This window comes from Chenopodium album, chromosome 10, assembly GCF_948465745.1.
Source record: "Chenopodium album chromosome 10, dcCheAlbu1.1, whole genome shotgun sequence".
Classification (NCBI taxonomy): Eukaryota; Viridiplantae; Streptophyta; class Magnoliopsida; order Caryophyllales; family Amaranthaceae; genus Chenopodium; species Chenopodium album.
This window is the reverse complement of record NC_137843.1, coordinates 35592336-35664424: the sequence shown is the minus strand read 5'-3', so window position 1 is coordinate 35664424 and position 72089 is coordinate 35592336. Positions and strand designations below refer to the sequence as shown.

Here is a 72089-nt window from a genome sequence, read left to right as displayed (position 1 = left end):
ACCATAGGTTGCGCGCGCGCACCAAAGGGGTCAGAAAATTTTCACTAACTTTGACAAAATTTGACGGTTTTTGAACCATCCCCGTACCCCCTTGGTGCGCACGCACCCTAACCCTGCGCACGCGCACCCCCAGGGCAGCAATTTTGGCCTTTTTTTTTAACAACCCCAGCCCCTACCTGGTGTGCACGCACATCCTGGCTGCGCACGCACCAGGTAGGCAGCAATTTTGGGCTGTTTTTGACCCCCTGCTGTCGCCAGGTGCGCACGCACTGTCGCCTGGCGCCAGTGCGTTCAGCACCCCCCACTTTATCACCCCAACACGCACCAACCTTATTTTTCCATTCTCTCTCCCCGATTTCCCCTTACTCCCTCATTCATTCTTCTATCTTCAACCCTTCCAAACCTTTGCAAATTCACACAATTACTCATCTTTCATAATCATTTCTTCACAAATTACATCAAAGCATAATCAAATCCCTTCCAAAACAAAAACATTCCAGAAATTCGAACTTGAAATTTAAATATTGGGGTTAATTTCGAAATTTTTATGTTTTGATTTAGTGCTTGAATCTTGTCTTTGGGTGTTCTATTTGTTCTTAAATCTTCATTTTTGGCAATTTGCAAGTAATTCAAGGCTTCATTGAGGTATAATTTCTTATTTTCTATTCATCTTCTTCTTCATTGTTCAAGCTTGAAACCTTGTTTTTGCTTTCATGGTAGAACTCCATTGTTGGTCCTTTTAGCTTGTAATTTGTGTTGAATGATGTTATTGGATGATAAATTGAAGCTTTTTCATGATGATTTTGTATACCTTGCTTGATTTCTTGATTCACCATTGTTGGTCATTTTCTCTCTCATGGGTATTCTGTATGATGGTTTTATTGCTTTGATAATTCAATGTTTGAGTTATTTTGCTCAATTTGATTCATGATTTGGTCTCTTATGTTCATTTTTGCCTTTAATCCATGCTTACTTGCTTCAAATTCATGATTCTATATTAATGGCATTTTGTTCATATGTAGCCATCTCATGATTTGGTCTCTTACATGTTTATATTTTGAGATAATTGCTTTTGTGCTTGATTCTTGAGCAATTACTTATGCTTATTATTGAAATATGACAAATGTAAGATTTGCTCATGAGTTTTTTCCTTCTTGTAGATGGCTTTAATCCGTCACAAAAAGCGGGCAAGATCAAGTTCAAGCAAACCAAGGCATGTTGTTCCACCTGCACCCGAGGTAGAAGATACATACGGCATTGAATTTTCTAAAGAATCACATTGGGATCGTTTCAAGCGTCTATCCAAGAGAAAGCTAAGAGCAACAAGATTTTACGATCAAGCAACAACCAAGTTTCTTGGCATAGATGAGGACGTTCGGCTTCTTGCAAAGGGCCTTGATCTTTTAGAGTTCTTGGATTTGAGCGCCCCTACTTACGCTAGGGTGACCTATGAATTTCTTTCCTCTCTTGAAGTAGTCCAAGAACCGGATGACGATTCCTCAAGGATTTTGACTTTTCAACTTTTCAATCATGATCACTCATTGACGAATTCTCAACTATGTTCATACTTCAAGTTTCCATGGGCCGAGGACGCGGATCATTGTATCTATCCGGCGCATGGTAGAATGGCAGATGATCATAGATATAATGAGCAACGTTGGTGGAGAAGTATCTCTGAGGAAGGAAAGTAGGAGCCTCAAAATTCCAAGACCGCCTCCATGATTCATCCGGCTATGCAGTATTTTAACCGTCTCCTTACTTACGCACTTTGCTTCAAGGACTCTTTGGGAGCTATCTCTCGAGAGGAGCTTTGTTGGTTGTGGATAGCCGACCAAAATGACTTTGAGATTGAGTTAGTGGATTTCATAGAGCACTTTATCAATCGACTCTTGGATATCCGTGATAGAGTTAGCCTATTGGGGAGCATCCAATTGGGAGGGATGATTTCTATCCTAGCTCTTTGTATCAATGACGACTATAAGACTTTGTTAAATGAGCTTCCCCCAATTATTGATCCTCGAGAAAAATCTTGTTCTCATTTCCTCAACATCTCCGCCCTTGTGAACCAAAAGTTCCTCGATCATACTAGAAAGGATGATGTCTTCATTTGGAAAGTTTCTCAGGTTAAAGAATGGTTCTTAATCCCATGCAAAGAGGCAACTGCCCGACCAAGAGAGAAAGATTCCTTATCTTGGAGGCCTCCGATGCGAGATATTGACCCTTCTATTCGACGTAGGACGAATCATACAAGAGGCCGCTCGACCAATACTTTCTCGTCGAATGTTCAAACTATTCCCACAGTTGAACCAGAAGGTACACCTATTCCTTCCCCCTCTCCTACTCCTTCTACTTTTGATTTGTCAACCATTCATGCTACGCTTGATTCAATTGCTAATGTGTTATATTCTATGCCTTCTATGCAAACCCCTAATCTTGGTTATGACTATCATACAAATCAATTGTACGATTTGCATGTTCGGAGGGGGGAAATCGAGCCCTATGTGAACTACCCGTATCTCCCGGTCCAGCAAGGACCTATTCCTCAGTGGGAACCTTTTGATCCTACCATTGGTCCTCGGCCTTGCTACCCTTATTGGGAGGGCCCTCATGTTCACCCTAGTTCTATCATAGGCACCACCCCGGCCACTTACGACTATCGGCGGCCCGGTGGTTGTGATTATGCATATGATCCGGCTAATCCTTCGCCCTTTCCGGACCATGAGACTTTTGGGCGGTGGGGTAGGTCGGGTGAGCCGGTCTTAGATGATTGGTCTCATTATTTTGAGGATGATAGAGCGAGGAGGGATGGTAGGTTAAGGGGTAAGGCTCCCATGGACGTGAGCGAGATGGCTAGCTCTAGTCATGCGATGGAGACCGATGAGGGGAGTTCTCATTCTACCCCTTACCATAGTGCGGAGTGATACTACCATGGCTACCCCCCCTTCTTATGTGCTTTATATGATGTTTCTCGGTTGCTTATATTCTTTTCGTTTTGTGAAATTGCGAGTTCTAGGTCTCGAATTTTGCTTCGATTTCTGCTTCTTCTTCGAATTAGACCCTGAATTATTGCCCCCCTTGCCTTTCCTCTTCTTCTCCATGAAAATCATGCTCAAAATTGAGGATCAAAATCATGGGTTTGAAGCTCTCTAGAGTTTCTATCTCTAACTTTCTCTTTCTAGAGTTTCTCTCACTTTAATTTACTTTCATTTGATTCAATTAGCTTTGTTGAATGCATTTGATGTTCATTTGATTCAAAAAGCTTTGTTTGAATGTGTTTGACTTTTATTTGATTCAATTAGCTTTATTGAATGCATTTGAATTTCATTTGATTCAAAAATATTTGTTTGAATGTGTCTTACTTTCATTTGATTCAAAAAACTTTGTTTAAATTTGTTTGACTTTCATTTGATTTAATTAGCTTTGTTGAATGCATTTGACTTTCATTTTATTCAACAAGCTTTGTTTGAATGTGTTTGACTTTCATTTGATTAAATTAGCTTAATTGAATACATTTGACTTTCATTTGATTCAAAAATCATTCTTTAAATGTATTTAACATTCATTTGATTCAATTAGCTTTGTTAAATGCATTTCACTTTCATTTAATTCATAAAGCTTTGTTTGAATGTGTTTAACTTTCATTTGAATAAAAAAGCTTTGTTTGAATTTGTTTGACTTTTATTTGATTCAAAAAGCTTAGTTTGATTGTGTTTGACTTTCATTTGAATCAATTAGCTTTGTTGAATGTGTTTGACTTTCATTTGATTCAAATAGCTTTGTTTCAATGTGTTGATTTTCAATTAATTCAATTAGCTTTGTTGAATGCATTTCACTTTCATTTGATTCAAAAAGCTTTGTTTGAATGTGTTTGACTTTCATTTGATTCAAAAAGCTTTGTTTGAATTTGTTTGACTTTTATTTGATTCAAAAAGCTTTGTGTGATTGTATTTAACTTTCTTTTCATGCAATTAGCTTTGTTAAATGTGTTTGACTTTCATTTGATTCAAAAAGCTTTGTTTGGTTGTGTTTTACTTTCATTTCAATTAGCTTTGTTGAATGCATTTGAATTTCATTTGATTCAATTAGCTTTGTTTGAATGTGATTGACTTTCATTTGATTCAATTAGCTTTGTTGAATACATTTGACTTTCATTTGATTTAAAAACCTTTGTTTGAATGTGTTTTATTTTCATTTTATTCAATTAGCTTCGTTGAATTGCATTTGACGTAGGGAGAAGTAGGTCATTTTCTACCCTTTCCTAGAGCCAAACAATATTTATAAACACTCGACCAACCTAATACGAGTATATGGTAAGTCAAGGGTGAACCTAAAGGAATGAGGAGGTGCAAGCTATAGCCTAGGTCAAGCTACTTCGAAGATTGTAGAAAGATATGGTTGGTAACTAAGGTATCGAGAAAGCTAGATGAATCGAGAAATTCAATATACTAAACACTAGGGATATTGGTTCCACATGCAAGCTCAATGATTATGCTAATTGAAAGATCACTCAATCAATTCAAACATTGCAAAGGACAAACAATAGTTGCAATCAAAGGAATTCAAGGGCTATCTCCTATAAGCCAAGCTAGGGTTCACTATGAATGGCTAACTAGGAAAATCACAATCAAATTCAATCAATTAAATCAATTCTCAAATCAAGGGTTCATGTCATTTAAATTTGCAATGCAATTTAGATTAATCTTATAAGTTGATCACTCCTAGTTTAATTAATCACATGCACAACTATGTCAACCAATTTAATTGCAACAATTCAATCAATCAAGGATCATCAACTAGCAAAAAATCATCAATCAAGCATGCTTCCCCTTCTCCCTAGCAACTAATCTACTCATTAATCATGGTGAAATTGAAAAACAAAACAAATTCAATCACAATCATATTCATTTCAAGTTTAATCAAGAAGGAATTCAATCACTCAACAAATTCTGAAGCAAAGAATGAAATTCAAATCAAACATTCCAGAATTAAAGGAAATTGCAATAAAAGTAAATTCAGAGGAAGGAAATCTCACAAACTTTCATTGATGAGAAGAAGAAATCCAAGATCAAGTTGAAATCAAAGATAAAATTCAAGTACAATCAAGTAATCTTAAGCTTCTCTCTCTACTTTCTCTCTCTACTAAATCTGGAAAGTAAGTGTCAAGTACAAATTAAGTCGTCACCCTCAAAAGGAAAAGTCTAAGGGTATAGATAGAACAAACGAGCGAAGGGGGGCGAGTTGCCTGGTGCGTGCGCACCACCAGGCCGTGCGCGCGCACAAGTGGGTATGCGCGCACGCACCCCCTGTGCCGCGCGCGCACCCCTGCTTGGTGCTCGTGGCCTTGCCTCCTTCTCTTGCTCGATCAATCTCCGCGCTTACGAGCATCCCTATCATTGGTGCACTCGAGGCGATGCTCGTGAGAAGGGCAGCTCCTATATCTTCTAAGAACTTGAACGCCTCAAGCCAAAGCATTGCTTCCAAGGCCCTCGAGCTTGCGGAGCTAGCTTGAATTGCATATTTGGAATCCCGAACTTAGCTCCATCAACTTTCTTGAATACGGTTGAGCTTTCTCCTTGGTGATCGAACCTCGGGAAACTCAACACTCCTACAAAACAAGTCAAGGAAACAAAGAAGCGAGAGAAATAGTCGAGAAATGAACAAAATGACAAGAAAACTATTAAAAGCATGCATTTCTCTAGACTTACACACAAACATGCAAAGCAAGCATTATTGTATAAAAACACGGCAAAAAGGAGTAAAAATGAGAGTAAAACTATAAGGAAAATCTAGCCTAAGAGTGCCATAAATGACACTCGTCAGCATTTGAATTTCGTTTGATTAAAAAAACGTTTGATAGAATGTGTTTGACTTTCATTTGATTCAATTAGCTTTGTTGAATTCATTTGAGTTTCATTTGATTCAAAAAGCTTGTTTAAATATGTCTTACTTTCATTAGATACAATTAGCTTTGTTGAATACATTTGACTTTCGTTTGATCCAAAATACTTTGTTTTGATTGTGTTTGATTTTAATTTGATTAAATTTTCTTTGTTGAATGCATTTAAATTTCGTTTGATTAAAAAAGCTTTGTTTGACTGTGTTTGACTTTTATTTGATTCAGTTAGTTTTGTTGAATATGTTTGACTTTCATTTTATTCAAAAAGCATTGTTTGAATGTGTTTGACTTTCGTCTGATTCAAAAAGATTTGTTTGAATGTGTTTGACTTTCATTTGATTAAATAAGCTTAGTTGAACACATTTGACTTTTGTTTGATTCAAAAATCTTTCTTTGAATATGTTTAACTTTCATTTGATTCAATTAGCTTTGTTAAATGCATTTCACTTTCATTTGATTCAAAAAGCTTTGTTTGAATGTGATTGACTTTCATTTGATTTAAAAAGCTTTGTTTGAATTTGTTTAACTTTCATTCGATTAAAAAGGCTTTGTTTGTGTGTGTTTGACTTTCATTTGATCCATTTAGCTTTGTTGAATGTGTTTGCCTTTCATTTGATTTAAAAACCTTTGTTTGAATGTGTTTCAATTTCATTTGATTTAAAACTCATTGTTTGAATGTGTTTTACTTTCATTTGATTAAATTAGTTTTGTTTAAATCTGATTGACTTTCGTTTGATTTAATTAGCTTTGTTGAATACATTTGACTTTCATTTTATTCAAAAGGATTGTTTGAATGTGTCTTACTTTCATTTGATACAATTAGCATTGTTGAATACATTTGACTTTCGTTTGATTCAAAAATCTTTATTTCAATGTGTTTGATTTTCATTTGCTTAAATTTGCTTTGTAGAATCCATTTAACTTCACTTTGATTTAAATAGCTTTAATTTATTGTGTTTGACTTTCATTTGATTAAATTAGCTTTATTTTAATATGTTTGACTTTCATTTGATTCAAAAAGCTTTCTTTGAATGTATATGACTTTCATTTCATTCAATTAGCATAGTTGAAAACATTTAAATTTCATTTCATTAAAATTGGTTGACTTTCATTTGATTCAAAAAGCTTTGTTTGAATATGTTTGACTTTCATTTTATTTAATTAGCTTTGTTGAATGTGTCATTGACTTTCATTTGATTTAAACTACTTTGTTTGAATATGTTTGACTTTCATTTGATTCAATTAGCTTTTTTGAATGCATTTCACATTCATTTGATTAGAAAAGCTTTGTTTGAATGTGTTAGACTTTCATTTGATTTAAAAAGCTTTGTTTGAATGTGTTTTAACTTCATTTGATTCAATTAGATTTTTAGAATACATTTAACTTTTATTTGATTTAAAAACCTTTGTTTGAATGTGTTTAACTTTCATTTTATTCAATTAGCTTTGTTTAATGCATTTGACTTTTGTTTCATTAAAAAAGCTTTGTTTGAATGTGTTTGACTTTGATTTGATTAAATTAGCTTTGTTGAATGCATTTGACTTTCATTTGATTCAAAAATCTTGTTTGAATGTGTAATACTTTCATTTGATACAATTAGCTTCGTTGAATACATTTGACTTTCGTTTGATTTAAAAAGCTTTGTTTGAATGTGTTTGATTTTCTTTTAATTGAAAAGGATTCGTTTGAATGTGTTTGACTTTCATTTTATTCAACTCCCTTAGTTGAGTACATTTAACTTTCGTTCTATTCAAAAAGCTTTCTTTGAATGGTTTTAACTTTCATTTGATTCAATTAGCTTTGTAGATGCATTTCACTTTCATTTGATTCAAAAAGCTTTGTTTGAATGTTTTTGTCTTTCATTTGATTCAAAAAGCTTTGTTTGAATTTGTGTAACTTACATTTGATTGAAAAAGCTTTGTTTGAATGTGGTTGAATTTTATTTGATTTAATTAGCGTTGCTAAATGCATTTTAATTTGGTTTGATTCAAAAAGCTTTGTTTAAATGTGTTTGATTTTCATTTGATTCAAAAAGCTTCGTTTGAATGTGTTTGACTTTCATTTGATTCAATTATCTTAGTTTAATACATTTGACTTTCTTTTTATTCAAAAAGCTTAGTTTGTTGAAGGCATTTCACTTTCATTTGATTCAAAAAGATTTATTGGAATGTGTTTGACTTTCATTTGATTTAAAAATCTTTGTCTGAATGTGTTTGACTTTCATTTGATACAGTTAGCTTTGTTGATCGCATTTGACTTTCGTTTGATTCAAAAACCTTTGTTTGAATGTGTTTTACTTACATTTGATTCAAAAAGCTTTGTTTATATGTGTTTGACTTTCATTTGATTGAATTAGGTTTGTTGAATGCATTTCACTTTCGTTTGATTCAATTAGCTATGTTGTATGCATTAGACTTTTGTTTGATTCAAAAAGCTTGTTTTGAACGTCTTTGACTTTCATTTGATTCAATTTAGTTTGCTGAATGCATTTGACTTTTGTTTGATTCATAAAGCTTTGTTTGAATGTGTTTGACTTTCATTTTATTCAATTAGCTTTATTGTATGCATGATTTTAGTTTCATTGAAAAAGCTTTGTTTGAATTTGTTAGACTTTCATTTGATTCAATTAGCTTTTTTGAAAGCAATTGAATTTCGTATGACTCAAAAAGCTTTGTTTGAATGTGTTTGACTTTTATTTAATTAAAAAAGCTTTGGTTGAATGTGTTTGACTTTTATTTGATTTAAAAAGCTTTGTTTGAATGTGTTTGACTTTTATTTGATTCAAAAAGCTTTGTTTGAATGTGTTTAACTTTCATTTGATTCAATTACCTTTGTTGAATGCATTTGACTATTATTTGATTTAAATAGGTTTTTTTAAATGTAGTTGACTTTCATTTGATTCAATTTGCTTTGTTGAATGCATTTCATTTTCGTTTGATTGAAAAAGCTTTATTTGATTGTGTTTGACTTTCATTTGATTTAAATAGCTTTGTATAATGAAATTGACTTTAATTTTATTCAAAAAGCTTTGTTTAAATGTGTTTGACTTTCATTTCATTTAAAAGCTTTGTTTGAATGTTTTTCACTATCATTTCATTCAATTAGACATTTGACTTTCGTTTGAATCAAAATGCTTAGTTTTAATGTGTTTAACTTTCATTTAATCCATTTAGCTTTGTTAAAGGCATTTCACTTTCATTTGATAAAGAAAGCTTTGTTTTAATATGTTTGACTTACATTTGATTCAAAAAACTTTGTTTGAATGTGTTTGACTTTCATTTGATATAATTTGGTTTGTTGAATTCATTTGACTTTCGTTTAATTTAAAGAGCTTTGTTTGAATGTGTTTGACTTTCATTTGATTCAATTAGCTTTGTTGTATGCATTTGACTTTTATTTGATTCAAAAAGCTTTTTTTAATGTGTTTGACTGTCATTTCATTCAATTTGCTTTGTTGAATGCATTTAACTTTCATTTGATTGAAAAAGCTTTGTTTGATTGTGTTTGACTTTCATTTGATTCAATTAGACTTGTTAAATACATTTGACTTTCATTTTATTCCAAAAGCTTTGTTTGAATGTGTTTGACTTTCATTTAATACAATTACATACATTTGTTGAATGTATTTCACATTCATTTGATTAAAAAAGGTTGTTTGAATGTGTCTGACTTTCATTTGATACAATTAGCTTTGTTGAATGCATTTGACTTTCATTTTATTAAAAAAGCTTTGTTTGAATGTGTTTGACTTTCATTTTATTCAAAGAGCATTATTTCAGTGTGTCTGACTTTCATTTGATATAATTATCTTTGTTGAATATATTTGTCTTATATTTGATTCAAAATGCTTTGTTGGTATATGTTTGACTTTCATTTGATTCAAAAAGCTTTGTTTGAATGGGTTTGACTTTCATTTGATTCAAAAAGCTTTGTTGAGTGCATTTTATTTTCATTGTCTTAAAAAAGCTTTGTTTGAATGTGTTTGACTTTCATTTGATTCAAAAAGCTTTGTTTGAATGTGGTTGACTTTCATTCGAAATCAATTAGCTTTGTTGAATGCAATTGACTTTTAGTTACTTCAAAAAGCTTTGTTTGAATGTGTTTGACTTTTATTTGATTCAAAAAGCATTTTTTGAATGTGTTTAACTTTCATTTGATTCAATTAGCTTTGTTGAATGCGTTTGACTTTTATTTGATTTAAAAAGGTCTTTTTAAATAATGCATTTCACTTTCGTTTGATTGAAAAAGCTTTTTTTTATTGTGTTTAACTTTCATTTGATTTAATTAGCTTTGTATAATGGAACTGACTTTAATTTTATTCAAAAAGCTTTGTTTAAATGTGTTTGACTTACATTTGATTCAAATGCTTTGTTTGAATTTTTTTCCTATCATTTCATTCAATTAGACATTTGACTTTCGTTTGATTCAAAATGCTTAGTTTTAATGTGTTTACCTTTCATTTAATTCATTTAGCTTTGTTAAAGGCATTTTACTTTCATTTGATAAAAAAAGCTTTGTTTTAATATGATTGACTTACATTTGATTCAAAAAACTCTGTTTGAATGTGTTTGACTTTCATTTGATTGAATTAGGTTTGTTGAATTCATTTAACTTTCGTTTAATTTAAAGAGCTTTGTTTGAATGTGTTTGACTTTCATTTTATTCAATTAGCTTTATTGTATGCATTTGACTTTTATTTGTTTAAAAAAGCTTTTTTTTAATATGTTTGACTGTCATTACATTCAAATTTTTTTGTTGAATGCATTTAACTTTCGTTTGATTGAAAAAGCTTTGTTTGATTGTGTTTGGCTTTAATTTGATTCAATTAGATTTTTTTGAATACATTTGACTGTCATTTTATTCAAAAAGCTTTGTTTGAAAGTGTTTGACTTTCATTTAATACAATTACATTTGTTGAATGTATTTAAAATTCATTTGATTAAAAAAGGTTGTTTGAATGTGTCTGACTTTCATTTGATACAATTAGCTTTGTTGAATGCATTTGACTTTCATTTTATTAAAAAAGCTTGTTTTGAACGTCTTTGACTTTCATTTGATTCAATTTGGTTTGCTGAATGCATTTGACTTTCGTTTGATTCAAAAAGCTTTATTTGAATGTGTTTGACTCATATTTGATGCAATTAGGTTTGTTAAATGCATTCGACTTTCGTTTGATTCAAAAGCTTTGTTTTAATGTGTTTGACTTTCATTTTAATCAAAAAGCTTTGTTAGAATGTTTTTTATTTTCAATTGATTCAATTAGCTTTGTTTTATAAATTTGACTTTTGTTTGATTCAAAAAGCTTTTATTGAATGTATTTGTTTTTCATTTGATTCAATTTGCTTTGTTAAATGCATTTGACTTTCGTTTGATTCAAAAAGCTTTATTTGAATGTGTTTGACTCATATTTGATTCAATTAGGTTTGTTAAATGCATTTGACTTTCGTTTGATTCAAAAGCTTTGTTTTAATGTGTTTGACTTTCACTTGATTCAATTAGCTTTTTTGATTGCATTTGACTTCCATTTGAATCAAAATGCTTTACTGGAATATATTTTACTTTCATTTGATTCAAAAAGTTTTGTTTTAAGGTGTTTGACTTTCATTTGATTCAGTTAGCTTTGATGAATGCATTTGACTTCAGTTTGATTCAAAAAGGTTTGTTTAAATTTGTTTGGCTTTAATTTGATTCGTAAAGCTTTGTTTTAATATGTTTGACTTACATTTTATTCAAAAAGCTTTGTCAGAATGTGTTTGACTTTCATTAGATTGAATCAGGAATGTTTATTGCATTTGACTTTAGTTTTTTACAAAATGCTTTGTGTGAATGTGTTTGACTTTCATTTTATTCAATTAGCTTTGTTGTATGCATGATTTTAGTTTCATAGAAAAAGCTTCGTTTGAATTTGTTAGACTTTCATTTGATTCAATAAGCTTTTTCGAACACAATTGAATTTCGTTTGACTCAAAAAGCTTTGTTTAAATGTGTTTGACTTTTATTTAATTAAAAAAGCTTTGTTTGAATGTGTTTGACTTTTAATTGATTCATAAAGCTTTGTTTTAATATGTTTGACTTACATTTTATTCAAAAAGCTTTGTCTGAATATGTTTGACTTTCATTAGATTGAATCGGGAATGTTTATTGCATTTGACTTTCATTTTTTACAAAATGCTTTGATTGAATGTGTTTGACTTTCATTTTATTCAATTAGCTTTGTTGTATGCATGATTTTAGTTTCATAGAAAAAGCTTTGTTTGAATTTTTTAGACTTTCATTTGATTCAATTAGCTTTTTTGAAAGCAATTGAATTTCGTTTGACTCAAAAAGCTTTGTTTGAATGTGTTTGACGTTTATTTAATTAAAAAAGCTTTGTTTGAATGTGTTTGACTTTTATTTGATTTAAAAAGCTTTCTTAGAATGTGTTTGACTTTTATTTGATTCAAAAAGCTTTGTTTGAATGTGTTTTAACTTTCATTTCATTCAATTACCTTTGTTAAATGCATTTGACTTTTATTTGATTCACAAATCTTTGTTTAAATCTATTTGACTTTCATTTTATTCAATTTGCTTTATTGAATGCATTTTACTTTCGTTTAATTGAAAAAGCCTTGTTTGATTGTGTTTCACTTTCATTTGATTTAATTAGCTTTGTTGAATGCATTTAACTTTAATTTTATTCAAAAAGCTTTGTTTAAATGTGTTTGACTTTCATTTGATTCGAAATCTTTGTTTGAATTTTTTTACTATCATTTCATTCAATTAGCATTGTTGGATACATTTGACTTTCATTTGATTCAAAAAGCTTAGTTTTAATGTGTTCAACTTTCATTTAATTCATTAAGCTTTGTTAAAGGCATTTCACTTTCATTTGGTAAAAAAAGCTTGGTTTTAATATGTTTGACTTTCATTTAATTCAAAAAGCTTTGTTTGAATGTGTTTGACTATCATGTAATTGAATTAGGTTTGTTTGAATGCATTTGTCTTTCGTTTAATTTAAAAAGCTTTGTCTGAATGCATTTGACTTTCATTTGATTCAATTAGCTTTGTTGTATGCATTTGACTTTTATTTGATTCAAAAAGCCTTTTTTGAATGTGTTTGACTTTCATTTTATTCAATTTGCTTTGTTAAATGCATTTAACTTTTGTTTGATTGAAAAAGTTTTGTTTGATTGTGTTTGATTTTCATTTGATTCAATTAGATTCTTTTAATATATTTGACTTTCATTTTATTCAAAAAGCTTTGTTATAATGTGTTTGACTTTCGTATAATACAATTACATTAGTTAAATGCATTTCACATTCATTTGATTAAAAAAGGTTGTTTGAATGTGTCTGACTTTCATTTGACACAACTAGCTTTGTTGAATGCATTTGACTTTCATTTTATTAAGAAAGCTTTGTTTGAATGTGTTTGACTTTCATTTTATTCAAAGAGCATTGTTTCATTGTGTCTGACTTTAATTTTATATAATTAGTTTTGTTGAATGTATTTGTCTTTCATTTGATTCAAAATGCTTTGTTGGTATAAGTTTGACTTTCATTTGATTCAAAAAGCTTTGTTTGAATGGGTTTGACCTTCATTTGATTCAAAAAGCTTTGTTGAGTGCATTTTATTTTCATTGTCTTAAAAAAGCTTTGTTTGAATGTGTTTGACTTTCATTTGATTCGAAAAGCTTTGTTTGAATGTTGTTAACTTTCATTTGATTCAATTAGCTTTGTTGAATGCATTTGACTTTCAGTTAATTCAAAAAGCTTTGTTTGAACGTGTTTGACTTTTATTTGATTCAAAAAGCTTTGTTTGAATGTGTTTAACTTTCATTTGTTTCAATTAGCTTTGTTAAATGCATTTGACTTTTATTTGATTCAAATAGGTTATTTTAAATCTATTTGACTTTCATTTGATTCAATTTGCTTTGTTGAATGCATTTCATTTTCGTTTGATTGAAAAAGCTTTATTTGATTGTGTTTGACTTTCATTTGATTTAATTAGCTTTGTATAATGGAATTGACTTTAATTTTATTTAAAAAGCTTTGTTTAAATGTGTTTGACTTTCATTTGATTCAAAAGCTTTGTTTGAATGTTTTTTACTATCATTTCATTCAATTAGACATTTGACTTTCGTTTGAATCAAAATGCTTAGTTTTAATGTGTTTAACTTTCATTTAATTCATTTAGGTTTGTTAAAGGCATTTCACTTTCATTTGATAAAAAAAGCTTTGTTTTAATATGTTTGACTTACATTTGATTCAAAAAACCTTTGTTTGAATGTGTTTGACTTTCATTTGATATAATTTGGTTTGTTGAATTCATTTGACTTTCGTTTAATTTAAAAAGCTTTGTTTGAATGTGTTTGACTTTCATTTGATTCAATTAGCTTTGTTGTATGCATTTGACTTTTATTTGATTCAAAAAGTTTTTTTTTAATGTGTTTGACTGTCATTTCATTCAATTTTCTTTGTTGAATGCATTTAACTTTCATTTGATTGAAAAAGCTTTGTTTGATTGTGTTTGACTTTCATTTGATTCAATTAGACTTGTTGAATACATTTGACTTTCATTTTATTCAAAAAGCTTTGTTTGAATGTGTTTAACTTTCATTTAATACAATTACATTTGTTGAATGTATTTCACATTCATTTGATTAAAAAAGGTTGTTTGAATGTGTCTGACTTTCATTTGATACAATTAGCTTTGTTGAATGCATTTGACTTTCATTTTATTAAAAAAGCTTTGCTTGAATGTGTTTGACTTTCATTTTATTCAAAGAGCATTGTTTCAGTGTGTCTGACTTTCATTTGATATAATTAGCTTTGTTTAATATATTTGTCTTTCTTTTGATACAAAATGCTTTGTTGGAATATGTTTGACTTTCATTAGATTCCAAAAGCTTTGTTTTAATGGGTTTGACTTTCATTTGATTCAAAAAGCTTTGTTGAGTGTATTTTATTTTCATTGTCTTAAAAAAGCTTTCTTTGAATGTGTTTGACTTTCATTTGATTCAAAAAGCTTTGTTTGAATGTGGTTGACTTTCATTCAAAATCAATTAGCTTTGTTGAATGCGATTGACTTTTAGTTAATTCAAAAAGCTTTGTTTGAATGTGTTTGACTTTTATTTGATTCAAAAAGCTTTTTTTGAATGTGTTGAACTTTCATTTGATTCAATTAGCTTTGTTGAATGCATTTGACTTTTATTTGATTTAAAAAGGTTTTTTTAAATCTATTTTACTTTCATTTGATTCAATTTGTTTTGTTGAATGCATTTCACTTTCGTTTGATTGAAAAAGCTTTTTTTCATTGTGTTTGACTTTCATTTAATTTGATTAGCTTCGTATAATGGAACTGACTTTAATTTTATTCAAAAAGCTTTGTTTAAATGTGTTTGAGTTACATTTGATTCAAAAGCTTTGTTTGAATGTTTTTTACTATCATTTCATTCAATTAGACATTTGACTTTTGTTGTTTCAAAGAATACTACAAGAAGGGGGGGTTGAATTGTAGTATGAGATTTTAGCCAAACTTTTCGCGGAATTAAAACTAAGTAAGCTAAAGGAACAGAAAGATAAACTGAAGGAACTAAAAGGTGCAAGAGAGATTTTTACGTGGAAAACTCCTTGGCCCTAACAAGGAGAAAAACCAGGACCACTTGGGATTTTGGGAAAAGAATCTTCACTAGAATAGGGCAAATGGTCCTATTACAAACTAAAGACTCAAACTTCAAGTTCCTCAACGAACTTGAAACCCCGAGGAACAAGTCACCCAACTTGTTACTCTTCTCTTCTCTTTCTCTTCTCTATCTCTCTTCTCTTTCTCTTCTCTCTTTCTCTTCTCTTTCTCTTCTCTTTCTCTTTTATTTCTCTTCTCTTTCTCACTGCACTTCTCTTTCTCGCATACATAAATTCACTCAAACTTCCCCATTCCCCAAATTACAACTCGAAAAATAAATAACTCTAGTATAAGAACATAAGAACACTCTATATCACTTATGTGGAATTGACACTTAACTCGAATTAAAGCTTGAAAACTTATGTGAGTAAAGGTAAGTTTTTCCAACTGATTTCAAAGACTATTTATAGATCAAATTCGTTTAGGAAAAACTTCTTTGTGCAGCAAATCCACTACGCCACTACTCCAACCCACTAAGAAGATCATGTTCCTAAAATTAAGGAAACATGAACTCCTCAATGTGCAAGACCATGACTTGAAGAAGATCATGGAGGAGTAGGCCGCAAGTTTTTAGAAAACGTGGAAGATTTTATTTGCAAAAGATATTTTCAAAAATCAGAATAAATAAAATCTTTTTGTTAGGAAAAAGATAACCGTTAGAAGATAACAGTTTTCCTAAAAACTAGCATGCACAATTTTACCGACTTAGACCAATTCCACACAGCTTTTTCGAGTGTAACTAATTTCTCATACTTACATAAATCCTAAAATATAAAAATATATTTAGTCTTCATGTCTTTGGATGAAGCTTCTACTCCGATGCTTCCTGTTTCTTGGGAGGAACTTCTCTTCTCTGGTGAAGCTTCTGCTCTGAAGCTTCTGTTCCCTGAGGGGAACCTTCTCTTCTCAAGTCTTCATTTCTGAAGCACCAGTTCCTACAAAGGAACTCTTCTTTATGGATAGCTCTGCTTCTGGCCTTCTTGTTCCTCATGGTATCTTTACAAGAAACTTAATTATCCTGGTCTTTGCAACTGAGTACACACTTAAACAATCAAGCACTTATTAGTTTGTAAGTAAGTGAGGTTGTGTCATCATCAAAATCATTAAGTCCAACAATATTCCCCCTTTTTGATGATGACAAACAAACCAAACTTACTTACAAGGAAACAGAGATAATCCAATTTATTCTTAAAGAAAATAAAATGCAAAAACAAGAAAGGGAACTAATACTAAGAAATAAAAGCAATGCTGAAATGAAAAACTTAAAAAAAACTTGTATATACATTATACCTGTTTAAAGAGTAGGCAGCTTATGAAGATTTCGAACAAAGACCATAGAATGATTAAGTTTCCTTGATAGTTTGCATCTTCCCCCTTTTGGCATTATCAAAAACCAACACACAAGCAATAGTATACCATAACACAGCACCATCTAAGTGGTTTGATGTTAAGACAAGAAGCATGCATAGAGAGAAAACATTCACAAAGCATATAGGCAGAATAAACATAGGTATTAATCATCCAAAACCGATTTAAAACATCGGCCAAATGTACCAAATTTGCAAGTTCACCAAAAGAAAATTAAAAGTGCCCAAAATATTACAGACCAAAATAAAATTTTTCCCAAAAGCAGATAAAATAGAGTTTCATCAAAATAAACATGCAGCAAGGTAAGGTGAAATCATGAAGCAGCACTCTGGTCATCATCAACAGCAAGATCCTCCAGCTTCTTGCTAATTTGAGACACAATGTCCTTGACAATGGACTGTCTCCCTTTATCAGTGCTTGTGACCAGCTTCTTCACATCAGCATTAAGAGTGACCACACTCTTCTTCAAATCCTTCATCTCTGCTTGGAACTTCTCCTGTTCCTTGAGCACTTTCTGGAGTAGTTCCTTCACCTTTTTAAAGCTCTCTTCAGCTGCAAAACCTGCAGATGCATGCCTAATAGAAGTAGGAGTACTAGGGAGCTTCTGCAATTCCTCTTGGGCACCAGAAAGATCAATGCACACTGGAGATGGATTCCCCTTCTTTTTCAACAACCTCAAACTTTTTCTCTTTTTCCTTCCCCCTATTTCCAGTATCTCCCCTACATCATCTCTTTCCTCTTCCTCCTGCTCTCCCTCATTCTGAATATCTTCAACAACCTTCTCAATAGCCCCTACTGCTTTCTTTTCTTCCCCCTCAACTAGTGCACTCACTTCCTTTGGCCTTTTATCTTTTTCTTCTACCACCACTTCAAAACATCCATTCACAATATTTAGCTTATGGTTTTCAAGAAATATGGGCTGTATGAATTCGAGGTTTTTGAGAGGCAGGGGTTCTTTCTTGGCAAAGGAAATGCCAAAGCTTTCGAAGACAAAGGTGAGTAAGTTTCCATATCCAACCTTCCATCCTTTTGGAACTCAGTGGGTAAGGTGTTGGATCATGATTGAGGGAAAATTGATAGGTATTTTTCTGGCTAGGAAGTAGATTAGGACAGAGTCAAGCTTGTTGGCACTATCTCTCTTTTGAGAACAAGGGATTATGTCGTTGAACACAAATTTTAGCAGAATTTTGTCAAGAGAGGGTCACCTCCTAAATGCTCAACAATTTCATCAATGTTAGCTTCAGGAATAAGTTTTCTAATAACATTGGTTTTGAAATACAAATCATACCCAGCATTCGGCACATCAAACAACTCAGCCAAATACACAGCATCAAATTCAATTTCCTTCCCATACACCATGCTACAAATAATACCCTTAGAGTACTTAAAATTTTTGCAAAAACCTTTCATAGCATCAACATACATACTTCGATTAAAACATTCACTCAGCAAGTTTACCCAATTTTGAAACTCAAGCAATTCATACAATTTTACAGATCTACACCAAGGTAAATTGAGTGCCAAACCTGTCACAAAATATTCGCCCATCTTCCCTTGCTTTTTCATAGCAACAGGTTTGTCTCGATAATTCATACCCAGTTCCGGAACACTTTCCTCTTCCTCTTGCATGTCATTGGCTTTCCTTTTGCGAGAGGACTGAGATTCGGTGGTTGATTCATTCTTTGGAGGTTCAGAGATCTCTTTGGTTGAGTTTTCCGGAAGGTTTTCCATGGTGATGTCTGGGGTAGGGTTTGCTTCGGTTTCAGCTTGGGGTTTTAGAGAGGTAGACATTGGAGAGTAATTTTGATTGGAGTGATGAGAGAGAAGGTAATTTTTGTGTGGTGTAAATTTTTGTGATGTTGACATGTTTTATGGTGGAGGTAAATTGGTGAAGTGAGGTGTCGTTTGGGAGGTGAGGTGAATTAAGTTGATTTGAAACTCATATTTATTGCTTAGGGAAACGCAAACCGTGTTTTAAGAGAGTAATGTGAGTGGGCTACTTTTGAAAAAAAGATAATGATGAATATTTGATGCATTCATCCGAATTTTGTGTTTAGATAAAAAGAATTTGGAATTTTGAAAAATAGATAAACACAATAATTTTATTTCTTGAATTTAATCAGTTAAGAATCACTTGCAAATACAACTTGATACATAGAACAATTCAACAAGGCTCATGCAACCAATTTTGGACTTTCACATTCTATGTCTTTCAAACTTACATGCCATTAGCAAATATTATTCCTGCTTACAACCTGTCTTAACTATGTAATTAAACATATAACACTTGTGCACAGTATACCATGATTTAGCACGTCAGTTTGAGTTTCATACCTGAGGGAACTTGATGCATTTTTCTTAGTATAACTTAATCATCCCAAGTTCCATTCTCATCTTCTCATGCCTTTCTCTATTCAAGGATTTTGTTAAAATATCTGCAATTTGATTGTCAGTTTGGCAGAAATCTAATTTACTCAAACCCTTTTCAACATTATCCTTAAGGAAATGATGCCTTATATGAATATGCTTGACTCTTGAATGATGGACTGGATCTTTAGATATGCAAATTGCACTAGTGTTATCACAATAGATAGTAATGCAATTAAATTTAATACAAAAGTCACGCAACTGTTGTTTGATCCAAAGGACTTGAGAGCAACAAGCAGCTGCTGCTACATACTCAGCCTCTGCAGTAGACAATGCAACAGTATTTTGTTTCTTGGAACCCCAAGAAACTAGACAAGAGCCAAGGAACTGAACCATACCTGAGGTGCTTTTCCTATTGACTAAGTCACCAGCATAGTCAGCATCTGTAAATCCTCTAAGCATAAAGTCATCACTTCTAGGATAGAACAGACACAGGTCATATGTTCCTTTGAGGTATCTTAAAATTCTCTTAACAGCCGTTAGATGTGATTCTTTAGGATTAGACTGAAATCTAGCACACGATCCAACACTAAAAGAAATGTCAGGCCTACTGGCTGTTAGATATAGCAATGAACCAATCATACCTCTATAAGTGGTTTGATCCACACTTGTTCCTTGTGGATCCTCATCAAGTCTTGTTGTTGTTCCCATAGGTGTGTGATTTGTCTTGGCATTCTCCATGTTGTACTTCTTCAGAAGTTCCTTGACATACTTCTGTTGGTGAATCATAATTCCTTCTGCTGTTTGCTTTATTTGAAGTTCAAGGAAGAAATTTAATTCACCCATCATGCTCATTTCAAACTCACCACCCATTAGCTCAGCAAAGTACTTGCACAAACCATTGTTAGTAGCACCAAATATAATATCATCTACATAGATCTGTACAACTAACAAATCAGTTCCTCGAGATTTAAGAAAAAGAGTTTTATCTACTTTTCCTCTTTTAAAATCATTTTTCAGTAGGAACTTTGAAAGCCTTTCATACCAAGCTCTTGGAGCTTGTTTAAGCCCATAGAGAGCTTTATCAAGCTTAAAAACATGATTTGGAAATTTAAGATTTTCGAAACCAGGAGGTTGTTCAACAGATACCTCCTCATTTAAGAAACCATTTAGAAAAGCACATTTCACATCCATTTGATAGAGTTTGAAACCTATAAAAGAGGTAAAAGCTACTAGGATTCTAATAGCTTCTAATCTAGCTGTAGGAGCAAAGGTTTCATTGAAATCAATACCTTCCTGTTGGTTGTAGCCCTTCACAACCAATCTGGCCTTGTTCCTTACTATAGTGCCATGTTCATCAAGCTTGTTCCTGAACACCCATTTGAGCCCAATGACTTTCTTATCCTTAGGCTTTGGCTCAAGGTGCCAAACTTTGTTCCTTTCGAATTCATTTAGTTCCTCTTGCATGGCCACTATCCAGTCAGCATCTCCTAAGGCTTCTTGATGATTTCGAGGCTCTAGGATGGACAGAAATGCATGGAACGCATAGAAGTTCCTCATCTGCGATCTTGTTTGAGTTCCTTTTCTTATGTTACTGATTATGAGATCAGTTGGATGGGAACTTTTGTACTTGAATATCCTAGGTTGAAATTCCCTAGCAGGAACTCCAATTTGAGGAGCTTCTGGATCTGTTCCTTCTGCTTCTTCTTCTTCTTCTGCTAGTTCCTCATTCGCCTGTTCATCTGGTTGAGGAACTTCCTCCTTCTCTTGATGATCCTCTTCTAGAGCAGGCTGCTTTTCTTTGGTTTGCTTCTGAGTCTCTTCTTCATCCCTGTCTCTTATCAATCCAATTTCAAAATCATTATCATCTTCTTGTTCCTGCACACTCACAAACTGGTTAACTTCATCAAAGATTATGTGAATGCTTTCCTCAACACACATTGAACTTTTATTGTAAATTCTATAAGCTTTGCTATCAGAGGCATATCCAAGAAATATGGCCTCTTCACTTATTTCATCAAATTTCCGTAGGTTTTTCTTACCATTGTTATGTACAAATCACTTACAACCAAAGGCTCTAAGATAAGATATGCTTGGCTTCCTTCCCTTGAATAGTTCATAGGGAGTCTTGTTGATGATACTTCTGATTGTTACCCTGTTAAGGATGTAACATGTTGTATTCACGGCTTTAGCCCAGAAGTTCCTTGGCAATCCACTTGCAATCAGCATCGTTCTAGCCATTTCCTCAAGGGTTCGATTCTTCCTTTCTACAACTCCATTTTTTTGGGGAGTCCTTGGAGCTGAGAAATTATGATTCATGCCATTTTCCCTACAAAACTCATTGAATCTTGAGTTCTCAAATTCAGTTCCGTGATCTGATCTGAGATGGACTATGGAGTGACCATTGATTTTCTGTATTTTCTTGGCAAAAACAACAAACTCGTTAAAAGTTTCATCTTTACTAGCAAGAAAAATAACCCAAGTGAATCTGGAATAATCATCAACAATAACCAAAACATATTTCTTGCCACTCCTGCTTTGAATCCTCATGGGACCACACAAATCCATATGGATTAATTCCAGAGGCTTTGTAGTGCTCACCATTTTCTTCAATTTAAAAGATGAACGAACATGCTTGCCTTTCACACATGCGTCACAAACTTTGTTCTGTAGGAACTTGATTATAGGAAGTCCCACAACCAGGTTCCTTGACCTTAGCTTGTCCAGTAATGAAAAGCTAGCATGTCCAAAACGTTTATGCCATAGCAGGGGATCATCTTCAACAACACTCAGACATGTAAGGTTGTTCCTTGGGATTAAGTTGAGGTCAACTGTATAAGTATTCCCTCTTCTTGTTCCTTCTAAAACAACCTTTCCTGACTTATTGTTGATGATGTTACAAGAGTCAGAAGTAAAACTTACAGAGTTTCCTTTATCACAAAACTGTGATATGCTGAGCAAATTGTGCATTAAGCCCTTGATCAGGAACACATTATCAATGGAATGAGATTTTGATCTTCCAATTTTGCCTTTTCCAATGATCTTGCCCTTCTTATTATCCCCAAAGGTTACTGTTCCTCCAGGGTAGTATTCTAGTGAGAGGAATTTTGATTTATCACCTGTCATATGCTTTGAACACCCGCTGTCGAGATACCACGAGTTGTTCCTCCTCACTAGGACCTGCAAGAAAACTAAGCATTAGGATCAGGAACCCAAGTTTCCTTGGGTTCCTTAGACGTGTATGCAATATCAGTTTTCTTGACCCACACTTGTTTTACATTTCTTTTATCAGCTTCTTCTCTTATTCTACATTGACCATAGAGATGTCCAGTCTTACCACAAAAAGTGCATACCTTCATGCTAGGAAGCTCAACATATTTCTTTTGTTTACCTTTTCTCTTGGTCATGTAACCAAGGCCTTCAGTTTGTTTTCCTTGAGCTTCAGCTATCCACTTAGGTATGACCTTTGGGTCAATACTTCTATCCTTTCTAGCATTCAGTTCTGATTCAAGTTGATCCTTTTGAGTTTTTAAAGTAGAGAGTTCATTTTTCAAATTTTCAAAATCAACATTGAATTTAAGCAACTGATCGCTTGAGGAACTGGTAGAACTGATATCAGAATTCATGAGCTTATACTGAGTTAATTCAACATTCAGAAGAATACTTTCATTCTTGATTCTATCAGCTATCTCTGTTATGTGTTTATATTTAAAATCAAGCTCTCTTAATTTGCTTTGAGACTTTGCATAGGCTGTTTCCAACCAAGCACCATGTTCTTTGCAAACCTTAAGAGCTTTTTCACATTTGTTCAGTTTCACACAAGTATCTCTAAAGAATTCTTCTTCTTCTAGACATATATCTATTAGGACATCTTTAGAGAGAGTCTTAAGCTGTTTAGGATCAAGAAATACCTCTTTTTGGAGTTCCTCAAGGTAGGCCTTTTCATCATCTGATTTAGCCATCAGACAAAGATTAGTCGTCTCCTCTTCTGGTTGGTCATCCTCTTCTTCTTCACTGTCTGAGTCTCCCCAGGCTGCTATCATGGCCTTCCTCATGTCTGACTTTTGGTAAATTGCTTTGCTGAATTTTTCTCTTCCTTGTTCCTTAGCCTTTCCTTTTCCTTTATCATTTTCCCAGAGGGGACAATCTCTGATAAAGTGATTTAGGGATCCACACTTGTGGCAGCTGTAGTCAGGTTTTGGATTTGAGGTCTTTTTCCCGAAGTTCCTTGAGGTGCGGCCTTTCTTGAACATCTTCTTGAATCTTCGCACAATTAGGGCAGCCTCATCCTCGTCTACTTCTGAGTCTTCCTCCTCATCAGCCTTTAGAGCTAATCCCTTGTTCCTCATGGATTCGTTGTTGACTCCAAGGTGCAGCTCATGAGTCATGAGAGAACCTGCTAGTTGTTCAATGTTGAACTTGGTAAAGTCCTTAGTTTCATGAAGGGCTGTTACCTTAGCTCTCCATTTCTCATCTTGCGGAAGACTTCTAAGAACCTTCCTAACCTGCTCATCTGTAGGAATCTGTCTACCAAGGGAAACCAACTCATTTATGATGTTAGTAAAGCGGGTTAGCATCTCTTGGATGGTTTCCTTAGGTTGCATCTCAAATCTTTCATACTTTGACATAAGTAGATCAATTTTTGAGCGTTTAACCTCATTGGTTCCTTCATGAGTAATCTGCAGCAAATCCCAGATTTCCTTAGCGTTCTTGCACCCCATAACACGATTGTGTTCGTGAGGTCCAAGTCCACAATGGAGCAATTTCACAGCCATAGCATTGATTTCCATTTTATCAAAATCCTCTTTCTCAAATTCAGACATAGGCTTAGGGATTACCTCATTTTGAGAGTTTGTTTTGGTAACTTCAAAATCACCAACCTCGATGACCCTCCAGACTTGGTAGTTCTCCGCCTTGATAAAGATTTCCATGCGGTTCTTCCAGTAGGTATAGAACTTGCCGTTGAACATGGGAGGCCTCTGAGTTGAGTATCCTTCCTCGAGCTTTTCATGAGTATTCATTTTCTCCAAGACATTTCTTCTTCAGGGTTTCCTGATTTTCCTAGAAGTTAGGCTCTGATACCAATTGTTGTTTCAAAGAATACTACAAGAAGGGGGGGTTGAATTGTAGTATGAGATTTTAGCCAAACTTTTCGCGGAATTAAAACTAAGTAAGCTAAAGGAACAGAAAGATAAACTGAAGGAACTAAAAGGTGCAAGAGAGATTTTTACGTGGAAAACTCCTTGGCCCTAACAAGGAGAAAAACCAGGACCACTTGGGATTTTGGGAAAAGAATCTTCACTAGAATAGGGCAAATGGTCCTATTACAAACTAAAGACTCAAACTTCAAGTTCCTCAACGAACTTGAAACCCCGAGGAACAAGTCACCCAACTTGTTACTCTTCTCTTCTCTTTCTCTTCTCTATCTCTCTTCTCTTTCTCTTCTCTCTTTCTCTTCTCTTTCTCTTCTCTTTCTCTTTTATTTCTCTTCTCTTTCTCACTGCACTTCTCTTTCTCGCATACATAAATTCACTCAAACTTCCCCATTCCCCAAATTACAACTCGAAAAATAAATAACTCTAGTATAAGAACATAAGAACACTCTATATCACTTATGTGGAATTGACACTTAACTCGAATTAAAGCTTGAAAACTTATGTGAGTAAAGGTAAGTTTTTCCAACTGATTTCAAAGACTATTTATAGATCAAATTCGTTTAGGAAAAACTTCTTTGTGCAGCAAATCCACTACGCCACTACTCCAACCCACTAAGAAGATCATGTTCCTAAAATTAAGGAAACATGAACTCCTCAATGTGCAAGACCATGACTTGAAGAAGATCATGGAGGAGTAGGCCGCAAGTTTTTAGAAAACGTGGAAGATTTTATTTGCAAAAGATATTTTCAAAAATCAGAATAAATAAAATCTTTTTGTTAGGAAAAAGATAACCGTTAGAAGATAACAGTTTTCCTAAAAACTAGCATGCACAATTTTATCGACTTAGACCAATTCCACACAGCTTTTTCGAGTGTAACTAATTTCTCATACTTACATAAATCCTAAAATATAAAAATATATTTAGTCTTCATGTCTTTGGATGAAGCTTCTACTCCGATGCTTCCTGTTCCTTGGGAGGAACTTCTCTTCTCTAGTGAAGCTTCTGCTCTGAAGCTTCTGTTCCCTGAGGGGAACCTTCTCTTCTCAAGTCTTCATTTCTAAAGCACCAGTTCCTACAAAGGAACTCTTCTTTATGGATAGCTCTGCTTCTGGCCTTCTTGTTCCTCATGGTATCTTTACAAGACACTTAATTCTCCTGGTCTTTGCAACTGAGTACACACTTAAACAATCAAGCACTTATTAGTTTGTAAGTAAGTGTGGTTGTGTCATCATCAAAATCATTAAGTCCAACAACTTTCGTTTGATTGAAAATGCTTAGTTTTAATGTGTTTAACTTTCATTTAATTCATTTAGTTTTGTTAAAGGCATTTCACTTTCATTTGATAAAAAAGCTTTGTTTTAATATGTTTGACTTACATTTGATTCAAAAAACTTTGTTTAAATGTGTTTGACTTTCATTTGATTGAATTAGGTTTGTTGAATTCATTTAACTTTCGTTTAATTTAAAAAGCTTTGTTTGAATGTGTTTAACTTTTATTTGATTCAATTAGCTTTATTATATGCATTTGACTTTTATTTGTTTCAAAAAGATTTTTTTTAATATGTTTGACTGTCATTACATTCAATTTTTTTTGTTGAATGCATTTAACTTTCGTTTGATTGAAAAAGCTTTGTTTGATTGTGTTTGACTTTAATTTGATTCAATTAGATTTTTTGAACACATTTGACTCTCATTTTATTCAAAAAGCTTTGTATAAATGTGTTTGACTTTCATTTAATACAATTACATTTTTTGAATGTATTTCACACTCATTTGATTAAAAAAGGTTGTTTGAATGTGTCTGACTTTCATTTGATACAATTAGCTTTGTTGAATGCATTTGACTTTCATTTTATTAAAAAAGCTTTGCTTGAATGTGTTTGACTTTCATTTTATTCAAAGAGCATTGTTTCAGTGTGTCTGACTTTCATTTGATATAATTAGCTTTGTTGAATATATTTGTCTTTCTTTTGATTCAAAATGCTTTGTTGGAATATGTTTGACTTTCATTAGATTCAAAAAGCTTTGTTTTAATGGGTTTGACTTTCATTTGATTCGAAAAGCTTTCTTGAGTGCATTTGATTTTCATTAACTTAAAAAAGCTTTGTTTGAATGTGTTTGACTTTCATTTGATTAAAAAAGTTTTTATTGAATGTTGTTGACTTTCATTTGATTCAATTAGCTTTGTTGAATGCATTTGACTTTCACTTAATTCAAAAAGCTTTGTTTGAATGTGTTTGGCTTTTATTTAATTCAAAAAGCTTTGTTTGAATGTGTTTGACTTTTATTTGATTAAAAAGCTTTATTTGAATGTGATTAACTATCATTTGATTCAATTAGCTTCGTTGAATGCATTTGACTTTTATTTGATTCAAAAAGGTTTTTTTAAATCTGTTTGACTTTTATTTGATTCAATTTGATTTGTTGAATGCATTTCACTTTCGTTTGATTGAAAAAGCTTTTTTTTATTGTGTTCGACTGTCATTTGATTTAATAGGCTTTGTATAATGCAACTGACTTTAATTTTATTCAAAAAGCTTTGTTTACATGTGTTTGACTTTCATCTGATCAAAAGCTTTGTTTGAATGTTTTTTACTTTCATTTCATTCAATTAGCATAGTTGAATACATTTGACTTTCGTTGGATTCAAAAAACATTGTATGGATAATGTGTTTAACTTCGATTTGATTTAATTAGCTTTGTTGAATGCATTTGGTTTTCATTTGATTCAAAACGTTTTGTTTGAATGTGTTTGACTTTCATTTGATTCAAAAAGCTTTGTTTGAATTTGTTTGACTTTTATAAGATTCAATCAGCTTTGTTGAATGCATTTGACTTTTATTTGATTCAAAAAGTTTTGTTTGAATGTGTTTGACTTACATTCGATTCAATTAACTTTTTTGAATACACTTGACTTTTGTTTGATTCAAAAAGCTTTCTTTGAATGTTTTTTTACTTTCATTTGATTCAATTAGCTTTGTTGAATGCATTTCACTTTTATTTTATTCTAATAGCTTTGTTTGATTGTGTTTGACTTTCATTTGATTCTAATAGCTTTGTTTGAATTTGTTAGACTTTCATTTGATTAAAAAAGTTTTGTTTAAATGTGTTTGACTATCAATTGATTCAATTAGCTTTGTTGAATGCATTCATTTTATTCAAAAAGCTTTGTTTAAATGTGTCTTACTTTCATTTGATTTAAAAAGCTTTGTTTGAATTTATTCGACTTTCATTTGATTCAATTAGCTTTGTTGAATGCATTTGACTTTCATTTGATTCAAAAATCTTATTTGAATGAGTCATACTTTCATTCGATTCAATTAACGTTATTGAATTCATTTGATTTTCGTTTGATTCAAAAAGCTTTGTTTGAATGTGTTAGACTTCAATTTGATTAAAAAAACCTTTGTTTCAATGTGTTTGACTTTCATTTGATTTAATTAGATTTTTTGAATGCATTTGACTTTAATTTTATTCAAAAAGCTTTGTTTAAATGTGTTTGACTTTGATTTGATTCGAAATCTTTGTTTGAATCTATATGATTTTCATTTCATTCAATTAGCATAGTTGAATACATTGACTTTCGTTTGATTTAAAAAGCTTATTTATAATGTGTTTAACTTTTATTTGATTTATTTAGCTTTGTTGAAGGCATTTCACTTTCATTTGATAAAAAAAAGCTTTGTTTTAATATGATTGAGTTACATTTGATTCTAAAAGCATTGTTTGAATGTGTCTGACTTTCATTTGATATAATTAACTTTGTTGAATATATTTGTCTTTCATTAGATTCAAAATGCGAAGTTAAGTTGTCACCAGCCGTTTGGTCCAGGGACGACTTTCCCTCTTCGTCCTTTTGGACAGTCTAGTCTCGGGCCACGTTGGACGGTTATGGCTCCGAGGGCTTGGAACCCCCATTAGGTGTCAACTAGAGTTGTTCTCATTTAGTTTGCTCCTTGACAGCCCGCGACCTTACCCTAGCCGCTTGCGCCCCTGCGGGGTTTTGGACTCGGATACCTTGCGAGATTTGGACGACCCCTAGTCCTTTGAAGCCGGCGCCGACCGCTTTCTTGCTGGCTTCGGGATAGCTGATTGAGAAAAGAAAAATAGATAAACTTTAGTCGCACTGGCCGAGTAAGAAATCACTGAACCACTTTGCAATTCAAGTTGGTTCGGTCATTAGAAGTTGGACCACCATGTCCGAGTAGAAGTGAAGGGAAAGCCCCTCCAAGGTATATCCACTCGACCAAGCTGAAGAACAATAAGGTTGTCCGAATGAAAATGAAAAGAACTCCATCCAGAGTATAGCAGGTCGCCATAAAAAAATTAAATAAATATGCATTCGTACCCCCTTAGCCGCCTCGTATTCCTGCCTCAGGAGCCGATAGCACTCCAAGTTGAACTCGTTCATGTCTATTTCTGCCTTTTGTGTCGGGTCAAGATGAGACATGACTTGCTCCATCAAAAAGGAAAAAGCAAAGTGTTAGAAAGCATTTCCAGATAAAATGCATTCGAATAAGCATGACATGAAATTCCATCTGGAGTGTAGTTTTGGAGCAGGCCGAACAAGGACATAAAGGCCGGATCCCTCAGCCAACTTACTAAGGGGATCCATTTAGGAAGGAAGGATACTCGCCGACCTCTTCGGTACTCCTTCTTGACTTTGAAATAGTTAAGCTGATGTGCATGGTCCGGATGCACTGGGGGCGGTTCAGTCAATGATCTCCTCGTCCGAGTTGAACAGGAGAAGAATTAAAATAGTTCATCTTCCTGTTAAAATCCCGATCCTTGCATCGGTCGAGGTATAACCTCTGCTTCCAGTCACACCATTTGGAAGGCTTGGGCAGAACGACTATGTATCTAGCCGGGTGTACAAGACGAACCACCCGTCCGCCTCCGCTTTCAGTTTCACCATGTTGTGCATGGCGTAGAAGACAGGGAAGTTAGGGGTGAAGCACATCTTAATGCATGTCACCAAGTACCCAAAAAAATTTGCCCAGCTGGAACAAAGCAATTTGGTATTCGTCCAGCAGCTCCTGGACGAATTGATGATGAGGAAAATGATGGCCAACCTCTAAGGCGGCCCTATACACATTGAAGCCCCGACGAATAACGGTCGGGTCATTCAAAGCGGCCACCGAATTAGAAGTTCTCTGCAGCTGGATTATAAATTCCTCCCCCGGCATGAGGAACCTTTCAAACTTCTCAAACTTGTCATTGAGGAAACTCAAGGTTGTCTCCCCTATCTCACAGCCGTACGGGCGGTCAAAATCATTCTTTTCCTACTCAACCGGGGCGTCAGGGTTTTCATCTCCCTGTTTGGCCGGTTATGGTTCGGGTGCCCTCACCGAACCAAAGTCAGCGGACAGAAATCTGTCCAGCTCAGCCGCTTTGGCTGAGCTTCCTCCAACCGAGTCTTGCCCTAGCTCAGCCACCACCACACTTTCAGGCACTAAAGGGGCCTTGCCCTTATCTTTAGTTCCACCCCAGAATCGTGACTTCCAGATGGAACGTTACGGGGGCGGTCAGTCGGCTCAGCAATGTGAATGCTAGTTCGAGGCCTAGCCGACCCTAAATGATGTGAAGGTGGTGGTGGTAAAAAATTTTCAAACGCCACACGAGACTATGGCTGATTTTGGGCAGATAGAACAGTGTCTGATCGAGATAAAGAACGAGGCCTCCCGGAAGAATTGAAGAAAAAGAATTTAGCTGATTTGCAGCCGGGGTTCGTCCGGATGTAGAAGTGCCTCGCTGATTTTTCCGCTCCTCAAAAGAAGTAGTCACCTCAATCACCGAGCATGCGCTACCACCAGCAGTGGTAGAGGTGTTGGTGTTTGTGTTTGTATTGGAGGTCTCCACGTGCGTATTATTCGGATCATAGGAGGCCAAAGGTTGAATTATGATGCCGTCTGGATTTCTTGCAGCATAACGGTCGTACGTGCCTCGTACACGCCATGTTCGACTGCAGGGACATAGAAGAATAGGTGAGGGTGAGTTGGTACGCACTAGAAATGGGACTACTCCATAAAGACGAGGACTCGTCCCCGTCCACCCAAGATTCCTCAGTCCTAGGCGAACAGACAGCCTCATTATGAGAAACAGACGAGGCCGAGTGTTGAGCCAGTGTGTGTTTGGAAATACGACAAGTATAAAAAAAATAAAGAAAGGGAAAAAGGGAAAGAGAAAAAAGGAAAGTATTCGGTTACCTCTGTTAGTAGAAAACTTGAAGACTTTGAAAATCTTGATGAAGATTGACTTGAAACTCAACTCATTGACTGGAAAACTCCAAATGCACGGTGAAATTCTTGAAGATTCAAAGATAACTCAACTTTCTCTCTCTAGAAGCTCTAACTTCTCTCTAGAAAGTGAAATAAACCAAAGTAACAAAATGAAGTCAAACCTTTGCTATATATAGGTGAAAATTTACAAGGGTAGGATGGTAAAATCACCTTTTCCTGACTAAAGAAGTCCAACAGTTAAACTTTTCGAAAGCTTAACTTAGAAGACAAACGGTTGAAAATTGTTCCGTTATTAAAGACGGGAATTCAAACGTGCGTCATAAAGACCCGTCAAAGTTAACGTCCCTCTGGAACTTGAACCATCTTTTGAAAAATCCGGAAGGAGACTGATCATTTCCCAAAGGCCATTCGACCCACACCGTCCGCCTGACTATCAGATAAAGTCCACCAAGGAGATCAAGCAAACCGGACGAGGCATTCAACCCAAAAACTCTCAAATAAATGGACGAATCTGTCCGACCTCTGATAAATTTCCTAAATGGTCAAAAAAAATTAAGTACTCAGACGAGTGGAAGATCAGAGGAGACGGCCCGCAGAATACGAGCCATCCCCTCTTAGGGGCAAATGTTTAGGGTAAAAAATACCCCTAAAAACGTGGACCAATCCCATAGAGACACGTGGCCTAAATTTAGAGGCAACGTGTCCATATAGGAATACAACACGTGTAAACCCTAAAAGAAGCACCTGAATATAGAGAAGAAGGTCTCCTTACATCAGGAGGCCCAATTCCTAGACAGCGGCAAAACGACGCCTCCGTCTGACATGTGCCGTCACCTGATTGCTCAGCCAATTAGAGCACGAAAATCTAGGGTACTAACCCTAAGGGGCACAATTTCCCACCTTATAAATACCCCAATCATTTATGATGGGGAGGGGTGGATTGTGACATACTCCCTCCGTCCCCAAACTTTCGACCCTTTTGGCCTAATTTAATTCCTAAAATGATCGACCCATTTGCATTAAAATACCTACCAATTTACAACAATATGTGTGCAAAATTAGTTTCCCCATATAAATTTTTTTTTTTAAGTATTTTTAATACTTTATCTCTTTAATTTTTTACAAACCCCCATGTAAATTTATCTTTTCAATATGTTTTTATTTCTTTTTATTTAAGTTTCTTAATAACCGTGAAATCAACCCAAAAGGGTCGAAGTTTTGGAGAAGGAAGGAGTAACAATTAAGAGCACAACATGCTCCAACTTCTCTCTACTTTCTCTCTCTAGCGTTTCCGTTTTCCGGTTACTAACTTGACCATCAGAGACGAATATTCCGATAATGAAATATTCGTTATTTCGCAGATGTCCGATGTCCGAGCCCATCTGTCAAAGGAGCGTGACCAGTATCCCAAGGAAAATCCAAAAAATCCCCGAAACACCCTCTATTTTATTTTAAGACAGTTTTTTCTTACACCACTCATTCAATCATTCTGATAGGTGAACCAAAAGAAAACAGAGGAATTATTAGATATAGAATCCGTGCACAAAATATTCACATTAAAATATACCCCTTTAAACTTGACATCATCCGTTATACCAGAAAACCATACTACAATCTAACAAGATACACACCGTGAGACAAAAAGATGCCCAAAGCTCTTTTAGTCAAACAAAATATTGAATACATTCTCGTGATTTGTATTGAGTTACTATACTATGCCAATATCTCAAGACGATTGTGTAAAAATACATGAATGAAATGATCATATTTTGATAAATAATACCAAGAAACCTCCTCCAGCCCTTTCAACTTCTTCATGTCCTGCTGCCTCTTGCAGCTTAACTCGCTAACAAACAAATTTCTGCAGGCTCACAAGCTAATGCTAATATTTTACACATGAATATTAGTCAAATGCCTACACAATTTGAGCAAACCCTCAGTGGATAGGCTGGCATAGACATGCCCACTGCCCACCGGTTACTTAAGAGTTCAATGCCATGAATAGGTTCTGCCTTCGAGCATGCTCCGGGATGAGGCGGTTTACCATATCAGGTGGGATGCCTGAGAGTTCTGAGAGTAAAACGAGATACATGTTATATGTGATGGCAAAGAAAATATAAAATAAAAAAACCAGAGCTAAACCAGATTTGGCCCATTCCTGACAAATAAAATTTATAACTATCCATGTTCCAAAGTTAATTATACAATGGTTATCTCAAGACTGCAATATTTCTTTTCGAAATGCAACATGCATAGAACAAAATAAAAATTAAAAATAAAAAAAAAAATATATTTATTATAACTCTGAGAAAACGACGAATTTTTTTTGGAGCAATGGTCAAGGAGAGATCATAAAGACAGACTATAGTCCTAGCAGCGTACTAAATGTTTGGTATCTTCAGTCTATATCATAATGGCTCATTACTCATTTGTGGTTTAGATAGGTGGATAAAAAAAAATAGTGTGTTTTTGTATACATATAAGAAAGAGAGGGGTTTTAACTTCACACATAAATAAGAAAGAGTGGGATTTTAACTTCAAAAAGGGCCAAAATTCTCAAAAAAGAATATTAACATTGGAAAATTTGTCAATACTACCTAAAAAAAGGACCCTTTGTGGGCTTTGTTAATTACTACCCCTATAACTGATAAATTTGAATGACTACTACTGAATGTAATTTTCCGAGTACTTAAGGCTATAGTGACAACATTTGTTAGTGAAAATGTAATTTAAGGCTTTTTTTTTAAGGAAATGTAATTTTAATCCTTATTTATTTAGTTAAACAATGAAATAAAAGAGGAAAAAAAAAGGAAAAATTGCTTTAAACAAGTGTTGGAAGTTCCAAAGAAAAACGCTTAAAAACATGATTCCCAAATAGTTTAAGATTTCAGCCCCACTGTCCCAGACTTTTTGTTCAGAACAAGTTTTTAAAAGCTAAACCATTTCAACAATTTTTTCCTAAAAGCAGCCAAATAAAAACTCCACTAATATTTAAATCTCAATCCAGCTCGCATTGACAATAAAATCGTACCTTGTGGCTTGAAATTGAACAGAGGAGGAAGAGGGCGACCGTTAGGAAGTCGTGTATTTGGATCCCTCAACTCATCAAAGAACGAGTGAATGCAAGCTTCCAACTGCAGAATATTTATACTGGATATATAAAGTTGGCATTACAGAATCCTCTATCAATTCTACCAAGAGTTATATGGAAGATAGAAGAAAGCAAAATAATGACAAGCATAAAAAAAAAAAATAGCAGCCAACTTACAGCAGTGCATCTCAAATTTGGAGAGTACTGAAAGAACCTACAAATTAAATCTACTGCTTCAGGAGGCAGACGTTTCTGAAAGACCTGAGAAAATACACAACAGTTACAAAAGTAAATAAACTCAAAGTTATTAGGTTTAAATAGCAAAACAAAATGGTTATAATAAAAATGAAAAATGAATTTTCAGACCTAATTTTCCAGGGAAAAATATCCTATCTAACGAGCTTAAGCACCCATAGTGCTTTCATGTATAATAGGTTGAATGATAGATTTAGTGACCCTTTTCCAGGCATCACCTTAAAAAAAAATAAATAAATAAAAAAATACACTACCTCAGGTGTAAACACGGTCTAAGCTCTCTTCTGGTAAGACTTCGAGCTGAATATTCTAAGTTCATTTAACAGCTACGTCAGCTATGAGACTTCTTTTGGGAAAAGAGTCTTATATTCTAATAATATTAAGGTCATAGGCCCTCTTTATATTTCTATATATCCAAGAAATATTAATGGTATAAAATCTCTGTCAACAAAAACCTATGCAATTCTAAAACACAGAATATCAAAACAGAACAAACCTGTACAAAAGTGTAACTCCAATATACCAAGTATGTTTTTAAAGCCAAAATCTAAGCTTCCTATATCCAATATACAAAATGTATCCCTTTAGACGGAAGTAGCAATCTTGAATAAAATGACTGCTAAGAGAAAGGTAGATCTCTTCCCCAAAACAAAAATCAGTAATCTGTCAGCCTTATATCATATAGTTTGACCACAAACATATTTAGAGCTAAGCAAAACAGAAAATCAATTGTTTCTTAAAATAACATTCAACCATGGCTTGAATGACCCTCCAACTGGATCTCACTGTGTGCTACACGTGAAGATTAAAAAATTAAGTAAGTCTGCAAGGATTCTTATCAACTGATAATTCTAAAGCAAAAGAATCCGTTGTCCTGCAATCAATTTCCAACTGACAAGAAATCCTGTAATGTCATGATTCTGATATACAAAGAAGAGCATTTCATTTACATTCCAGGTGGAAGAAGCTTAAGATGACTCCTAATGGTCATGCAAATGATATGCTTATCACAACAGGTGATTCAGTGGCTGTATCTAAAAAGAATCTTGATACCTCTGGATTCAAAGAAAACTAAATGGTAAATTTTCTTTTGCAAGAGTGTGAAGGGTGACAGGGAGGTTGCTGAATTCCTAGGCTACAAAGTACTCATCCTATAACGTATTTGGGAAATTTTGTTTAAAACTACCTAAAGATGGGTCATTTGTGAACAACTACCCGTTTTTTTTTCATTTGTTAAGAACTACCCAGAAGTTAAGAAAAGTATGGGTAGCACTACCCATGAACGTTTTCATCCAAAAAAACGTTAATGGAGCCCACTTTTTCACTTTTCCCACTTAATTAACTCCCCTTATTACCTTCTCTCTCCTCCTTAACTTCCCTATCTGTAGGTAGTTCTAGACAAAAATGGATATTTGAGAGTTCTTTATGTCCAAAGAGATAAGAAGATGGTAATCATCCCAGACAATGGAAATTAATCAAGCCCGAAACCAGTTCAACTCTGACTCCATCCATTAGTCCATGAAAAGAAAAAATCTAACCCAACTAATTAATTATTTAAATCAGAATGAGAATCATATTAAAATAGTCTGCCCCTCAAAAAAAAAGAAAATAATTAAAATAGTCTGAACAAATTTTGGAGAAAAAACTTCAGCTCCAACCCAGCCTGACTAAGATTCCTACTGCTACATCACCAACACAAAAACCAAAAAAAAAATAAAAAATAAAAAAAAATAAAAAAATAAAAAAAAAATACATAAATATATATATATACACACACACACACATAAGATAATACTATCACTATGAGTTTATTAAGTTTTCCATTTCTAAAACAGTAAAACAAGTACATCATTGTTTATTAAAGTTTTATTTTCATATTTTATAAATAATTTGTACGAACATAACTAAAGCTACACCTGATGAAAAGAAGAATAAATCAAATCTAAACTCAATGAAGAGAAATTTAATTATGAGTTCGGGCTAATAAAATTTAATTGTTTTTAAATTTGTTCCGGATCAAATAAGTAACAAGGCAAATAGAATCGTCAGCAGCTAGATTCCTTTGCAGAGGTTATGCTTACCTTGACTTGGAAAAGGGTCTAGGGTCATCATATTTAAGCGTCAGATACAATGTTCTAATTTATAATAGGACAATACCACTATATTAAATTTGGATGTGTACATCAATAACGAAATATGCATAGGCAATGAATTTTCAATAAGACATCATTTCAATCAAGAAAGGTAAGTGAGTGCACTGCTAAAATTGCATGAGCATTATTTTATTAAAATATTACTATCATTATTTTACAAAACAAATGTCAATCTTAAACTATATTAAACCTCTAGTTCTGAACATATCACAACCAATCCACCTTGAGTTGAGAGACATTGTACTCTCTCACTCTCTCCCTCCAGAATACTCAAAGCATTCCTAGACATCCTAGAAAATAAAATTTCCAAAAGTTTTATTTCTTGTGAACAAGGCAATGCATATATAACTGTGAGCCCGTGAGCTTTCACAAGACACAAAAAGAAGAGCAAGATATAAGAAACAACATAAGACAAAAATCTTCTATAAATAATGTAAATCCCACAACGGTTTTCATTGTGACTGTATTTTTCAATTCTCAGGCTACTGTTTAAGGAAAATGAGTATCTGACTTAAATGGATTGGCTTGACAAAATTTGTCTTCATCAATATTTTTCTTTAATTTTGGTAATCGTATGAAGTTTGTTAATAGCATGAAATTATAAGAAATTCAGATGTTTCTGTTTGTCGATAGGTGACAAAAGCAATATTAGGACATATTGCCAATGCTTGCCCCAAAAGAAAACCCGCATCATAAGAGCAACATATCCACCAATGGGAACTAAAAGATAGAGACAATCGACACTATTTAGTCATACCTTGTGCCATGGATGAGGTTTTATCTGTGGAAACTTGAATTCAGTGTAATTGGGATTCATGCATTTTATCTCTTCTCTAGTTGGTGTTCCAAGAACCTACAATAAGACAGTGTTACGCATCCTGATAAAGATAAGGTTGATTATTGAATACAAGACAGGATTATGCTAGGAATTAACCTGCCTTGCAAGCTAATTTCCAGAAAATCAGTAAGATAAACAGAAAAAAAATGGTTGATAGTCTGTATTGATGATCGACTGAAAATAATCAATACACCTTCCTTTTCGAGAGGAAAGGGCTCTCCACTAAGCAAAGCTTAACAAAATTCTTAGCATGATTATTACAACAGAAAATCCCTCCCTTAAATAAGATTAGCAAGCTAAACCCAAAACTAAAGATTCTTCTCTCTCTATAACAACTTTTCCTAACAGAATTATAAGAGGAAAAGACTCTTCTGCCCTTGCATTGCTAACTGATTCCACTCCCCTTGCCCTGCTTCTTCCTTGCGTATGTAACCAATATTGGAGGTCTGGGATGATCTCTAGCAATACCCCCCCCCCCAACAAGCTTCACCTTGTCCTCAAGGTGGAACTCCGGAAACCTAGCATTAATGTCATCAAAGGGTTCCCAAGTGGCCTCAGAGTCTGGAAGATGCTGCCACTTAATGAGTACCTCGACCAAGGTGAGATTACCTTGCTGGCTGTTCCTGATTCCAAGAACATAGTCAGGCTGCACCTCAAGCACCATGTCAGAAGTTAGCTGGGCAGGTAAAGGAGAAGGGGTATGGCCTTGCCCTACAGACTTTTTGAGCTGGGAACAATGAAAAACAGGATGAATCCTTGACCCCTCTGGCAGCAACAGGTGATATGCCACTTCCCCAACTCTTTTGACCACAGGATATGGCCCATAATACCTCGGAGATAACTTCTGAGATGACCTCTGTCCCACAGATTGCTGGCGATAAGGCTGAAGTTTCAAAAACACCAAATCACCCACTTCAAAGTGTCCCATTCTCCTGCTCTTGTTCTCATAATGACGCATATACTCCTGGGCTCTAACTAAATGAAACTTCAAGTCATCCAACACGGCATCCCTCTCCAACAATTGATCCTCCACCGAAGCAACTGAAGTGTTGCCAGGAGAGTAACGAACAAGACGAGGAGGGTCGCGGCCATACAACACCTTGAAGGGAGTGCAATTGATCGCTGTGTGGAACGACGTATTATAACAATATTCTGCCCATGGAATCCATGTGGACCAAGAACGAGGCTTGCCATTTATGAAACAACGGAGATATGATTCCACACCCTTATTGACCACTTCCGTCTGTCCATCTGATTGCGGATGATAAGCCGTACTTCTAGCCAACTGAGAACCTTGAGAACCTTGAAGCCTGAAGAGCTCATTCCAAAAAATGCTGAGGAACACTTTATCTCTATCCGAGACAATGGTAGATGGTACACCATGTAAACGAACCACCTCCCGAACAAAAACTTGCGCAACCATTGGGGCAGTAAAAGGGTGTTTCAGAAGAATGAAGTGTCCATATTTCGAAAGTCTGTCAACCACTACCAATATGGTGTCCCAACCGGAAGACTTTGGAAGGCCTTCGATGAAGTCCATGGAAATGTCCTCCCACACCTTGTCGGGAATGGGAAGAGGTTGCAAAAGTCCCATAGGGCTGACTGTAGAAGCCTTATTTTGCTGACAAGATAAACAAGCTTGAACATAACGGGAAACATCTTTCCTCATACCCATCCAATACCATTCTGCTGACAGCCTTTGGTAAGTCTTAAAATCCCCTGCGTGACCCCCAAGAGGAGAGTCATGATACTCTCGGAGTAAGGCAGAAGTGAGAGTTGAAACCTTGGGAATTACCACCCGACCTTTGTACTTAAGGACCTCATTTTCCAGAGTAAACCATTTAGGAACCTTTTCTCCCTTTCTGATGCTGTTGGACAGTTTACAGATCAGGGGATCCCTCTGAATATGAAGCTGAAATGTAGCCCACGGTATCCCACCAGAAGAGACCAAGTTGGCACAGGAAATGGTCGGGACCATCTCCCGGGATAAAGCATCAGCAACCACGTTACTAGACCCAGGGTTATATTGAATGTCAAAGGTGTATCCCAAGAGCTTCCCGACCCACTTTTGATAAGCTTGACCCACCTCACGTTGTTCTAACAAAAACTTCAAACTTTTCTGATCGATACGCACTATGAAATGCCTACCTAACAAGTAATGGCGCCATTTTTCTACCGCAAACACAATAGCCATTAGCTCTTTTTCATAAATTGGTTTACCCCAAGCACGACTTCCCAGCAGCTTGCTGTAGTAGGCAATTGGGTGCCCAAACTGAAGGAGCACCGCTCCAACTCCCTGGCCACACGCATCCGTTTCCAAGATGAAGGGCTGAGAGAAATCTGGCATTGCAAGGATAGGAGCTTTAGTCATAGCCTCCTTGAGCGTCTCAAAAGCACGTGTGGCAGCCTCACTCCAACCAAAGCTATCCTTCTTTAACTCCTCAGTGAAAGGGTGAGCAATTTGAGCAAAATTTTTGATGAATTTTCGATAGTAACCTGTCAGCCCTAAGAATCCTCGAAGCTCTTTTAGATTTCTTGGTTGAGGCCAAGCTATCATAGCCTGCACTTTGCTTTGGTCTACTTCTACCCCCTGGCCTGAGATGATGTGACCCAAATAGGCCACACGTTCCTGCCCAAATTCGCATTTTTTCTGGTTGGCGTATAATTGATGGGTTTGCAGCACCTTCAACACTTCTGCCAAATGTCTCACATGCTCCTCATAGGACCTACTATACACCAGCACATCATCGAAGAAAACCAGCACAAACTTGCGAAGAAAAGGCTTGAAAACAGTGTTCATTAAAGACTGAAAAGTAGCAGGGGCATTCGTTAACCCGAAAGGCATTACCAAAAATTCGTAATGTCCCTCGTGGGTACGGAATGCTGTTTTATGCACATCATTCTCCCGGACACGAATCTGGTGGTATCCGGATTTCAAGTCTAACTTCGAAAAAACACAAGCACCAAACAATTCGTCCAATAGTTCATCAATAACAGGAATAGGAAATTTATCAGGAACAGTACATTTATTTAGGGCTCTGTAATCAACACAGAAACGCCATGAACCATCTCGCTTCTTAACCAACAACACAGGACTAGAGTAAGGGCTGGAAGAAGGTTGGATAATACCTGCGGTTAGCATGTCCTGAACTAAGCGTTCGATCTCATCCTTTTGGCTCTGAGGAATATCTATAAGGACGGACACTCACTGGATCAGTGCCTTCCTTCAACACAATTGAATGCTCAATAATGCGCCGTGGTGGCAGCCCCACCGGCATGTCAAACACACCCCTGTAATCCTCCAAGAGCTGCTGTAAGAACAGAGGGACTATACCAGAAGCGCTACCTTCCTGTTCCTCACCTACCAGGTGGTTTAATTCCACCAAGTACCCTTGTTTTTCCTTCTGGAGCGATTTGATCATTGCTTTAAGTGAGACCCCCGTACGCCCAAGTGACTGATCACCCTGGAGAGTAACTGATGTGTCACCTAACTGGAATTTCATCATTTGAGTCTTCCAGTTTGTTGCAATCGTACCCAATTTTTCGAGCCATTGGATACCTAGGATTAAATCAGAGTTTCCTAGAGGTAGGATGAGAAAATCTTCTACTATGGTGACCCCCTGCAATTCCAACATCACCCCCTTACAGATTCCTTCCCCTTGCACCACCTCACCGGTGCCAAGGGTCACCGCAAAATTTTTAGAATCCGAGGGCTGTATACCCAACTTCTGAGAGGAAGAGGTGGAGATGAAGTTATGTGTTGCGCCAGGATCGATCATCACCACCACGGTTTGGCCATTCACCGTTCCAGCCATTCTCATTGTCTTCGGGTTAGTAAGCCCCATCACAGAGCTGAAAGAAACACCCGGAACGATGGTGTCTAAAGAGGTCAGCACTGGTTCTACAGGAATTTGTGTTTCAACCGCCGCCAGATCCCCGGCTTCATGGTTTCCGGCAGCATCCAGTCATCTTCCTCATCGACGGTCAACAGAACACTCAACCCGCGCCGCTGACAACGGTGGTTGAGGTTCCACTTTTCGTCGCACCGAAAACATAACCCCTGTTCGCGCTTCTGTTGGAGTTCAGATTCCGATAGCCGCCTTATTTCTCCGGTGGGTCTGTAGGTGAGTCTGGTAGTGTTTGGCTGGGTGGAGGAAGAATTTGGGTGAGGTAGGTTCGTGTTTGAGGTTTGGGAAATCTGGGTTTGGGTGGAAGGATGGAAACGTGTTGTGGGATATGGGGTCTTCCAAGTGGGCAGATGTCCAGTTGACAGATCCATGGCATGGTCTAGAGAAATCGGGTCTAGGATCCGAACCCATTAATATACTGACCTTTTGCGATCTCTTCAGGCAAAAATTCAATCGGAGCAAGCAACTCAATGAAGCGACGCTGATAGTCAGCCACCGTACCCGTCTGCTCGTGAGCAAGCCAATGCTTGTGGAGTGTGCCAGAGGGGGTGGTGCGAAATTTTCTGAGAACCAACTTCTTCAGCGCTTCCCAGGATATCAAGGGGTGGCGCCTGTGCTCCCACTGAAACCAGAGCAAGGCGTCGCCCTCCAGAGCGACGATCGCCGCTTCCAACTTGTCCTCCGGCGATAAACGGTAGAAATGGAAGAACCTCTCCGCGCGAAGAATCCACCCATCTGGGTTTGTGCCGTCAAACAGGGGAAGATCGAGTTTCCTCAATCTCCAATTCGACTGTCCTCCATACTCACCACCCTCATTCGCCACCAGAGGAGGATTTGTCCCGGCGAAAGGATTATCCCACAAAAAAGAAATGCACAAAAGATAATAATAAAGTGGATAGGAAGATGATTAGGACTCCTCTTAAAACGAAATGTAACGAAATTGCATGTGTTACATGTTGTACATCATCCACAAGATAAACCAAGGAAATCCTCTAGAGGATAGCACCAAAGAGAAGCAACAATGCAAGTGTGCTGAACACATGCAGATTACCTAGAAATATTCAAACGTCTATTTCTCAAGTTAAACAGAATGATCTGCAAATGCAAACCAATATAGATTGTGCACACAACATCCCTAAAGTCTATAGTCCCAAACATAAAATTCCAAGGAAATTATAGAAAGCACCCATCTATGTTACTCGAACTCTTCATTTTACCTCAAGTACTCGTGTTGGACCCTAACACTCGGACATGGGTATGACACTTGGATACTTCATTTTAGTTCAAAATTATTAAATTTTTTTCAAAAAATAGCCGAGTCGGACACGTACCCGTGTCGGACATGGGTACCGGAGTAACATAGCATCTAACAGCACAAAATATAATGCTCAATATTTTGAAAAGCCAAAGCACATCAAGCACACATCAACAAAGCAACACTTTGTAATCTGAGCCTCTATACAACAATAGTACACATACTAAATACTAAAAGCTTCGGAAAATTTGTCAGAAACTTTTAAGAGAACCATTATGCGAAAAATATATTTATAATTTATTAGCAAACAAAGATGACCAACTTACTATGTTTTGCTAGATGAAAGCTCGACATACTTTTCCGGTGTTGGACTCGCATTTTCCGGCACTGCTTATTTTTCCCTCCTCTCCCTCACCACCGCCACTATTCTCTTTCCTCCCAACACCACCACCAATGTTTTCTCTCCTCCCACCACCATTGTCCTCTGTTCTCCCACCACCGCCACCACTACTCTCTCTCCTTTCTTCCACCACCGCCACCACTATTTCTCCTCTCCACCCGTCAACTTTGTGCCCTCTCCTTTATTCCACCACCGCCATCACTATTTCTCCTTTCTGCCACCACCGCCACCACTATTCTCTTTCCTTTCTTCCACCACCACCACTTTGATGCTGCTCATCATCAAGGATAATCTACCATGAGAACTACAACCACCACCATGAATTAAACGACGTCACACGCTAATGATGGAAACCAACCCTAATATAGTCGAATTTGGTCGGAAAGATTTTGGATCTGAATTCAACCACTATATGGTGAAATAATTAAACGAAGAGGAGAGAAAAATTGAAGCAAGGCAAGAGATGGGAAGACAAACGGCGGTGAGAGAAACTAGGTATATAGGGGAGTGAGGATGTACAATAGTGTTAGGTCAGTTTATTATGAGAAAAGAGAGAAAATTGAAGGCAGGAGATAAGAAATTGTGGTGGTCATGTTGGGAGGAGAGCGAACAATGGTGGTGTTGGTGATGTGGATCTTTCAAGACTCACAAAGATCGCAAGCTATAATAATTTTGGATTTACGAATTTAGCAAAATTAAAAAATTTACACGAAAATTAAAGGGTTAGTACTCTCATTCTCACAGGAATAGAGGGTTTCTTCCTACTTGCAACTAGAAGATTGTCACAAGTCACAACAAGTGTTTTTTTGTTATGCAACCATATTCATAGGGTGAAAAATCCTAAAAAAAAACTCAAAGGATTCGTTATGCACAACAAGTAATGAGAGAAAGGATTCATTCTCAAAACAAAATTCACACAGTCAAAAACTTTATTGGTATGCACCCATATTTATGGGGTGAAAAATCCTACAAAGATAAGATAGAAAACTATTAATCATAATCCTAAGATAAGACAGAAAACTAGGAATCCTAATCATAACTCATCTCCTAATCATACTTGTAACCAACAACTAATTCTATCCTGAATTAGAAAAATAAATATCCTAACAACCAAAACCCTAAACATAGAAAAAAACTTTTCTAGTGAAAGGTACAAACCCATAGGTAAAAATCCTAATAATTAATTAATAACTAAACAATAGTGCAGGTTATCAATAAACTCCAAGAATCTTCAAGATTTACAAGAAAATTGCAAAATTCTTCACAAATATTCCAAGAATCTTCGAGAAAACTTACATTGGAGGAGAGTTAAAATTGTTGGCGGTGAAGGAGGAAGAGAAAAATAAAGTTAATGTCGGAAAACGTGAGTCAATACCAGAAAAGCACTTCATAACTTCAAGATTTCATCTTGCTAAAAAAAGTAAGAGCGTGTCCGTCATTATTTTTTTGTTTGCAGTTTTCTTTATTATTTAAAACAAAAACCAAAAAAAAAGGAAACTAGAAAAAGTTGTTTCCCCTTTTCTATTGTCAGTTTACAAAATTATCATGATTATAATAAGTTTGACCAAGTTTCTACTCATTATATGACCCATATCATATAGTTTAAAAAAAAAAAAAAAAAAAAAAAAAAAAAAAAAGAAAACTATGACAATACCGAACAGACCCAAGTTAGATATTTTTGTTTGCAAAAGAATTTTAGGAGCTTTTTTTTTCCGCAAGATGGTGCTTTTAAAAGGCTTTTCGACAAATTTTCCAAACCTGTAAATCAAAAAATTGTGCAACCCTTCATATGTAAACCCCAACACCCCCCCCCCCCCCACACCCACCCACTCTGTCAAGTAAAAATATATCTGTCTCCATCTAAGTAAACCCATACAAAGTTTTTACCCAATTTTGAAAACTCAATGACGATGATATACCCTCGTACTTAACTAAACCAAATGGCACTTTCATTAAGGAGGAAAGAAGATAATAAGATATAATAAAGTAAAAAGAAATATAGGGGAAAGGGGGGAGGGTGGGGAAGAATTTACACCTAATCATTAACAAAGTACCAGTGGACAAATTTTCACAATATACCCTTGATATACAATTTAATCCACAATTCACAAACCTTTGAATACAAACTTCTGGTTCTTTTATTGCCCAATGGGTACCGAGAATAGCATTTTGATCTACTAACTTTCTCTTGGCAAGTTTAAGATGAGTAACTCTAAATTAAAATATATCATGAAAAATAAATAAATAAACAAATAAAAAGAAATTCACTAGGAAAACAAAAGAGTGTTCTATGAATTAGATTTTACGTAAAGGACATCTCACGAAAATTAAAACAATAGGAGTACCTTAATAATTTTTTCAAGGTGCATCGGTCATCGGTAATCCGTAGAAAATCAAGAAAATATAGAGAGAATTCCATCCCATGGAGTTTCACGGATAGCCTTTCGCCCACTTCATATCTTATTGTTTTATCAAGCCACTTGGTGATGATAAGACAAATAAGAGGGAAGAAAGTAAAGGAGGAAAATTTATGGTATTCTTTACTATTTAGACTATAATAGGGAAACATATTCCTCGAAAAATGAGAATAAAAGTTCCCCACCTAATTCCTCGGTAATTTTTTAATCCCTTGAATAACTTCCTCTTCTGATTTCTCTTCATACCTCCATACCTATCTCACATTACTCTCTACTCATTAGCTCTACATTCTCTTTCTCCTATGTATCTTTCCTTCCCTTCTCAAATCTCCTTGGTTATTCTCCTTTCTCTCTCCTCCACCAGGAAAAAAAAGTGCATCCTCATTGGTTTATAATTTGAAGATCTATAGAATTCAATGAGGAAGTTGTCAAAATAATTAGTTTTTGGCGGTGGCTCAAGGAAGGTGATGGTGGTTTTTGGTGGTGCCGTCAATGGTGGCGGTTCCATGTAAATATGATATCTGATGAAATCAATTACTCCAAAAAAACATTACCCTCACACCTCAGCTTAGAATACCCCTTTTAAAATCTCACCTCTTAAATCAGTTCCGTGACAATAGTTCACCTCTTAATTTATACCTTTTGTAACACTAATTCCAGGCATAATGAATGAAATTGCTATAAGATGAAATCAAAGACCTGGATACATATGCAGGTATCTAGCATGAACCTCGTCTTGATCCCTCAATGTCATAAAGAATTAGGCAAAAAATGAAAATTATAAGTTGTCCATACAAAAATATATACTATGTATATACTTCCTTCGCTCCCCTAATATTGCAACAATTACTATTTTAGAAAGTTTTACAAACATTGCAACATTACAATATATGCACATGTATTCTCCTCTCTCTCTCTCTCTCTCTCTCTCTCTCTCTCTCTCTCTCTCTAATGGTCCCCATTTATATTTATCTCTCCTCACCTTAAATTTCGTGTCTTCCCCCTTGTTGCAATATTAGGGGAATGGAGGAAGTATATTCTAGGTATACATCACAATGACAAGAATAAAGTCTCTCTCGTCTTCATATCAAGAACTAAGTCCCACTCACAATATGATCGAAGCCTCCTTTTTCTCCAACCAAAACTTAGTTGATTTTTCAATGGCCAAGATTAGACAGGGATGGAACAATAGTATGTTAATGCTAGCTATTCAGCACAGCTGTACACCAGCAGCTTTGAGCTATTTTTATTTAGTTCCCTTAAGTGGATTCATAAATAGCTCTATCTACTAAGTACTTCCCTCTGTTGCCCAAATAGAGTTTGTAGAAATGTCCAGAGTTTTTTTGCTTTATGGGCATTAGCACCTCCACAATTCTAATCCATGATGCACTTTTGGTTACAAGGGATGCAAATTCATTATATATATATATATATATATATATATATATATATATATATATATATATATATATATATATATTAAAAAAAAAAATATATATATATATATATATAGCATGATAGATATTCTTACCTTGATGATCTCCACTAATTGATCAACCCCACTCTCTCCAGGGAATAATGGCTGTTAAAAATATTCATTTAGGGTTAAAGGATGTACATCACGAAGCATATAGCACTCAACATTTTCTAATGAAAATCAACCACCTGCCCAAGAAGTAATTCTGCCATAACACATCCTGTAGACCATATATCTATTGCAGTGGTATACTCAGTAGCCCCAAAAATGAGTTCTGGGGCACGGTAGTATCTTGAGCATATATATGAAACATTGGGTTCTCCTTTAACCTAACACAATGAACAAGCAAAAAAAAAAAAAAAAGAAAACATTAGGGCACAAGAGAACAGACAAAAGAAAACAACAAAATTGATAAAGTATCTCAAAATGGACATATAAGTCTTATTATTATCCAGCCAATTAAAAACATACCAATACTTTCGCACTTCCAAAATCACATAGTTTTAGCTGGTGTGTATGCGGATTTACCTAGCACCACAACAAAATATTTCAGTACAATTGTGCAAGATAATTATGTCACCAGATAGTACAACCAATGATTTATATGGGATCAATATTATTTCACAAATTCTAAGCATTTAAACTAATGTGCTCTCCCTTCTCTGTCATGTTAATTTCAGAAATAAAGAGGGCTAAGTAATAGTGTAGAGTGTAGTACCTTAAGCGACGAAGAGTTCAATGCAATTATTAAACTCATATTAGTATAATCAACAAATATAAATTAGTTGCTATTTGCTACAACTTCCACCCTTTACCCAAACCTTGAAGTACGAAAATATATTTAAGCTGCCTTGGGTTTGATATAAATGTTGAAAAAGTTTTATAGAAAAAGGGGAATAATAATTTGATTGACAATGTGAGCTACCTTAGTAAAAAGGCTACAAAGTATCATGTAATTGCCACCAAAGTTCTTATTCCGTTTTTAACTTGGCAACTTGAAAACCCAAAAATTTTATATCCCTTATTTCCTTATATTTCAACCAAAATTTCTCATCAAAACATTTAGATATTACTGGTCCATTTTCCTTGGACAACAATATAGGGTTGGGATCCGGTGAGAAGTGTGCTTAATGTAGAGGCGTGAGAAGTTGATGTACATTTGGGTTTCAATGTAGATATATCAAGCATCCACTGCGGGTACAATAAACATACATTGTAGGTACATTATGCATGCCTTGGAAAAGAAAATGAAAGCAAACCAATATCTCTAAATAGCCAACATCCCATTGTGTATAAGCTCAAAGGAATTCTTGCAAATAAACATCCAACATCATTCAAATTATACTACTTTTTACAGGTACAATAAGGATCAAATATAAATACATTAAGGAAACATTATAGAAACATCAAATGTAAGGTAGAATTACATCAAGTAGATGTCATCTAACAAGGATAAAGTGTATAAAAAAATGAAATTCCTTAATACCAATAGATCATATAATTTGGACTAATTCACCAATAGGAGAGAAATATTGAAGGTTATTTTAGATCTGCTAGTCAGACAAACAAAGCTCAAATTATCTTCAATAAACCAATAACACCAGCACCATAGTATTAGTGGTTTCGTTATGAAAATACAAACAATAATAAGATCTGAAAGCAAGATACCGAAAGTAGAACATATACAAAGGAGGAAATCTAAGATTATATTCTGCTAAATTGATCTATTTTCAGTCGTCGTTGTTGGAGCTTCGATGGAGAAGACAATGGAGAGTGGATTACGATTTGAATTGAGAGGGAGAATGAAAATCATAAGCTAGAGAGAGAAAGTATGTTATATAAAACCTATTACACACATGTTCTAAATTTTAAATCTGATGTTATAAATTTTTATTCACGTGTTCTAAATCTTAAATGAGTAAAATAAAATGTTCTAAACTATTACTCACATGTTCTAAATCTTTAATGAGTTATATGTTATATCATATGTTCTAAATTACTTTCAAATGTTCTAAATTACTTTCAAATGTTCTAAATTTTAAATAGGTTGTTCTAAATTTCTTTGTGTTCTAAGAATTTTAACCATAAGTTCTATATTAAATCATATGTTCTTAATTTTTACTCGTATGTTCCAAATATGTCACATGTAAATTTGAGATCAGTTCTCATATAAAGTACGTGTTCTCACATAGTGAATATTCTCACTGGATCCCTCCCTGTGACAAAATCTTGCATTATAATACGCAGTATTTTCCACCATATCATAATAATCATCTAACCTTTAAATTTGAAGGGCCAAACATAGTAGCAAACAAACATCTTATTTTGCCTAATGTCAGTACTTATGTTTCCATTTATGCTACATTAAACAACACATTTAAGATATTAGCGGGAAAAAAAAATAATAATATCTTAGTACCACGGTTTTCCAGATTCTATACATTTCTATAATGTAAGTGATTTACATAATTAGGGATCTAATTATATTGCCAAAATCAGAAAACAAACTGCAAGTATTGCAAGCCCATTGCAATAGTTCTCTTAGGTAATACAACTAAAACGATACTATAAATTTACAGCACAATCTGAGACACAAAATTCACATAGCTTTTGAAAACTTGGAAAGGACAGGAAATTAATGTCAAATCAATCTGATACAAATCAAAGTTTTCGGCACATACCAAGAGTAACACAAGGCTTTTTAATTGTAATCATTCCAATTACAATACCATCAAGATTGAAGTCCACAATGCTCAAATCTTACCAGTAGATTCTGAGGCTTAATATCCCGATGGCATATTCCGATGCAGTTGTGTAAATATGCCAGTGCCCTGCAGATCTGCATAGGCAGAAAATTAACCACAAAGAAGTGAGTGAAGTTATAAAGAAAGAGGGGAGACGAGGAACCAGTATCAGCTACTTCATACTTAATATGATTACACATAACAGACCATAAGCATTTTCTGTAAATGTCTCCTCAAGATGCTTAGTAAAATTCCTACACACCCACCCCTTCATTTTCATAGAAGCCCTTACTGCTTAAGCCCAAAGGACGCTATGTTAAAAATCCTAATAAATCCACCATGATTAACCCAAAAGCTGAACTGAAACTGCAATACAGCTGATGTCATAAACTAGAGAATTTTTTATTCCAATATTATTTAAAAAAAAAAAAAAAAATAGATAAATTAAAAGGTACTAGGGATTCTTAACCAAACAGGATGACAATAGTTGGCAACTTAGGAACTAAATTTAAAATACCAATGGTACTAAAATAGATAAAAAAAATCTATATATATATATATATTATTTTAATTAGGGTGTGTTCTAGTCACCTGCAATAATTTGTACTAATTTGAACTGAACTAAATTCCCCTAAATTGGTTTGAAATTATAAACTTATTTGAACGTGGGTAGCTCTTATTAACCCTTATGTATAACCTTTATTTTACTTGAGCTTATTAAACACCTTATTTGAATTGATTTGATTTAAAATAAGCAGAAGTATGGCAAACCAAATAGAGCCTTAATGATAATGAAAAAGAAATGCACACAAGAGCAGCCAAACACAACTCCAAAATAAGTAAAATAAATGGCCATAGCTGAACCTCTCTTACATAAAACAAAGCCCCAATTATGTGAGCCCAATTTTCCATGAAACTCAACAAGTTTAAAGAACCAACTAATATAAGACAATAGGTCACATTAGTGTTGAGTGTTTCCATATTAAACGATAAAACTGCCACAATTTGTATCAGAAAATCCTAAAACTCAAATTAATTTAAATAGACAGCAATTTGAGCAATAAATATTAGTACCGTAGCTTGATACAAGACCTCTGAGGACAACTCTCAAACAGAGGAATCCTACACCTAGCAGGCATTTTATGAAGGAGATCTCAGGAAACAGAAGAATGCACCAATCATGTGCAAGCCAAGGAAAAAGCATAACAACTACACGGAAAGTACTTCAATCTTCAAATTGTACACCTCCATGTTTAACCAAACATCTGACCCTATACACAGCATCCTATATCAGTCAGGATTCAACAGCATCTAAGATATTCTCAGTGTTGATTTGGAAAGAAATTTGTCAGAGAAAAACTTATTACTTTCGACATTTTATCCACAAATGTTTTTTCATTTCAAGTAATTAATTATGATTAACATTCATGTAACCAAGTTATATATCTAATCATAGAAAAAGAGATGAGACCATTACAATCAATCAATCAATTGAAGCCTTAATCCCGTAAGTGGGGTCGGCTATATTCCATAGTCATCCACAAAAATCTTCCTCTTCCATCCCTTACGATCAAATACCTCATTCATATCCTTCCTAACTCTTTCCAACTAAGTTATTTTCGGTCTCCCTCTACCTAGTTTAAGCTCTCCATGATCCCACTCTTCGTACTGGTGCACCTTGGGGTCTCCGTCTTACATGCATGAACCAACATAGGCAATTTTCGCTTAGTTTGTCTGCAATGCCTGCAACACCCACTTTCCTACGAATAACATCATTTTTTATACTATCTCGTAAAGTGTTCTCGCACATCCATCTTAACATGCGCATTTCTGTAACCTTCATCTTCTTAATGTGCTCTTTCTTAGAAGCCTAACATTTTATACCATAACATTGGTCTAACATAGATAGTTTTCTCATGTAAAGGAGCGGTTCTCACAATAGTATTCCCTTAAACACATACTTCTATGAAAATAGATCTAAACTTTAGAACATGTGAGCAAAATCTTTGAAAATATGAGTGAAAATTTTAAACATATGATTTAAATTAAGAACACATGATTCAATTTAGTAAATATGAGTACAATTTAGAACATCTAATTTAAGATTTAGACCAAGTTAGTAAAAATTTAGAAAACCTAGTTCATAATTAAAAATATCTATTTTAAGATTTAAAACACGTGACTAAAAATAAAGAATAGCTGATTTAAAATTTTAAACATATGGTTTAAATTTAGAGCATGTGAATAAAATATACGAGTAAAGTTTTAGAACATATATATTAAAACCAAGAATATATTATTAGAAATATTTGAACACAATTTATAATTTTGAAAAATACAAGTTCAAATTTGAAACTAATTTAAGATTTAGAACACGAGAGATTATGAGAGATTATAAATGTGGATCAAAACTATGAGAGATTATAAACGATCTTAAATTCTAACAAAAAATATTCAACTGAGCTTCAGAATATGGGTTTCAAATCTGAAGTAAAGAGACCTAAAAGGACTAAGAGAAAAAGAACGTGACTACTAAATTACGCTAAAAAATCTTACCCAATCTTTACATCAATTACTTGTAGAATGAACACAATAGATTATTTCAAACCTCAACGGTGATTAAGGTCACATAGTTACAAGCTAAATATAGTAAAATTGCCTTGGATGTAAGGCTGCAAAAAGCTAACACGACCCGAAAACCCGACACGAACCTGGCCTAAAAATAGCGGATAGAAATTTTTTACCCGAAAACTTAAATTGGCCAACAAGAACCCGACCTGACAAATAAACGAGTTAGGTTAAGGTAGAATATCTAACCCAAAAATGACCCACTTTACCCAAAATATTAAGTGGGTCATATAGGGGGCTGAAATTAAAAAAAAAAATATATATATATATATATATATATATATATATATATATATATATATATATATATATATATATATATATATATATATATATATATATATATATATATAAAACAAATCAAAAACTTTAAAAGTTTAGTAAACCTTTAGGATTTGTAAACAAGAGGATTATGCCGCTTGGGATGGGAATTTGAGATTGGACCTAAGCCCACATCTTTTACCTTATCATAAAATCAATCCAAACCCTAGCCCTAATTTCATTCTTCACTTCCTCCTCTCTTTTCTTTAACAGCACTCTCTCTCTCTAGCACCACCTCACTGGTTCTTTCTCTCTCCAAAAACCCCCTTTTAGGTTCTCTTCAATTCTTTTGTTCAGTTTGTAAATTATGTTTTTAGTGGCCGATTATAGTTTAGTCTCTCCCCTCTTACAAGGATATATTGTATTGTGATTACATAGGGTGATGCATGTACGAGATTTGAATAAAAAGCTTTCAAGTCCAAGCTCTCTTATGCACTTCATATTTTCAAGCAAAAAAATTAAAGAATTTACTAGTTATATGTTGTAATACTTCGTATTAGTTTGGGAATATTTAATTCTGTTTTGCGAATTCTTTTTATTATTCTATATTACCAAATCTATTAAATTGTTTTCCTAAAAAAAAAAAAAAAAAAAAAAAAAAAAAAAAAAAAAAAAAAAAAATTGTTACCTACCAAAAAATAATTAAAAATCAGGTTAAATCATGTCAAATTCGGGTTTAGGACCTGAAAATATGGTCAAGATTGTCAACCCGAAAAAGTTAAATGAATCGGGTTGGGGGATTGCTTACCCGAAATTAGGTGACTGAACACAAACCCGACCCAACCTGATTTGTTTGCCAGCCCTACTTAGATGTGGCTTTTCAGAAATTAGCTCCCTTTTCTATCTAAACCATGCTCAAAAAGTTCCTAACATTTACTTTTTACACCAAAATTAAAGCAATTTGAAAGAGAGTGTTGATGTCGTGAGTGGGTGAATGAAAAAAGTGGAAAAAGTAAGAGAGAGAGAGAGAGCCAAAACAGGATAGGTTTAAGTAAAAAGGTGGATGTAACTATGACACAATGACCTAAAAGTTGTAAGTGTGTAGCTATAGTCGGGTTATAATATCATATAGTAAAAGGGGTTTGCCAAAAGTGAAATAAAAATAAACTGTTAAAAACTATCTAAAATGGGTGAAGAAGGAAAGAGGTTAGAACCTTACCTTTTTTGTTCTCTTTTAAGTAGTCGACTGAAAGTTTTCTAATATCATTTCAGCATGCAATTAATAAAGTCTTAGAGTTTTAATAATTTCAATTGAAAAACTTACAAGACTTACATAAGGGGCCACAAAAGAGATGGGGGAGATAACATGAATATACTTTATAGCAAATACCTGATAGGTATAGAGTTTGACATATATTAGAGGCATCTTCTGGTGCATTCTGTTGTATCCCCTTGCAATGCGATTGACAGTTTCAGGAACATATTCAAGAACGAGATTGAGGTATACCTCCTCCTTATCTGTTGTTGAAAAGAAACAATGCTTGAGAGCTACAATATTAGGATGATCTAACATCTGCATGATCTGTAACTCTCGGTTTTTGTAGCGTTTGTCCTGTAACACCTTCTTGATGGCTACAATCTCCCCAGTCTCCCTACACTTTGCCTACATAAAGAATTTTAATTTACAAGACAAAATCCAATACAGCCTAAGAAATACAAGAAAACACAGAGTAACCATGGATACACTCACCTGGTATACAACACCAAAGGAACCGGTTCCAACCACGTGCTCTGCAATATAATTGATGGTCTGTCCAAGGAAATCAAATAATCTTGGTAAGATCTTAAAGATCATCTCACTCAAGCAACAACCTGAAAATTTTATGCATAAAATTCATCCAACCTGTCTAGGTTGACCATTACGACCGCCAATCATTGTCCTGATAACATGCCCTGCTTCTGCACCAACACCATCAATAACATCTGGTTCACTATCCTGCTGAATGATCCAATTTTGAAATATTATATCAGTCATTTATGGCATTTGTACATTAAAGGCCAATTCCATAGAGACAGACAGTTTTGCACCTAATAGAATTGCTCAAGTTTACAATCTAAGCTTATTTAGTATGATCGTACATAACATCTCTAAGGGTGTGCTCATACGCAACCCTGCGCATAAACAATCCACTAAATTGAATGTCTTATCTTATCAGATATAAAGGAATTAAATATATGATGCAAATTTAGCTTTCATGTTTCTTAAGAAGACTTTTCTGGTTTTCTATGAATGAAGGTTAATAATATTGGCAATTTGGCACACTATTTTACAGTATTAATTTCATATGATGCTTGGACTTGGATACAGTTGTCAAACTTAGGTGTAGATCCATGTTTCAGACATGGAAATTTTTTATCTTAAAGATACTGGTACATGGGTGATGAGGGTGCAAATTGAAGACTGAGGACCAGCACACTGACCATTTATATAAGTTCTTCTATAATTATAAATCAGTCCTGTTCTATATACAGTTTCTTTATTTTTTTCAAGGATATGGTAATTTGCTTGCTTCAACCTATAAGAAACAAGTAGATAAAAAATGTATAAAAGACAAATTATGGGCAAAATGAAAATGGATGAAATTTTTATGGAAAAGGGACTTATGCTTTGACCAGTCAAACCCTCTTTACTATGAAGTAAAAACCCCTCTCATGCTATAATGTATTTTGGAAAACACAGTAGAGATGCAGAATTACAGCTATCATCCACCAAAGGCCAGCCACATCTATCCAATGGACAAAAGTATTTAATGTTCCATTTCATTTAGATGTTTATAAAGGCACGATTTTCCCACCTAGAATCAATCAATGTAAACAAAAGATCTAGTAGCTGTTGACGATTATTAATTTCAGATGAAGTAATAAAATATTCATTTATAGATTTCTAAACAGAACGTGAGAAGCCGTTTCTGTTTTGTCCTTACCAAATCCGGCCAAAGTCTCATATACCTATCCACAGCATGTATCTACCAACGCAGAAATGAAAGGGGTGATTGGTGAGCCAAATCTTTATAAGAATTTTCTGTTTAATAATGGATCCTAGCCAAAAAGTTCTATATAGCCCTACCGTTTTCTAATAACGTTTGTTTTGACACCCTATGTTATGATCATTCCTTTTCAGAACTAAATTAACATGGAAATGGAGTTTTACCATGCACCTATTTTTTTAATGGATACCGACAATTGAAAATTAAAATTTGAGCAAACAAGACTCAGGTCTTTTTTTTTCCTGTGACCAGGAATTTATCCTTTTTCACGCTGTTATGGAGAAGACAAGTGTGCTTATGTGGCATGCCAACATAATTGATTAATTTATTTAATTTTTTATCATTTAATGGATACTACAATGCATTCATACATGATTTATAAGTTTGAAAGATAAATGGTTTTCATTGGCAGCCCTCTCTTCATATAATGACACCAATTACTATGAGCGATTACAATATGTCTGTAATGAATGGTACGGTAGTTGCCTGTAATGTATGGTTAGAAATGTAGGTTCATCAACTTGTTATTGTAAGAGAAATAATTTGCTAAACTGCAATTCTAGTTACCTGAACCATTTTTCAGAACATCAACAGAGATGCCACACATATGTAATAAAGCATAATAATACATGGAGCGACACTGATCCCCCTTCCACCCCTTCTCTTACACATGTGCTACAGCCCACATTATTGGATTCCATAACAATACAGAAAATACTATAAATACAAAACCCTGATAGTACATGCCATAGATAAGAAGTGAAGATTGAAGATTGTTTGATTTCTCCACTAACAAGACAAAGGCATACTTGCATCAACAGAAAAGATTTATGTTACAATGAAGTATTGTTAATGGGTTGAACAAGTTTTTCCCATAAACAAGTCGGGTAACCTTAACTTTCCACACACGATAGAAGGACAAGATATGATCACACATTTGGCCTAGACATGAAGGGAGAGGGTTCTCAAAAAATACACGCTATGATCAAACATAGAAAGGGGAAACGAACAAAAAAAAAAAAAAAAAAAAAAAAAACAATGCTTACTCCGATGACCAATCCAATACTCATCACCCCTCTTATCGACAAAATGAATTACTAAGAGACGAACAAAATTTTACGATTGGCTTCAAAAAAAAAAAAAAAAAAAAAAAAAAAAAAAAAAATTTTACACTTTTTCAAGCTCTAAACAACGTGTGTGTTCATTATAATATGATAATCTAACAATTATACAAATCATAAAAGTTGATTATAAACGAAAAATAAACACATGGATTAAAATTAGAATCTTACTCTATCATCATCACGGTTTGATCGGTCTCCTCCAAGTCTTAATTCAAGCATCTCTTTCCCCAACCAATCCACAGAACTAGATGAGCCATTTTGGCCATTAGATGCCATTGAACTGCCAGGCCCTCCATTCCCTATACTGGCAGAGGACATTTCAGCACCTATTAATCCCAATTTCCCTACTGTTCACCCAATTGCCCATGACTTTCTTCCATCAAACCTTGCTTGCCTTCACGTTCAACACCAAATTCTTCACAAATCCACAAAAATTTATATCAACAACTTCAAAATTAAATACATATCAGTGTAAGATTAATCAATCAAACTATCAGAATTGCGGAAAATCATGTATCGAAGGACTCAGGTCAATTTTGATCTCAAATTTAAAAAAAAAAAATGAGACCTAATTAGCGCAACAACAAAAGGCAAACAATGAAAATAAAATTCTCAAGAAAAACGATAAAAATTGAAGTAGATCGTTACCAATCAAAATATGATGAGTGATTCTGAAGATGATCTTGATAAACAAACACAAAACTATGGCTGGCTTTCACAATTCCTTGTGATGGGGACTGTCACTCTTTCTCTCTCCTCTGCTTTTATCGTCCAAGTTCTTCAAATAGTTAGCTGTTAAAAGAAAAACTAACTTTTTAATTTATGGATATTTTTTTTTTTTAGGTGGGGGAAGAAGGATGTTCAATCAATCAGACAGGCAAATCTAATATATATATATATATATATATATATATATATATATATATATATATATATATATATATATATATATATATATATATATATAGTGGAGTTTTTTCCCAAATTTTTAGAGATTCATATAGGATTTAAATTTTTCAGCGCGTCGAGTAGGATAATAAATTTTAGTGGTAGTCAATCAAATACGAGATTATTAATTTCTTTTAGAATTAAATAATTTAAATGATACGTAAGCAAAATTGGCGAATGAGATTTTCCAGTTTAAATTAATTAAAATAAAATATTATCTTTTAATATCAGGAATTTTATCTAAATATATAACAAATTTTATATATATATATATATATATATATATATATATATATATATAAATTATTTTAAAAAATTCAAATAAACCGTGCATTGCACGGACTTCATCTAGTAAGATGATTCTATGGTGATCAAAGAAAGTTTGATCTCCATAAGGCAAAAGTGGGCCCAATGAGATGTCACCCTCATAGCCACAAAAAAAAAAAAAAAAAATTCCCTCCTTCATTTTTTATTTTTCCGAAATTCATTTATATAATTTTCAAAAATATTGAAAATCAATTTCAAATTAGATTTTCTTATTTACATTTATCAGAAAATAAAATAATTAGAAACTTAAAAAAATTAATTAGATTTTAAGATTATTGATGCTAATTACTCTCTCTTTTAGGGTTTACTTAATCCCTTTCTCTCTTTTTTCTCCCGGTCATCTTCGGCGTCCGGCGACGGCGAAAACCGCTTTAAATCATCGCGAATCGATTTCTTGAAACGGATAGCCCTTGTATGGACTTCGATGGAGTTCATTGTATTCCTTGTGTTTCGGGTGTGTGATAAATCTTGACAAACATACTTTTACATCACGATTTCATATGTTGTTCAATCAAATTAGTCTTTTTCGAAAAGTGAATTAGAGTAATTATGGCGCTTTATGTGCAATTTTAGAAATTTCTGCAATTTCAGAAATTTCATTAATAGTGGTCGAATGACCTGAGGGAGATGATGAACAGTAACAGTTCCTCAATTGGAACGAGGCATATAGTTAACGGAAACTTCCACTTTCGGAGTAGGACAATACCAACACCCTACAATTTAGGGTATATTAAAAATTAAATAACAAGACATAACACGGTCGAAGAACTGTCCCATTGGCAATGAAGTCCTACTCTTAACATGCCTATTTGGTCCAGGGTTCGACTCTCACTAGGAATTGATAAAAAAAAATTTCTCTTTTTTTTGGGCATTAAATTATTTGGACATATCCAACTTCGTACAAGGTATTTTCCAAACAAACATTATTTAGGATCTATCTATAAAACTACGTGGTAGTTACCTTATTATATATTACTTATGGAGATCACAGTTATCAAAGTAGGTGGTTTGTCCACAAACCAGAAAAACAACCCCACCCCTAAAAGGAACATAAAAAAACCAGCAATCACAATAAATCTACATACAAGCAGATAATCACACAAGAAAGAGCTACAGAGAATTGAAACAGGATTATAATGTTGTTTAATCAATTAAGTTAAGTGAATATGTCAGTGAAGAGTTCACGGTAAACTCTTGTATGTGTGTGTCATCGCAAATGTCCATATCATGTTAGCCTACATATTTTACCTAGTTTTCAGACAGGAACAAAGCTTGACTCCGCATTAGATTTGGTGTACCATTTCTAATAGCTGGAGTACGTATTATGGCACAGTTCATATGGAATGTGTTAATCAAACATGTTCTCTACCAGAGTTCATATCAACTTGAAGAGGTTATTGTTAATCAAACATTCTGGAGGGAATTTTTTTCACTTACACCACATAATGGATCATCAATTTTAAGCTTCTCCTCCTCTTAATTTACATGTACTTCATCACTAAAATGATTCTTGCAACGAACATTGCAATGTAACATGTATCCTTGAGTTAATTAAGTTACAAAATTAACGATGCATGTTAAACTTTGTCACATCGCTTGACATAAACCACAATGATTGAGCCACAAAAAGTCCTTGATCATGTTGGCTCATGTAGCCGACCCCACTAATGGGACTAAGGCGTATAAGCAGGAGAAGATTAACAATGCAGGATACTTTTAACAACTAGAGAATGCTAAAGTTGATGTAGATTTTAGATCCCCACTGCAGGCTTGGCAATTCATTTACTACTACTTTGTCTACACCACCGTTTACTACGTAAACAGTAAAGGGGAAAGCATTTAACATATGGTCTGAAGGATGTTGTAACACCCTAGAAAATCCTTTCTTTTAAAATACCTATTTTGCCCTGTTTAAAAACTTTGAATAGGAAAATCTAAGATATTACCGCCACCGTGAAAACGGCTAAGGCAATTATCAAAGACACACAGCGGAAGACTCTCCTTTAAAATATTTAAAACGACTCAACTTAAAAGTCAACCAACAAAAGTAAAGTCAAACCAAAGTAAAACAAAGTCAAACCTACAACTTGGAACCATTGAAGGCCCTAAACAAAACCAAACCAAATTCAAAACCGTTGTGTTAGTCTCACAAACAATAATATCATAAAATAATTAATGCAATAAACACATCATAAACTTATGGAAACTAGCATAATTCGCTCTTCACTCATGCCCATCATGAATATGCTTCATCACCTGAAAAGCTTCTCTCTACTTGTTTCCACTACTCTCCATTAAAAATGGGTCATCATAGGGCCAAGGTAAAGACAAGGCCAACAAATACATAATCAGCAAAGCTGAGTACATAAGCGTAGTTAAACACACTAACATGCTTTTACCTATCAACACACAGCTTACCTTGTTACACCTGTTTTCAAGCACACGACATACATCAAAACTTCTCAACTAAGTAACTAAATAGTTTTGATTACGCATCGAACGGGTTTCCCCCCTAACCTGCCCCAATAAAAGGGTACTAATATGGGATCTAACTGTGCCAGTATAAAAGAACCACTTGTAAGGGGCGGAATTCCTGCGCATAATAATAAAAGGAAAAAACAGCATCCTGTACTCCCAGTAGAAGTTATGGTTAAATATAAAACCCCATAACTCCCCCCATATGTTCATACTCAAGGTATATACGTTCCAAAAGTGGAGGTGCGTAATCTCTTTCACTTTACGTTATTTACATATTATTAAACTTGATGATGACTCTCAAACCATAATCATACAATCATAATAATTATTCAAATAATTAAACACTCCAATTTAATTCTTGAATAATTAGTGACCACATAATATTTAATGTGAATCTTTTTTAAATCTAGCTCGGTGCCAAAGACACCTTAAACGCTTAATGCGCCAAAAATCCTATCCCTCGGTGTTAAAAATACCTTAAGTGCACTAAGACACCAACATACAATTTATTCCTCGTGTACATAGACACTTACATAGCTCATTTCCCATGCTTATAGCATCAATAAAAATTATATGAACCATAATAAAATTCCCTTTTAATATTCCAAACCAAATTAAACATTTAGTTTAATTAAACATGGTCTCTATCATGCCACAAATAAAAGTGTGGTTCATAATCAACATGTCAAACTATTATTTCCAAATCAATAATCCATCACCAATAATCATGCTTCATAGTTCAATCACCAATAACAACCAATTCATAATTTCCAATCATAATCTAGCATGATACTATTTGGAATTAATTAATCACATCTAGCATGGCACTATATCATCAAAAATATGCTAACTACGCGAACGTACCTTGAATACGATGTTAATATCGCCACGACTAATAGATATCACTCACTTCGAAGTCTACTACAAATTAAAATAATAATAAAGCATTAAAATCCACTCTACACAAATTTCCAGCAATATATACTCTTATTAAACCACTCATAATTTAATTAAAACAAGCTGAAATTTTATTTAAAACCTCATACTTTAATCCCAATTAATGGGTAATTAAAATTCCATAAAGAAACTTGATTTTTAGTGTACTATCAAAAATTCCAGCAATATATATTAATAAAAACTTGCTGTAATTAGACTTTAAAAAAACTTAAATTAAAGGTTTAAACCACCCTAAATCATAATCCTTCAATAATTAATTATTTATGAATCTAGGGTTTTAAAATTGGGGCTTTTTAATTAGAATTAAAATCTGAAAATTAAATTGCATCATAAATAATATCAATCATCATAAAATTAACTCAAAACCCTTAATTTATAATTAGATCTAAGGTTTAAACAAAAATTAAAAACAAAGATTGAAATTTTTTTTATTTTTTTCGAAGGGGAGAAGGCTGGACAGCAGGCTGGCACCACTGCTGGTCGCCGCTACTGCTAGCTGGTGCTGCTGGTAGCCGGCGGCCCACCGGTGGTGGTGGTGGTCGGCGGTGGCGATCCGAAAACAAGGGGAAGGGGAAAAAGAAAGAAAGAAAAAGAGAGAAAAATAAAGGAGAAGAGAGAGAAAGTTTACCTTGGGTTTTCTCCACTCTGGACAAAGTTTAATTTGCTCAAGTGTTGAATATTTAACCCCTTTCTCTAGAAACCCTTCTTACCTAAACTTTCCCTTTTTACTGTTTGCTAATCCCTTTCCTAAACAAACTTTATTAAAATAAAAATTTCCTAATTTAAATTCCAACTTAATAAAATAATTAATTTAAATAAAACTTTCCTTTTATAAAATATGTTCAAACTTGTTTAAAATAAATAATTAAAATATCATAAATAATTCATTTCAAATTATTTAAATACGCCACAAAATACTTATTTTAAATAAAATATGTATAAAAATACAAGGTATTACAGATGTAACAATGCAAGGAACGAGTGAGTAGCATGTCCATATTTATGTAGGGAGCAACTGACAAGTTTAGCACATGGTGAGTCAAATATGTACCCTATATTTCTAGAAAAGAAACTACATGGATACAAACAGGACATGAAACATGGAACCATTTACTCTATTAACACTGAAGAGGAGTGTGACTTCATCCCAATCCTATTGCCATACAAACCATGTAAGACTATTAGACTTTAGATGGGAAAAGAATACCTACGTATACTAGTTATTGTCACTCGTCATTCCAAGAAAACCAAGGAGCAACTTCAATGACTTCAAGGGTTTCATAGTAAGTACGAGAATTCATTTGATACATACACCGAAATCACTTAAGACCTCGGATTACACAAAATAGTCAAGTTAATTTATGGCATTTTGTATTAAGTTGTAATTTTTTGGAACAATAATGGGCTTGTTACCATTTTTTATATCGGCAAATACAAGTTTATCTGCCAGATAAACGATTTTTTGTTAATCTGGTGGCATTTCTGTAAATATATTGAAAAGGCAGAATATTTAAAACTAGTCCCTGTGTTTCACAGTTAAATATTATAAATCGACATATTCAAAACCAAATTAAAATACAATATTGGTAATTGTGAATTTAGTAACATATTTTCGTTAACAAAATAATTTTAGGGCTCAGTTTAACAAAATTGCACCGGGCCATTTTCAGTGTTAGCATTTGTAGCCTCGCCTCTGTTGGTAATGTCCATCAATCATTATGGTAGTTAATATCCACAGCCACAAAAGAATGCTATATATAGACAAACAACAGACTTGAAAACCAAAAAAAAAAAAAAAAAAAAAAAAAACACATCGGAAAATTAAAACTTCGACAATTGAATTTGATTATAGACTTGATTTCTAAAATTCCAATAATCTTTGTTTATAAACATTTAAATCAACCTTCTCCACATTTCAATAAAAGTAACAATAATGACATATTAAAAATGTTTAAAAACAGTCCTATTAATGCAATTCATTTATTCTTTATTATCTTGCTTTTGTCATTACTTCTGAGTACAAAACTCTGATGTAGTGGCAAAGTTGCTATATTTTAAAGATTTCAATGGATTTTCAATTAAGAAGTTTTTTTTTGAATTAAGCTAATTAACAAATTAGCTTGTTATGCCACATAAGATTTATAAGCTAATTTGTTTTGTAGCTAATTTGTGCTCCAAAGGTTAGCTAATAGCTTGTGATTAAATTGAGCCTTAACTTGTTAATAAGATTTTTACATTTAATTTTATTAATGTATCAGCCTATCTTTTTGGAAAGTTTATTTCTCAAGCAAATTAGTGTTTGACCACGCTAATTTAATTTTTTAGCTCCAATGGTTAAGCTAAGCTAATAACTAGAGAATTTTCTAAATTGCAAGCAAGTCCCTAGCTACAACCATTGGAGTTGCTCTTAAAGAGCAATATATCCTGTTCTCTAAACAATTACAACTTTGAAATAATTCAAAGTTTAACAACATAATAATGATCTACTTTCCTCATTTTTCTCATTTAAACATAAACCATCAATCAAGATTAGAATATATCTCTAATAAGATGAATTATAGCATACATAAATCATATTTCCTTCATTTCTCTTAAACTATAACTAATATATAGCAATTTTCAGTCATTTTTTAAATTTCCCTTCCCATTATTCTTTTCCGTCATCCATACTCCTAACTCCACTTTCTTTCTTTTATATACACGTACTTGCACACTTATTTTGGTTTTTTTAGCAGGATTAACCAAATTGCTTTGACTTATCAGAATTCCTTTGAGCTTCATTTACTGCAGACTTCATTAGAATTTAATCACCGGGCAATGTCCATGAAGACTCAGACCACTCCTCTCTTTTGTAATCATCCCATTTATTTAGACCATCTTCTCGAAAAACTTTATCCATTATTCACTAAGAACTTAATAAATAACTCTTGAAGAAATAATTCAGGGCAATCAGACTTAAGATAGAGAGATAGTACTAAAGAAAAATCACTTAAGAAATTCAGATTTATTAGCTTAAAGAGGGAAAAGCACTTAAATTTCACTTAAGTAAATTAAATTACAACAAAGACATATATTACAAAAAGGATCCATAGCCTTTATATTATAATGAGCAAAACCAAAAACGTAACATAAAGACATATAGCTGGTCAATTACTACAGAAAAACAATAACCAACTTAGGGATGATTCATAGCCATTAAAACATAGTGACCAAGAACATCAGTAAATACATAAATCTGTCAGTTAGCACAAAAAATTATAAACGAAGAGGGGATGTACTTTCATAATCTTAAGTTTTTAGATATTATGGTGTTCATACATGTTCGCCCCAAAGAGAAAATAAAATCTTAGGTTTTAGAGGTGAGAAAGGCCACAACATTACTTTTATATGTCAGTATTGCATTATATAGTACTGAACAAGCATGGGGATAATTACTGCCATAATTTAGGAGAAACAAAATAATTTCATGCATGCCCTTACAATATCTCTATGGTTGTTTTATACCAACATGGTATATGGAAATGTCCAAATCAGTAAAATGCATGGCTTCTAAAATATCTACCTAAGAGTATGTAATTAACAAGGTGATATGTTACTATTGTATAACATTACTTATTATATTGAATTGAAAAAGCATAGAAAATATTAGTGCCATGATTTAGGGAGAAGACAAAAAATAATTCTTATATGCCCTTACAATCTATCTACGTTTGGTAGATACGAACACAGTATGAGCCAGTGTACCGTATGCCTTAATTCGAAAAGTATTTGAAAACTGAAATTAATTAGTCCCAACAGAACATATTTATAAAACAAATATAAAATTTTCTAATTTGAAGACTACTTGATATCCTCCCGCTAAGGTGGCCAACTACTTGTAGCTGTGGGAAGGGATGGAAACAATCAGATGTTTACTATAGCATGGGCTTGTGTGGAGGTGGAAAATACTGATAGTTGGGAAAGGTTTTTGGAGCTGTTAGCAATTGTGAGTGATCAATGAAAAGGTTTGCTGAAGGCTGTATCAACAGTGTGGCCCTGTGCAGAGACAAGACTTTGTGCTAGACATGTTTATTGCAATTTTAGGACCAAATTTGGAGAGGGTCTTGGGTACAGAAGGGGCTTTTGGAAGGTTGCAAAGAGTACTAATAGAGAAGGGGCTTTTAGAAGGTTGCAATTTCTGGTTCATGTTTGTTGTCAATCCATCTATAAATATTACTGAAGAATAATCTATTTTAATTAATTCTAATTAGGCACATATTCATTCATACAAAACCGATGTTTTGAGGCATATTTGTAGTAGTATGTAATGTTCCTATTCATTATATGATATACTACCAATTTTTGAGATGTTAATTGCCCTTAACTTAAAGAATATATGATGAGTGGCATTTATGCCACGATTAAGGGCTCATTCTAATGGGTTTTTCCCGCACTTGTAGCTTGTTTGTACCCTTTTCTTACCTTTAGTTCTCCTATCTTTTGTTCATCCTCTTTCCTAGTTTTTACCTCCTTTGTCTATTTTCTACCTTAGTTTTCTTGTTTGTGTTTTGCAGGAACCGTGGTGTTCAAAGAAGAAGACCTTGGGCCAAGAAGAGAGTGCTGCACGCCAGCTTGAGAGAGCGCACATGGGAGAGTTTAAGGGGCTAAGCAGGATGTTTTGTGCGACCACTGCGCGACGAGGGCGCGCACCTACACTACGCGGGCGCGCAGCCTTGCCAGAACCCGCGCAACCGGAGTTTGAGGAGCATAACAAAATCAGAGAGTTTTGCGCACCTGCTACGTGACCATTGTGTGGGCACGCAGAATTTTGTGCGGGCGTGTATTTCAGGGCTTCATTTCTCCGTACCCACGAAGTTGCGGGCGCACAGCAATTGGAGAGGGCGCGCATCGCTGGGTTCTAGCTTTTTACTTTGCCTTGTTGCTTCAATTTCTTCTTTTTCTAGGCACCCATATATATAGCCTGTACTCTCCTTTGGATGTAATAAGATTAGCTTAGCTTAATTTTCTGATTTTTAGCTTAATATAGAGAGAGAAACACCATTAGTTTTGGCATTTTAGAGAGAGAAAGTGTGGATTACTCCATTGTCGAGCTTGGATTTTGAAGAAGAAGCTTAATCAACCTCTTTGTAGAACTTCAACTTCAATGAATGAGCATTTCCTTACTCTTTTCTCTTTACTTTGCTATTTGATTTTGTTTTAGATTGATTTTGCTTTGTTAATTACTCATTAATCATGCTTTTGCTTGTTAATATCATGATTTACTTGATGATTGCCATGGATAGTGAGTATTTATCTAGCCAAGGGTGTGGGGATGATGTAGTTGGAATTTGTTCATGTTTATAGTGTTAGGATTCAAGTTGATTGTGATTAAAGTCTTTACACGCTTGATTGTTCTTTGATCTTCTTGCAAAGTGCATGTTGTTAATTGATTGAAGGTGAATCATTGCTACATGAAACGGAAGTTGACTTAGCTAAGTTCATTTGTATCTATTGCTATTTGATTGCACCTCCCAATATATGGTTCTGATGTGGAAGCATAGAGGCTATGTTAGGAGAAGCCAATTGGCCCCAGAAGGTGGCTAGATTGGACTCTTTATATCGATATTCATGCATGTTTAGTTCATTATCGATTTGTTTTTATGTTATTGCATGTTCAAGTGAAACCTACATCTACCCATTCCCCTTGGTGTTCTCTTTATATTGTCTTTAATTCATTTTACTCTTAGTTTAATCTCCTAGATAATTCCGTTCTTTGTCCCGAGATAGCTTAATTTATTAGTAGTGATCACGGTGTTTAGCTTCTCCCTGCGGTTCGACCCTTTACTTACCTTATACTTGTATTTGGTTCGTTTAGGTTATATAAATCTTATTTGATTTAGGGTTAGGCACTTAACGACGTGTTTATATTCCCTTGTCAAATTGGCGCCGTTGCCGGGGAGACGGCTTTTGTTGTTATTTCATTGCTTTATTGAGACTATCTCACCTTTTATTTGCTAGTTTTGGTTACTTTTGTTGCTTGTTAGTGCTCACTTTCTTCTTAGTTTTGTTGTATGAACAGAGGCCGAACCCGCTCAAGGTCTTTGGTCCCCATCAATCTCGAGCTCGAGAGGTCTTTGTCCTTGCTAAGAAGAGAAGCGAGAGTAAGGAGTAGAAATTCCCATACTCCTATAAAAGAAGGAGCGAGAGAAGAAGAAGATACTCCACCTTCCTCACCCTCAAGTGAAGACGTAGGTAGTCCTAATTCATCACCAAGTTCGGAAATCAATCTCTTTTCAACCTTCGATTTTGAGAGTGTGCAACCCGACAAAATGGGAGAGAATACACCTTTGGGTCATCTTGGGGCTCCCGAAGCCTTCAGGGCGCAAAGTGGAATCCTAGCTCCCACTACTCAAGCCAATAATTTTGAAATCAAGCCCAATTTGATCGCCTTAATAGAGCGGAAATAATTCTCGGGTGGAAAGTTTGAGAGCCCTCATGAACATCTAAAAGAGTTCGAGAAGTATTGTGATACAATAAAAGCCAATGGGGTAACCAAAGAATACATTCGACTCAACATGTTCCCGTTCTCTTTAATTAGGAGAGGTTTAGAGTGGCTAGAGAAGGAGGTGTCCCCAAATTCTCTCACAACTTAGGACCAAGTTACTACGGTATTCTTGAGGAGGTTCTATAATCATAGAAAAACCGCCGAAACTCGATCTTTGATTCAAGGCATCCGCCAAAAGTGTGGTGAGTCCCTAAGTGCAGCTTGGGAACGATACAAAGAACTCCAACGCCAATGTCCACATCATGGAATACCCAAGTATCAACTCATTCACACTTTCTATGGTGCTTTCACACTTCAAGGAAGAACAAGCTTAGATGCCGGAGCCGGTGGCTCAATCATGAATAAAGGAGAAGATGAAGTGGAACACATCATAGAGGAGGCAGCAAAGCACTATGAATTGGTATGAAGGAGATAGAGATGCTACATCTAGCAAAGGCGTTTATGCTTTAGAGCAGTTAACGCAATCAACAACCTCTCCACCCAAATCTCCAAAATGACCAAGCAAATGGATGAGCTAATGAAGGAGAGATCCAATGCTCAAGGTAACACTTCCTCTTCAACCAAAGGAGGTAATGGTATAAAAACTCCCTCATCTTCTTCTTACAATACAATGCCTCAAGGATGTTTGTTTTGTGCTAATTGTGGAACCTATGATCATGATACCTCTCAATGTGTATATTCTTGTGAAATTCAACCCCCTCCCTAAGAACATGATGAAAATGTGGAAGATGTTAATGTTATGAACTTTGCTCCTAGAATGGGGAATATGGGGAATATGAGGCCAAACTCCAATCAAATAGGGAATTGGAATCAAAGTGGAAACTATGGTTGGAACCAAGGTGGTGGTGGTTATGATAACCAATACCATAGTAGGGGAGCCCCTTCCAACTTTAATGGAAGAGGCTACTCTAACCAAAGAGGGTATGGTAATCAGAACCAACAACCTAACTCCCGATACTATGACCATCAAAATCAAAATTTTGGTGATCAAAGTAACATGGGAAACAATCAACAAAGAAATGTTCCTAACCAAGGCACCGGAGGCAATCGGGGTCAAAATGCTTCTAATTATGCCCAAACTAATAGGCCTCCGGGTTTCCATCAACCCCAACTTCCCCCACCTCAACAACCTCTTTCACTTGAAGCTCCTCCAAATGATCCCGTGATGGCTAAATTAGATGCTTTAATGAAAATGCATGAAGAGGATAAGAAGAGAAATAATGCACACTTGAAAATGCTTGAAACTCAAATTGCTCAACTTGCATCTAACTCCTCCAATTCATCTCCTTCCTCTTCTTCCACCATCCCGAGTCAAGGAGTCAACCCAAAACCTATGTATGCTGTGACAACTAGGAGTGGAAAGGTAGTGGGGAGTGACCCTTTGGTTGAGAAGTTACCCCCTTGCCCCTAAATCGCCAACCTAGAGAGGAAAAAGCTACCCTTTCCACAACGATTTGTGAGAGCTAAGCTTGATGCCCAATTTAGGAAGTTTTTGGATGTGATAAAGAATTTGCACGTTTCTCTTCCTTTTGTTGATGCTCTGAAACAAATGCCCCACTATTCTAAGTTTTTGAAAGACCTTTTGAGTGGGAGAAGGGAGTGTGAAACCGTGAACCTAACCACCAATTGTAGTGCCATCCTTTCCAACAAACTTCCTACCAAGTTGAAAGATTCGGGTAGCTTCTCCATTCCTTATTCCATTAATGGTGTCGAGTTTGACAAAGCATTATGTGATTTAGGAGCAAGTGTGAGTCTTATGCCCTATTCCATCTACCAAAAGCTTAGTGTAGGAACCCTCTCACTCACTAATGTTACTCTCCAACTAGCGGACCGTTCTACCAAGTTTCCCATAGGTAAAGTTGAGGACATTCCCCTTAAGGTTGGAAAGTTCACATTTCCCGTGGACTTTTATGTGCTAGAGATGGATGAGGATGAGAGGATTCCTATAATTTTGGGTAGACCATTTCTAGCTACTTCTAGAGCAATCATCGATGTGAAGGAGGGTAAGATGACCCTAAAAATTGACAAAGACTCAATTGAATTTAATTTGAATAATGTCATGCAACAACCTTCCTCAAGTGGTGAATGTTTTAGAGTTGATGTTCTTGATAATGTGTATAATGAATTTTCTCACTCCCCTTAGCATGCTACTAATGTTCCTCTTGAAAGTGTGTTATTGAATGAATCCAAGATAGGTGCTCATAAGGAAGACATGCAATTCTATGAGGATTTGCTTGAGGAAAGCAAAAGGGAGTGCAAGGATGCAAGCATGGAGGAAGAAGCTCTTTTCACTCATGACCTCTTTCAAGTTGAAGAAAGAGAAGAGAGCTTCAATGGTAAGGGAGCACCAAAGGTAGACTTGAAACCTCTACCTTTGGGCTTGCGGTATGCATATCTTGATTCCGATGAATCTTTTCCTGTAATAATCAATTCAAATCTAACGGAGGAGCAAACCTCCCTCTTGATCAATGTTTTGAGAAAACACAAGAAGGCTTTAGGTTATACCATTGATGACATCAAGGGTATAAGTCCATCCTTATGCATGCAGAAAATTGATCTAGAGGGAGATGCTAAATCCGTTAGGCAAAGGCAAAGGAAGCTTAATCCTTCCATGCAAGAGGTTGTGTGGAAGGAAGTTGCTAAGCTTCTAGATGCGGGAATTATTTACCCAATTGCTCATAGTGATTGGGTATCTCCCGTACAAGTTGTGTTTCGGGTGCTTTTATGTCCCTTGGGAGAGTTACGGCTCGAAGGCTGGATCCGACAAGGGCGCCTAAACCTGCAAAGAGAACGGAGCTCCGGATGGTCGGAGGTCCGCCTCCGAAGATTAAGTTAGTACGAATTCGGAGTAAAATGTGCGGAAAGTAAGTATCTTCTTGGATTCCGAGATCAGGTGTTCTCTGTTTTCGAGAGCAATAAATGATGTAATGATAAGACCTTGCCCCAATTATTGGGGGAATCTCCCTATTTATAGGGTCCTAGAAAAGTGTGCCCTTTCCTAGGGTTTGATGACCTAGGAATTAAGGCAGCGCCGTTTTGCGGCTACATTGGGATTTGGGCCTTGAAGGCTGCCATTTCCCAAGTGCCATATCTGTATGACACGTTTCAGCATTTGGGGAGTCCATTTGGACGCCTCTTAGAGCGACACGTGTCACACGCTCATTGGGCCACTTGGCGGGGTATAAATACCCAAATCATTTGCCTCTCACAGGGGTGGCATGGCTCGCCACGTGACGCCTGTGACAAGTGTCGGCCCATCATTTGGTGGATTTTTACTTTTTACTGTTTGGGGAATCTAGGGTTTTACCCTACACTTTTCACCCTTTCTACAAATAGGGGTTGACCACCCCCTTAGATTCACACTTGCGTGAATCTTAAGAGAATCTTGAATCTTTGACTTCAAAGAACTTGACTTCTTCCTGACAGCATCCGACACCCGGTCGTTCGTCCGCCTGTAAGCAGACATCTAGACCAGGCGACTCTCGTACCTTCATCTAAGGTAACCGTCTGATTTTCTCTTTTGTTTTTGCATTTTTCTTTTTCAAAAATGGTTTCTCAAACGCACCCGACACGACCTAGGTTAGCGATCAGTCGGTCACCGGGGACGGCTGAGTCTAGAACTAGGAGTGCCGAATGCTCGTTCGAGGACTCCCCTTTAAGAACTTCTCCAAATCCGATAGTGTCTGTGCTCTTGCAGGACACCATGGCTAGAACCAAGTAAACCAGTCAGACGTATAGGATGGATGGTTCCTGGTACCATTCGGAGAGTTCTACCGTTTACTCAGAAGGCTCCATTAGGGCACCTGTTTCTGAGGTTCGCAAGGACCCGCCGAGCAATGTTAGTACCCCGAGCTCCTCAATTCTGGAAGAGTCGGATGACGAGCAACAAATCCTCGGGCCGAGTGGATTGGTGCCGGATGCAGAGATGGGGGAGGACACTGCTGGCACTAGTCAGCAGGCCCCCAGCTCCGTAGAAGATTCTGATGATGACTTTAGGTCATCATCCTCTAACAGCGCCTCCATTAACTCGGAGGAGGCGCGGTCCAAATTAAATGATGCCCTAGAGTCCCTTTCAGTGGACATGGGCGAAGGATGGGCGGAGCCGTCTGCTTAGCGCCGGCTGGAACGTGCTCCTATTTTTTGCACGTTGCCAAGAGCAAGCAGGAGAAGATGACGGCAGACTTTGGAAAGTTCATCTCCAATCATGTCATGGGACATGAATTTCTTCTGTCCGTGCCGGATGCTGAGGACACAGTCGTATGGCTAGAGAAGGCCAGCTACGGCGATCAATGCTTCGGCTGCTACGAGGCGACCATACAAGCTGGTCTTTGCTTCCCTCTCCATTCGGCAGTGGAGAGAATTCTTAATGGATACCAACTGGGTATCTGGCAACTAGCCCCCAATTGTTGGGTAAATATTTTGGGCTATGTTGCCGCCTGTGAGATGTTGGAGGTGGACCCCAGCTTTGAAGCATTCGCTCATATGCACTATCTGAGAAAGACTCCCCAATCAAGTGGGGCCGGCTGGTTTACCCTTACTAGCCA

General features: G+C 35.0%; 1 protein-coding gene across 3 annotated transcripts; it reads right to left on the bottom strand.

Moving 5' to 3' along the window:
• Positions 1 to 32196: 32196 nt before the first annotated feature.
• LOC145562412 (shaggy-related protein kinase kappa-like) lies at positions 32197 to 57140 on the bottom strand. Of its 3 annotated transcripts, none has more exons than XM_081622683.1 (13): positions 56940 to 57139; positions 56460 to 56706; positions 54024 to 54116; positions 53871 to 53930; positions 53511 to 53783; positions 49252 to 49326; positions 46959 to 47015; positions 46676 to 46816; positions 46542 to 46592; positions 36950 to 37045; positions 33962 to 34045; positions 33725 to 33827; positions 32197 to 32763 (listed from the first exon to the last, which is right to left on the bottom strand). In XM_081622683.1, exons 2-13 carry the CDS (start codon positions 56607 to 56609, stop codon positions 32675 to 32677), a joined length of 1272 nt encoding a protein of 423 aa, XP_081478809.1. In that variant the 5' UTR covers positions 56610 to 56706; positions 56940 to 57139; the 3' UTR covers positions 32197 to 32674. The 3 variants fall into 3 exon arrangements, with proteins under 3 accessions (XP_081478809.1, XP_081478808.1, XP_081478810.1); XM_081622682.1 differs by having other exon boundaries at positions 54024 to 54119; positions 56940 to 57138; XM_081622684.1 differs by lacking the exon at positions 36950 to 37045 and having other exon boundaries at positions 54024 to 54119; positions 56940 to 57140.
• Between the last annotated feature and the right edge of the window lie 14949 nt (positions 57141 to 72089).

Coding starts and splice junctions, on each gene's coding strand:
- LOC145562412 (XM_081622682.1), bottom strand. CDS start 56,609: ATGTCCTCTGCCAGTATAGGGAATGGAGGGCCTGGCAGTTCAATGGCA. Junction 47,016..49,251: donor TTAAGCCTCAGAATCTACTG/GTAAGATTTGAG, acceptor TTGTGGTGCTAG/GTAAATCCGCATACACACCA. Junction 46,593..46,675: donor CAGAATTACTTCTTGGGCAG/GTGGTTGATTTT, acceptor TATTTTTAACAG/CCATTATTCCCTGGAGAGAG.